Source organism: Myodes glareolus, chromosome 8 (genome assembly GCF_982192425.1).
Source record: "Myodes glareolus chromosome 8, mMyoGla1.1, whole genome shotgun sequence".
Taxonomy (NCBI): domain Eukaryota; kingdom Metazoa; phylum Chordata; class Mammalia; order Rodentia; family Cricetidae; genus Myodes; species Myodes glareolus.
The window spans coordinates 30,223,028-30,294,725 of NC_142033.1; the positions used below are offsets into that span (position 1 = coordinate 30,223,028).

The following is a 71,698-nucleotide window of genomic DNA, read 5'->3' on the forward strand; positions in this document are numbered from 1 at the left end:
AAGCATATAGTCCCTGGTGTCTTGGAATTTGCGATGGGATCTAGGCTGACCTGGAGCTCCGAGATCTCTGCTTCCTGAGCGCTAAGATGAAAGACCGCCATGCCTGGCTCTGTTTGCTTTTTAATTTGCTTTATCTAGTGTGCAAGTGTGCATGCTCACACTCACACCATGTCACAAAGGACAAGGAGGTCAGAGGACAACTTTGTGGTGTCATTTTTCTCCTGCATTTCGTTGGCTTCAGGGATTGAACCAAAGGTCACTAGTCTTGCTTCAAAAGTGCACTTACCTGCTGAGCCATCCTGCCAGCCCTAGGACTCCTCTAGGGTCTCCCTGCATGTGGTGATAATGACAACAGCTGTTGCGGAAATTACAGGTGCATCCATTGGAGCGGTGTTGTATCCGTGCTCACAAAACTGAAAACAAAAGTTAGCCAGGTGTAACTCCAACACTGAACTATAGAGCCACGAATATCTGGAGTTAAAGGTCATCCTTGGTGCTGTGTCAAGTAAGAAACCAGCTCTCATTTTGTTTGAGACAGTCTCACTATGTAGCCCTGACTGGCCTAGTACTCAGCTGTGTAGACCAGGCTGGCCTTGAACTCAGAGATCCACCTCCTCTGCCTCTTCAGTTAACAGGGAATTTAATCTGAAGTTCCAAACATTTCTTTTGTTTTATTAAAAAGGTTCCTATGGGTGGAGAAGAACGAATGGCACAGTTTCCTCCTCTTGTGGCCGAAGACATTACATTAAAAGGAGGCGGAGAGTCTGAAGCAGTAGCTGATATCAAGTTCTCCTCTGCAGGTAATGTACTTTTTTTGTTTTTGTTTTGCTTTTTGCTTTTTCTGAGACAGGGTTTCTCTGCATAGCCCTGGCTGTCCTGGAACTCAGGTTGTATACCAGGCTGGCCACAAACTCGAGAGAGCTGCCTGCCCCTGCCTCCCAAGTGATGGAATTAAAGGCGTGTGCCGCCACCACCTGGAGGTTATTACTCTTAAAACGCAGAACATAGGCCATGTATGGTGACGTGTGCCTAAATGCAGGCACACATTTGCAGGGTAGAGGCTGGAGAGCAAAGCCAGTCTATTCTACATGAGACTCGGCGCAACAAAGCTGCCTTTGGCTTAATATCAAATATAAAAATAAAAGGCGGGGTATGGTGGCACGCCTGTGATCCCCGCATTTAAGAAGTTAAAAAACTAGATATGGTGGCTCACATCTATATTCCCATCAGATGAGGCAAGAGGGTTGCTTTAAGTGCAGGGCCAGCCTATGCTACACAGTGAGTGCTAAGCCAGCCTGAGCTGTAGAGTAAAACCTTGCCTAATGTGCCTAACAGCTACGTGGTTAAGAGCATTTGCTGCAGCTGGGTGTGGTGTTGCATGCCTTTGATCCCCACACTCAGGAGTCAGAGGCAGGCAGGTCTCTGAGTTCGAGGCCAGCTAGGGCTACAGAGAAGCCCTGTCATGAAAAACGAATTCTAAAAAGAGCACCTGGTTCGTTCCTAGCACCCGCATCAGGAAGCTCACCAACTATGACTCCGGTTTTTTTGTTTGTTTGTTTGTTGTTTTTTAATGGTTTTTTTGAGACAGGGTTTCTCTGTAGCTTTGAAGCCTGTCCTGGAACTAGCTCTTGTAGACCAGGCTGGTCTCAAACTCACAGAAATCTGCCTCCCGAGTGCTGGGATTAAAGGAATGTACCACCGCCCAGCGCACTGTTTGTTTTTCAAGACAGAGTTTCTCTGTGTAGCAGCCTTAGTGTCCTGAAACTACCTCTGTACACCAGAGCTGACCTCAAACTCAGAGATCCAGCTGCCTCTGCCTCCTGAGTGCTGAGATTAGGCGTGCACCGCCCCACCCAGCTCATTATATTTTTAAGGGCTTTATTTAGTATGTGTCATTCTAACTTGTTGAGGCTTGTTTTATTCATTTATTTATTTTTAATATTATGCACTGGCATTTTACCTGCATGTATGTCAGTGTGAGGGTGTCAAATTTTGAAGTCACAGACAATTGTAAGCTACATGTGACTGCTGGGAATTGAACCCTATAGAAAAATAATTAGTGCTCTTAACCACTGAGCCACCTTTCCAGCCCTATTAGCTAACCCATAAGCTTCTAGCGAATATTCCTTTCTCTGCCTCACATATCCCTGGAGGAATACTGGGAGATCCAGGTATGTTCCACCCTATCTTGAGACAGGGCTTCATTAGATAGCTTATTGATTGGCTGGCCTGAAACTCTCTAGGTAGACCAGACAGACTTGAACCCACACAAATCCTCTTGCTTCTTCCTTTAAGTATGGGGATAAATGCATACTCTACCACACCAAATCATTTATTTTAACGTGTGTTTGTGTGCACTTGCGTGCAGGTCTCCTGGAGCTGAGTTATATGTGATGTGAGCCACCCAGTGTCTTTGGGTCCTCTTCAAAAACAATATTCACTAAGCTGGACCAGGCAGTGGTGGATGCCTTTAATCCCAGTACTTGAGACGCAAAGGCAGGTGGATTTCTGTGAGTTCGAGGCCAGCCTAGTTTACAAGAGGATAGGCTCCAAAGCTACAGAGAAACCCTGTCTCGAAAAACCAAAAAATACTTTTCTCTTTTTTTGGGGGGGAGGGAGGGCTTTACAAGATGGGGTTTCTCTGTATATCAGAGCCTTGGCTATCCTGGAACTCATTTTGTAGACCAGGGAAATCCACCTGCCTCTCCCTCCCAAGTGCTGGAATAAAAGGCATGTGCTAGCACTGTTTAGCTCACATCTAGCTTTTTATGAGTCTTGGGAACTGAACTAAGGTTGTCAGTCTTGTATGACAAGTGCTTTTACTGAGTCATCTCCCGTCGTGTGTGGTTTGATTTGATTTCCTTACTGAAACAATCGACAGCATGTTATGTTCTCTTGATGTCTCATAGGCTGGGTTGCAGTAACACCGTACTCTAAGGGCACACTGCATCTCCGAGGTTACACGCCTGCAGGAACTGTTCTGACCGTCCAGCCCCCTGTCCTGCCGTACATCGTTAACGTCAAAGGACAGCGCATCAGGAAAAGTGTGGCCTATAAAACCAAGAAGCCTTCGTCCCTGGTGTATAATCTGGTGAAGAAAAAGTGAAGCAGAACGGGATTCACACTGGATAGTAACAATAGTGAAATATGTTGAAATTTGTATTATATATAAAAATAATAAAGATAGGTGAGGCAGAACTGGATTCACACTGGATAGAAGGAATATTGAAATGTGTTGAAATTGTATTAGATATAAAAATAAAGACACAAACACCCATCATTTTTAAAGATCTCAAGAGAACTTTTTTAACTATGAGGCTATGTTTATTGATAATATATTATCTATAAATAAAAAATTTTTTCTTGAATATATACATATTTGTGGCCCAAGTGTACATAAGAGGAGGCCTACTTCAGATTTCCATGGTGACCAGGTTTCATTTCGATTTGGAGTTGGTGGGTGACAACTTAATCCCCCAGAATACAGTGGCTACCTTCCATGTAGTCACCCAGGGCCTTGCTAGCGTCACTGCTACCAAGACAGACAACATAAACTACCCTTCAAAGACTAGTACTTAGTATCCTACTTCTTCCAGCTAGGCTTCACCTTTCAAGTTTCCAGCCTCCCAAAATGGCGCCATTAACTGGGGAGTAAGTTCAAAAAGTCTGGCAGAAGTTATTCCAATACATGCGGAGAGACTGAGTTTGCAAACTTGATTAAAGTAAAAGCCTCTTTGCGTTTAAAAAAAGAAAAAAAGTCTGGCAGTAGTGGAGCATGCATTTAACCCAGCACTCAGGATGCAGAGGCAAGCGGATCTCTGTGATTTTAGGTTAGCCTGGTCTACAGAGAAAGTTCAAGAATAGCCAGGGCTACACTGGTGCAGGAGAATTGTCTGTATTCTGTCAATCATGTTGTAAAGAAATGCTGATTGGCCAGGCAGGAAGTATAGGTGGGATGATGAGAACAGGAGAATTTTAGGAAGGAAGAAGCCCATTCCTCCCATTCTTGCCCAGCATCCAAAGAAGCAAGATGTGAGCTGCCCTGCTGAGAAAGGTACCTTGTCATGTGGCTAACATAGATAAGAATAATGGGTTAATATAAGGTACAAGAGCAAATAAGCCTGAGCTAATGGGCCAATCAGTTCATAATCTTATGGGGTCCTCTGTGATTTTCTTTGGGGCTTGCCGGCTGTGGGGTACCAGGAGGGACAGAAACCCCAACAAGCAGCCCCTCATGTTACACTACACAAAGACTAACCCAGTCTTGAAGAAGAAAATAAAACGGCCAAGGCAGTAGTGGCACATGCCTTTAATCCCAGCACTGGGGAGGCAGGGGCAGGCGGATCTCTGTAAATTCAAGGACAGCCTGGTCTAATAGTGAGTTCCAGGACAGGAGATACACAGAGAAACCCTGTCTAGGAAAAGTTTTAAAAGAAAAGGGAAAAAAAAAATAGCATTGGAGAGATGACTCAGTGGTTAAGAGACTGCTTCCAAAGGACCCAGGTTCAATTCTCAGTACTCACATGACAGCTCACAAGTTGTCTGTAACTCTAGTTCCAGGGGACCCAATACTCATGGCGAGACATCAATGCACATTTTTTTAAAAAGTTCAAAATGAGGAGCTGGAGAAATGGCTCAGCTGTAAAGAGTAATAGCAGCTCTTACACAGGACCCAGGTTCAATTCCCTGCCCCCACAAGGCAGCTCACAACCATCTATCTGCCTGCCTCGTCCAAACACATACAGAAGAGCTATTGTCAGGTGGGCTCTGTTGGCTCTGATGGAGCAGCACCAACAACCTGAGCCTCAGGGGTTTTATATGTCCAGCCCAGAGGGACGGGATAACTAGTGTCCATAGGAAGTGTCTGAAGGAGGAAGCTGAAGTGTGGTGTCCTTGCACACGGTCAACATTCACACTCAAACCAGAGGAAGCCTTTGCCATCTCTCCAAGCCTCACTCCACAGAAAGTCTGTCACTCCCATGGGTCCTTGACATGGCTGTGTCTACCAAACAATGCCCGTCACTCAGGAATTTCTTTGCTACCTACAAGATCCAATCAATGGCTTCTGTAGGCACCAGGCACACATGTGGTGCACACACATACATGCTGACAAAAATACTTATACATACAAAATTAAGGGGGGGGGGCTGGAGAGATGGCTCAGAGGTTAAGAGCACTGGCTGCTCTTCCAGAGGTTCTGAGTTCAATTCCCAGCAACCACATGATGGCTCACAACCATCTGTAATGAGATCTGGTGCCCTCTTCTGGCGGGCAGGGATACAGGCAGACAGGACACTGTATACATCACTAATATCACTAATAAATAAATCTTTTAAAAAAAAAAATTAAGGGGGGGGATGAGCACTTCACTTCAGATTTGGATGGCAACTCAAGTTGTCATCCTTTCCTAACAAGCATGGAATGGAAGAAAACGTGGAAAGCAGACAACTTCCCTGTTCGAAAGGGGATGTTCCACAATTAGCCACTGTCCAGCAGTCACAAGGCCACACCCACAAGGGAGCCGAAAGACGTGGGCGGAAATGGGAACAGCTAGGGCTTTCAGCAAGGGCGAGTGGACACTGAAGCAAAAGTTAAAAATAAAAATGTACCTTATCCTACTGAAAAGTACCTGAGCAAAACAAGCGCCCAGGCCTGTGATGGCAGTACTCAGGCGTTGACCAGGGGTTTCTGTCCCGCCCGGTCCTGCAGTCGTTCAGTCCCACAGAAAACACGCAGAGGTCTACATCATAAACTGATTGGCTTAGTAGGTCAGGCTTCTAAGTAACTTTTTTTTTAAGATTTCTTTTTAAATATTATTTATTTATTTATTATGTATACAATATTCTGTCTGTGTGTATGTCTGCAGGCCAGAAGAGGGCACCAGTGAGCCACCATGTGGTTGCTGGGAATTGAACTCAGGACCTCTGGAAGAACAGGCAATGCTCTTAACCGCTGAGCCATCTCTCCAGCCCTTCTTATTAACTCTTATAACTTATATTAGCCCATAATTCTTGTCTGTGTTAGTCATGTGGCGTGGTACCTTTTTCAGTGAGACAGTCACATCTTACTTGCTGTGTCTGGGTGATGACTACAGGCTGAAACTTCTCTCTTCCCAGAATTCTCATTGTCCCGCCTATACTTCCTGCCTGGCTACTGGTCAAACAGCATTTATTTAAAATACAAGTGATAGGGTACAGACCATTGTCCCACAGCAAACCTCCATGAATACAAGTCTACAGAGTAAGACCCTGTCTCACAAATGACGAGCTAGGACTGTAACTCAGTGGGCAGAATGCTTGCCTAGCATGGCTGAAGTTCTGGGTTCCATTCCCAACAATATGTAAAGCAGGCATAGTGCCACATACCTGTAATCCCAACACTCATAGTAAAATCAGAATCAAATTCAAGGTCATCCTGGGCCAAAAAGAGCTAAAGTCAGCCTGAATACATCAGACACTACCTAAAAATTATAAATGTGCCTAAAAATCTTAAAGGATTCAGGCTCTTCCTGGCATGAGAGGTCTGTTTTGCAACTATGATAAACAGGCAAACTGTCCTAACCCTGCCTGAACAGAGATGTAACACAAGTCAGTAAAGCTTTTGTTACTCCTATGAAGACTGCCTCAGCTATGTGGCATGAGGCATGAAGTGGGCACATGGCCAGATGCTAATGCCATGGGATAAGCTGGGCTAAAATGATCTAGTGAGACCCATATTTTCACCCACATGTGGGATGCCAATACATTTCACACTCAGTCAGCCTGGGATATGCACCTACTATTCCAGCACCAGGAAAACTGAGGCAGAATAGCAAGTTCATTTTGGGGAAGGAGGTGATGTAGTGGTGATTTTGAACAAGGTCACATGTAACCTAAGCTAGCCTCAAACAAGATCCTCCTGCCTCAGCCACTTGAACTGGCATTATAAGCACTTTCCACCACACCTGTGTTTTCACAGTATTTCAAAGTGAGGTCTATTGGATTTTGGTGAAGGCAGTTCTTCAGAGGTACAGCTGATTTCAGTATGTCTGTCCTCCCTTGTTTGGAGAAACACTGCTAAGAGCAACCTTGCCTGTTCATCACCCCCAGAACCTACCCCAAACATTGCAAAATTTCACCTATAAAGGGCAGCCAAGGCCCAGTGAGACCCTATCTCAAAAAAACAAAGTTTTGTCTCCAGACAGGGTCTCTCTGTGTAGCCCTAGATGTCCTAGAACTTGATTTGTAGACTAGGAGGTTGACCTCGAACTCAGAGATCCACCTACCTCAGCCTCCCGAATGCACCACTATGCCTGGTCTCATTTTACTATATGTTTTTAAAGGTTTATTTATTTATTTATACAGTGATCTGCCTGCATATACGCCTACACACCAAAAGAGGGCATCAGATGTAATTACTGATGGTTGTGAGCCACCATATGGTTGGTTGCTGAGGATTGAAATCAGGACCTCTGGAAGAACAGTCAGTGCTCTTAACCTCTGAGTCATCTCTCCAGCCCTTCATTTTAATATTTTTTAACAGGGAAAACTGAAGGTGTAATTTAGGCATTATTTATTTAACCTCATGTAGCCCTGATGGGTCTGGATCTCTGACACTCCTCACTCTTCCTCTAGTGCTGGGATTATAGGCATGTGCCAGCAATTTGAATTAATTTATGTGAGGACAGAAGGAAGAGCTGAATACTAAACAGATAAATTAAATGGGTGAGGTGCTGCAAACAGCTGGTAGACAGAAGCTGAATCCAACAAGACCATGGCTCAAAAAGAAGCAGGAGGAAAACTACTACTTGGGATATTTTGTATACCAAGCTATTACTTTCTATAGTTTTTATTTCTATATTATATTAATTTTTAAAGTCAGACACATTAACTTTCTATCACTGTTACAAAATACCTGGGAAACAGCAGAAGAGATGGTTCAGCTGTTAAAAACATTGAGTGCAGACCAGTGTGGTAGTGCACGCCTTTAATCTCAGCACTCAGGAAGTAGAGGCAGATAGACCTCTGTGAACTCAAGGCCAGTCAGCCTGGTCTAGAAAGAAAGTTCCAGAACAGACAGAACCCTTACACCCTGTCTTGAAAAAACAAAAAAGAAAAACAAACAAAGCCCCAGATTTAAATCTCAGCACCCACGTGGTATCCAACAGCTGTGTGTAACTCCCGTTCCCTCTTCTGGCCTCTGCAGGCACCAGGCATGCACATGGTACATAGACATATATACAAGCAAAACACCCAAAATACTAAGGAAAACTAAAAATATCTGCGAGTATCAACTTAAAGGGTGATTTATTTGGGCTCAGCTTCAAAAGATTTTGCCCATGGTCAGACCTGTTGTGGGCTGTGGTGGTTTGAGTAAGATGTCCCCTCTAAGTCCTTGACATTTGAATACTTGGTTCCCAGTTGGTGGCTATTTGGGGGAGGCTTTGGAGTAACCTTGCTGGAGAAGTGTCACCGAGGGCAGGCTTTGAGAACTTAAAGACAGGTATCAAGTTTGCTCTGCTTCCTGCTTGTGCTTTGGGTGTGAGCTCCAGTGTTGCTGCCACCATGACTGGTACTGGCTAACACTCTTCCCTTCTGTGATGATGAATCTTAGCCCTCTGGAACCACAAGCCCAAACCCTTCTAGAAGCTGTCTTGGTCTTGATGTTTAATTACAGTAGAAAAGTCCGGGGACCTGTGGCACACATGCACTGTGTCTCTAATTCACCCTGGGTGTCGGTACTAGCTGTGATCCTGTGTGCCTGCTTCCTGATCAAACACTGCCCAGAAACTAGAAGGAAGTGACTCGCTTGCGCGAAGCTGTTCTCACGCAGCAGCAACCCAGTGCTCAAGCAGAGCTCTCCTGATCATTTCCCATGATGCCTCTCCCCATCTTGGGGGCTGTCCTTCCAGCAGTATTGTTTCCTTGCCTGTCAAAGCATAATGTCTAAACATCAAACACACACTGCAGACTACTGTGAATAGAACAGACAGTACAGCTCCTGGCTTTAAATGTCTTGTGTTTGGCCCTAATAATGCCGAGTGAGAGGGGCGTGGCATGTGAACACCCTACGGGTATGCATCTCGCCTTTCCCCTTCATTTCAAAGATCAGCTAACACTCCTAAATTTATCCAGATTATCTTCAGAATACCCCCTTCTTGAATCCCTGTGTCAAAAGCTTCCTGCTTCTAAATAATTTAGAACTTACTTTCTAGGTAGTCTGTCCAGCGGAAGAATGTATTTATTAGGCCTTTACAGTCTCACTAACAGAGTGAATGACCTGTACGATGAAGTCAGGCATGATGGTGGCTCACGTGTTGTCATCCCAGCACTTGAGAGGCAAAGGCAGGAGTTCAAAACTAGCCTGTTCCAAAACAACAAAAGGTACAATGTTAAATGAGACACTGCACAATGGCCAGATGTGGAGGCCATCAGAGAGCAACTGTATTTACTGGGAAAAAGTATTCCGTGTCACAGTATTTGGAAGTGCAAGATGGCCAAGGTCCTGCCTACACTTTTAGCAAGTCCATGAGAAGGGGAGTCCAGTCTATGGTGGATGGGGGTGAATTGGGAACATTTTTATGGGTTCACTGATTGGTCTTCCCTGAGGAAAAGCCACGGTAGGCTTGTTTACTAAGTACCATTTACAGTGACCTCTGGTGGAACTTCCTTTCCCACACAAAGCTCTCACACTGCTCATAGGTGGTACTACAATCATAACCCATGTGTCCTTTGGAATCTGCAAAAAAAAAAAAAAAAAAATAACCATGAAGTGTTTTGCCTGCATGTATTTATGCAGACACAACCAAGGCCAGAAGAGGGCAACTGAAATTAATTGGAAGCCTCCATGTAGGTGCTGAGAACTAAACTCAAATCCTCCGCAGGAGGAACAAACGCTCTAACCAGTGAGGCATCTCCCCATTCTTTGCTCTTATTCTCTATGATGGCACAATGAGCCATGCTTTACATATAGTCAAACTACTTTAAAGCCCATGTAAATTACTACTCCCATTTATAAAGATACAATGCAGGGGGGAGGGTTTTCCAGAGAAATAGTTCAGCATTAAGGGAACTTGCTGCTCTTGCAGAAGACCCAGGTTCAATTCCTAGCCCCTACATGTAGTGCAAAGCTATTTAACTGTCACATGGGTGTGCTAGGTGAACCTGGGTCCCCTTTAAGAGCAAGTGCTTTTAACTGTTGCACCATCTCTTCCACACCCACCCCTTATATCTCCCCAGACAGGGTTTCTAGATGTTCTGAAACTCGTTTTGTACACGGTTTCTCTGTGCAACAGTTCTGGCTGTCCTGGAACATTCTGTAGACCAGGATGACCGACTCAGAGATTCGCCTGCCTCTGACTCCCAAGTGCTGGGACTAAAGGTGTGTGCCACCACTGCTTGGCTACCCGGCTTTGTTTGAATGACTGTTTCTAATTTCATCCAGCTTGGCCTATGCCACATCTCAGTTCCACTTTAAAAAAAAAAAAAAAGTTTACTTCTAAGGAATCATTCTAGAGGCCACAAATTCATCTATAAATAACCAATACCTAATATTCCCTTTTCTCATGATTTGGGGTCTCAAATTACTAAGTGCCATCTTTTTTTTCTTTGATGGTTTACAAACTTCAGTGTTTCTCAACTCTCCCCTCTCTAAATCATACAAAACACCCAAGCCTGGTTAACATATGGCTCTAGAGTTGCAAAAGGGAGTGGCGAGCCTCGGTCACATAACAAGGAATGCTAACCTTTTCCTTTTCAGCCCTATTACAGGTAGTGGGATCTTAAAATAGCGGATTCAGTGAACACGTCTAGCTCCCCCTCCCTTCACTAGACCTTTTAAGGGCCAACTAAAGTCTGCTCACCTCGGGCCTGGCTACTGGAAAGGGATGTGCACACTTTAGACAGCTGCACTGCGTGGGAAGAAACCGCTGAGAAAACTGAACTTGGCAGTTTCTCCCCAACCTCTCCCTCTCCAAAGACTGCCCACCTGAAGAGAGGCCTTGGGACACTGACACTACCCACCGCACTGCATTAGCGTCCCTGGTAAGGAGAAAATGAAACGAACTAATGCTATAAAGATTTCCTTTATAATTTCCTTAGAAAATATTAAGTTACACAGAAGTAGCTGGCCGTCAGCTGAGCAGCGCTGCGGCTCGGGCTGCTCAGAGGGTGGTGAGCTGGCTGCTCCCAAGGGCTCAGCAGGCTCCCTTCTCTTTGGGATCATGAGTCTGCCAGGCAGCTGAGGAGCCTACGCCTCTGGGCTACCCAGAAAAACAATCCTGTCTGTCTCTAGATTAGCTGTAACAATGTTATAAATTTCCCCCATTTATCCAAAAACCACCAAACTCACAGCTTCTGTCTCTGTAAAGCAAGAGATCTGCAGATGAAAGCATATGTACAACTGTGATCCTAGCTCTCTGTTCAGGGTCAGCTCCCAGGGTCAGAGCGGTCAGTGTGCACTATCATTAAGGAGGTCCTCTCTCGCTGGGAAGGTGTAATAGCGTCACTAACACCAGTGTCACTCCCCACTCTAAAACCACAAGAAGCCTACTCACTATGCCTGCTAGCACTACTGCCTTCCCTGCTAACCTTAGAAATTTTAAATACACTGTACTGGAGACATAGCTCAGAAGTGGAGTCCTTGCCTGCAATGCACAAGGTCTGTGTTTGATCCTCAGCACTGGAAGAAAAAGGAAAGAAAATCAAGGTATAATGTACTTGCAGTTGTAGAAAAAAGTTGATCTTGGCTTCTTTGATACGCCAATAATAAACAAAAGCCTGGTGTTTTTTAGAACTTTATTTCAATGTAACTATATGCATAAGAAATACACTCATTGGTTAATAGAATGCAAGTATGTTTAACTTATCCTACACAATCTTGACCAGAAACTTGGTACATGGTTTACAATTTTAAAAAAAAGGAAATGAAAACTGCAATCTGTTTTATTCTATCTATTACAAATGTATAAAAGATCCTCCATCAAACGCTGCTGAAGGCAGCAAAACCTTGAGAAATACACCTTTGGTTTGACTCAGAAAAGTAACACATATTGCACTGTAAAGGTTTATAAAATTGGCGCAAAACATTGTTGTAATGTTACAATACCAGTTTTAGGGTTCAGTAACTAAAGGGGAGCCTAAGGGATACATGCAGAACTGTGAAAGCCATCTCACTCAGCCAGCTGTAGACGGAGACTGTAAACCTACACATTCAGAGCGTTTCTGAACTTTATCTATTGAGGTCAACCAGGAAACCCTAGAATATACCTTGATTTTTGCAAAAAAAAAATTCTTCAGCCCACAAGAAACAGTATACCAACAGGCTAAGAGTTCTTTTCGCTGTCAACATTCATAGAGTGAACTGCTTGAGGTCAACTTGGGTTTTAATTTACATTAGCACTTACATGCAAAGTGGTCCAAGTATTACCTCAAGACTTTAGAAGTAACGCTAAAAGTAAAATGGCCCTTCTTGGAAGACTAAAGACATCCAACCAACGTTGTAAAAAAATCTCATCAAAACAATGTACCCTATTTTATGAATTACGCCTCAATTTAAAAAAAAAAGTAGCCCCAAATAAGCAGCTCTGAAAAGAAAATATAACTTAAGATATATGAAAAAAACAAGGTGAATACAGGTTCAAAAATAATTAAGATACATTTTTCTAAGGCTATCTGGGATTAGGCTTTAGAGAATTCTACCATTTCAAGTGTACCACTAGTTACTAGATATCAATTTACAAATAAGAGGTTCACTTTTTTTGTTCCTTTATCAAGAGAAAAATCTACCTTCAGATTATGAAGTTGGTGATGGGAAGAGAGACTAGAAAACAAGATTCAAACAATCCCACGCAAAAATCAGTTTTCAAATGGAAGAACTCCAAACTGTACTTTCCATTGAAACAATTTAAGTACAAACAATGGCACCAAGGTTAGGCCTAATATAGGCCTGACAACCAAGTCCTTGTTTTCTGGACGAAGGCCTCAAAAGTCCCACTCAATTTCACTTAACAATGCTTCAAAGATCAATTTAATGAGGTTTCATTTTGACTTCTAATCTCAAATTAAAACTTAGTTCAGTTCCCAGAAGGCAGTTTTCCTTCCTTTGCTATAGGAAAGACTCCACAAAGGACTCCTCCTCGAAACCAGCTAGCTCCCAGCCTCCCACCTGTGCTTGCCATGCATCTTTCCCAACATCTTGAATAGGTAAAACGTGCTCATGACTATTAAAACTAGTTGTTAGGAAAACTTAACTAGCTTTATAATTTAAGTTTTAAAACATAAATACTTGCAGTCTGATCTGCACTGACAATGATTGTCGGAGCCTAGAATTCAACATTACAAGTCCTCACTCACACACACAAAGCACACACTATTATCACACAACTTGTGTCTTGAGAGAATCTTCCACTTTTTAAATCTTTGGCCTCCCAGTCAATCTCAAGTTCAACCAACTTTAACTAAAACTTCACTCAGAATTTCCCTAAGCTTCTCACACTTACATTAATGCTTGTCATCTGTCATGAACTGTCAAAATCTGAAGCCTGCTCAGAGATCGCCAGGTAAAAGAAAATAAATGAAATACACAGAGGTTATTTCCCAACAGAACATGACCACCAAAATGTCACAAGTTCCACTTGGGATCGTACTTTCTTAGCTACTACCAGTAAAAAAAAATATCCCAAGTTGGACCATTTCACAGTCTGGCACTGACCAAAGAGCACAGAGAAGCAGTTCTGGAGCACGCAGCTTCTCAGCAGTGTCGCCGAGGACACCGGGACAGCTGCAGTTCGCTGGAGGCCTCTCCTGCACAGAGGCCGTCTCACAGGGGCAGTGAGGACACCCACTAGTTGTGGAGATCCCTGAGAAAGTATGAACATCAGCCCTGTTCAGGTACTCACTGGAAGATGCAGCTGTTGGCCAGAACTCAGCACTCCATTCTACATTAGCCATGTGGCCTTGATGGCTTTCTCACAAGTGATATTCTATAGTCTGGTTCCAAGTTTGCTGTTTCCACCAGTCACTTGGAGTTCTTACTCAGTTGAGTGGCCATCCCAACATCAACTATCTACTGAAAAAAAAAAATAAACTCTTCAAAGAACAATTTATCACTCTATAAAGAGATAGGCTAGAAGCAGCAAAAGAAAAAAATAATGGCTGATATGAGATTAAATTTTGTTAATATGGGATCTCGTGGCTTACTGGAAAAGTCAGACCGGAGAGCTGTGGAATTACACATATGCTCATCATTCAAAATAACTTATATGAAACTGATTCTGGCATAGATAAGCAGTTAAAATTAAAATAAGAAATAAAAAAACAATGGATTGAACCTGCATGTTCCATTGCTCATAACCTCACACACTATAGTTCTGCAAAAAAGATAATTGCAAAGAAAGACAGCCCTTTGCAAACAAGCCTAAAAAGCACACCCCCCAAAAGAAAAAAACATGCATATATGGATAAAGTGTTACTATTAAACACAATGCTATTTCTAGGAGGGAGGAATTAACTGCATAGGTTAAAAAACAAAAACCATGTGCAACATATTAAGCCAGTAAAGCACCAAAATAAAAAACAACAAAATCACTTTTTATAATGATTAACAAAGAAACACAACATATTGACCGTAAGTCAGGAAGCAGGTACCTGGACAGATAAAATGTCCACTGTTCAAAGAATTTTTCTTCAATTTAAATGTCTTTTCTGATCTAAAGAAACTTTAAAGTGCTAACTTTATTTATATAAAGCAGGCAAATTCTTCAAGTAATTTGCTACGCCAATTTTTATCAATCTGAACAAGGAACTAAAAATAGAAACTAAAGTGGAAAAGACAGAAAAAACTGACAGGCTGCAGATGAACAAGGCAAGAAAGCATGTTCTACCATCTTGCCTTCCTCTTTCCACTCGACCGCACACACTAACAGATTTAAGTGTCTGTTGCCTTACATTAACCTCCTAGGCTTTGCTAAGATTTATTTATGCAACAGTCAATAGATAACACACAGTCCTTAAAAAAAAGAATGTCACTTGAAAATCAGCACTGGACACTACTTAAAGCAAGCTTGCATTTACCTCCTGCCTTAACAACCTAGAAGAAGCAGAGACGTGCTTAAGCCAGGAACTGCACTTCCGGTCTACTCCTGCCCCTCAGCTGCCTTCTTAAGGAAGTACACATTAACCAAATGGCGATTGAGGTGTTTGCTGTAATCCTTTTCTTTTCTAAAAGAACGATCACAGAAAATACAAACAAAATCTCCCTCAGTTACTTTAACTGCCAATCCTTCCTCTCCGTTTTTTGAAGCAGCTTCTTGTGGCCCTGGCCGAGCTCCATGCAGCCCAGAATCATCACTGCCTTCTGACATGTTATCACTCAGGTCGCTTCCATCATGGCTATGGATACCTTCATCTTCATCAATTTCCTGAGACTCGTTCTCAGCCAAAGTGATAGGAGGTGAGGCCACTACAGCTGATGATGCCACTTCACGCTCTGCTGATGGGAGTCGAGGCACTGGTGACCCTGGCTCGACTGCTGAGTCCTTCACAGGGACATTGTCTGCTGTGTTCTGCTCAGTGCCCATTTCGATTTCACAAGCCCCAGCTGAACCTGTCTGACACTTAGCATGTAATGTTTCACCATCTGGCACATTTGAATTTTGCTCAGAGGATAACATACTGGTAGATTCCTTTGGAGCAGCAAGTTCAGTTTGGTTCTCGCAGGCTTCCTCAGTCCCTACTTTGAGAGGGGCTGTTCCTTCCCCGTCAGAGATGTTTTGTTCCTTGGGTGTCTCTTCTCTTCTTGAGTTTCCCTTTGGCAGTGGCAAAGACGGGCCTGGTCGACCCTGTGCACTCTTGCTTTCGTTTAGAAGTTGGCTCTCTCTAACAGGCACTAAGCCAACTTCAATAAGGACTTGTTCCTGCCGCAGCATCTCACGCCGTATGCTCTCCTTCGTCTTATCTTTTCGGGGAGATGACCTTTTAGTAATGGGCTTGACTTGAAGAGGTGGTTCCATGGCAGCAGGAAGCTCCTCCTGAAGAGATCCCACGTGAGTAGGCCCTGTCTGCACAACCTCCATTTGAGCAGAGTCCAAAAGAGAAGGCAACTCTTTCTGACAATGTCCCACCTGAGGTGGCTCCAAAGACGACTGCTCCATGGGAGATGGCAGCTCACTCTGAGCAGGCTCCATGGGAGTTGGCAGCTCACTCTGAACAGGCTCCATGGGAGATGGCAGCTCACACTGAGCAGGCTCCATGGGAGATTGCAGCTCACACTGAGCAGGCTCCACTGGAGAGGGAAGCTCACTCTGAGCAGTCTCCATGGGAGATGGCAGTCCCACCTGAGCAGGCTCCACTGAAGGGGGCAGCTCCCTCTGAGCAGGCTCCATGGGAGACGGCAGCTTGCTCTGAGCGGTATCCAAGGGGGGTGGCAGCTCTACCTGAGCAGGCGCCACTGAAGGAGGCAGCTCTACCTGAGGAACCCCTGCCTGGGAAACCTCCATCTGAACAGTCCCTGTTTGAGCTATATCCATGGGAGACGGAAGCCCTGTCTGAGTGGACCCTGTCACAGTGACAACCTGAGTGAGCGCAGGACCTGGAGAGACGTCCCCGTGAGTCAGCTCTACGGAGGGAGGCTCTGTCTGCGCGGTCTCCTTCTGAGTCTCCTGAGCAGGTCTGCTGCCTTTCTTACTTGATTTACTTTTTACAGTTTTCTTCTTTGCACCTTTCTTAATGGGAATATTTTGCTTTTTACCGTCCCCCTTGCCCTCCTCCACTTTGCTGTCCCCCTTTGGCACTTCTGATCGGTTTTTGGATTTGCTCTCTGTCTTCTGTTTCTTTTTCGGCACTGGTTCCTCATTCACAGGATCATCTGAGGAATGGGCTTCAGCGTCCATCTTTCTTTTGTTTTTCTTGGCTTTACTGCATTTGTCTGAACTATTTCCTGTATGAACATCTATGTGTTTCATCTCTGCTGCTTTCATCTCTGTTGCGGATTTCCGAGTTCTGGTGGTTACCTGGACCACTGCAACATTGCCACAAGACTTTTTCTCTTTTTTCTCTACTTTTCCGGGTTTCTCATTTTTCTTTCCAGACACATCCCCCTTTGTTTTTGTTTGCTCTGTCTCTGTTTTCTCATTGGTGATGTTGTTACTATGCAAGTCAGCCTCCTTCTTTTTGGTTTTCTTCAGTTTCACTCTTGAGACATCCATGGTTTTATTAGGACAGGTAGGATGCTTAGATTTAAAATGATACTGCAGATTACACTTCTTGGAAGCTGCATAGTCACACACGGGGCAGTTGAACTGCCGTGGATTGACATGCAGTTCCACGTGTTTTTTGAAGTTGCTTCTGTCTGCCGTTTTATAGTCACAGTGAGGACAGTTAAGAGGCTTCGGCCCATTGTGAACCTGTCTTGCATGTCTGGTCACTTCGTGCTGATTTGAAGCCACATAACTGCACTGATCACATTTAAATGGCTTCTCACCTAAAGGTAAAAAAGAGATGTTACCACAGAGAGAAGTCACAAATCCAACATTAAAATATTCTTAGGCGTTGTACATGTAAAATAACCAGGCAATTTATGGGAAAGACAGATCATGCACCTTATATTTTCCGTATTTATTTGTATAACTTTTCTCTGTCTGGAATGGAGGCTTCATTCTCAAAATAAATTGAAGAAATAATCAAACCAGTCAACCATTATGTTCAATACAGTTTATGAAGTTAGCTATCTGGCACTATTAAAAGAACAGGTTCCACCCGGAGGAAAAGAGCTGCTGGCACAGGCCACAAGCCTCTGGATGCCAGCTCTGGGACAAGGCTACTCCAAGAGAAAAGTTTTTAATTTTCTGCTCCTCACCCCCCAAAATTCTTTTAAACTAAAATATAACACAATGTAAAATACATTTGTAAGGTAAACCTGGAATGGAGTCTTTAACTTTGAGCTACAGTCCCAGACTATATGCCTTATTTTTTAAGGCTCTGCTTTAGCCTAAGGGAATAAATTTAACCCTTTACTCATTACAAGAGTTGAGCAAGTTCCTCTAAGACCAGAGTAACTAACTGTTTTAAAGCAAAAATAAGGCTAAAGTCAACTAAAAAACTTAAGTGATTTTTTTTTCTCTTAATTTCTCTATAAAAGGGGCAAAGAAACTAACTAACTACGGACTGGCATACAAATAAATACAGGATGTAAACAGTTATAATCACAGAGCCCACCCACCCAAAAGAGCAAAAACATTCTACCTGAATACATACCCAACTAGATCACACTCTAGTAAATATTACCAATTGGTATCCATACCCCACTGGTCCAATGGAATGCATAGTAGAGAAATGGAAATTGACATTTATGAAAATTAATCTTTTAAACATTCTCATACATTATTATTATTATTATCTAAGTTTACCATAATCAAAATTTAACATGAAGCTTAACTATGACAATATTAAAGATTACAATATTAGAAATATCTGTTGACAAGAATCCTTAATTTCCCCCAAAAACATCTACCCAGTTATATCAATTAGGTCTGTAGATAAATGGCAGCTCTTTCCATGTTAAAATCCAAGCATTCCAGTCAGGCTTGGGAGGACCACTGTATCTGAGGTCAATATGGGCAATCTGACAGATTCTATCTCAAAATGTTATCTCCAAAGCCTAAGAATGTGAGTGTGCGGGAGAGCACCCGCCTGGCGAGCACAGGGGCGGGGCGTCATTGTACCACACACACACACACACACACACACACGTCTGTGTACCACACACACGTCACTGTACCACACACACATCTCCACTTGGTCCTGGGGTGCCGCTGCTAGGGCCACTCTGGAGACCATGCTCGAGGTCACCTGCACCCACGCCCGAGTTACAGGAGACCCTGTCCCCAAACAAAACACAAACTCCTAGACTCAGTTCCACATAAAACCTGCCATGGTGACACACACCTATAATCCCAACCTGAGAGACAGCAAGATGGCCCCTTGGTTAAGATTTCTTACCAAAACTAAGTAGTTTAGTAAAAAGTTCCACATAGAAAGCAGAGAAGAAATTCACAAGCTGTCCTTGCGTGATCTCCACACTCAAGCATTGAACGCACACCTACATACATAATTTATTAAATAATTAGCATACTAATTTATTAATTGTCATCTTAAAAACTGGTACTGCAGTTCCAGGATGGCCAGGACTACACAAAGAAATGAGGTTTCAAAATACAACAAAAATTGGTACTGAACAAGAGCAGTATCTAGGAAGGTCATGGACCTAGGTGTGAACTTAGTACGGCAGTTTTTCAACAGGCATGTCATCAAATTGCTTCCTAAACTTTCATGTCTATCTGTAGAGTTAGAGAAGATTCTTACTACTACCAGAGGTTCAGAGACCTGTAGCAGGCCAAAGTGTGATAGTGGAATGCTTGGTCCTAAATAAGACATCTATGTTATCCTATCCAAAGCTCAGGGAGTCTCACAGAAGAGGGAAAAGACAGAGGGTAGAGGATGTACAGCAGACACAGCTGGGTACAGCAGGACATTATATTCATCAACTCGTTTGGCTGTGACTACCTGTACATCTAAGATAGCGGTCATCAACATTCCAGACGAATGGAGGAGGAGCACAGAAGGCCACACTCTTTCCTGAGTAGTTAAGAGGCAGTTAACGAGTTGCTAGGGATGACGTCATAACCTCTCAGCCGTATAGCCAACAAGTTAAGCTGCCCTTATTCAAGTAACAACTTCCTATATGCTTATTAAAGAAATGCTAACTGTCTATTGGCTGAGGAAGGGGTGGGGTGGGAGGAGGGAACTTGAAGAAATGGATAGGAGGACAGGGGGTTTTAAGACTGAGGAAGAACCTCAGGATCCACATGGTGAAAGAGCCAAGTCCTCTAAGCTGTCCCTCTGACCTTCACATGCATGACCAATACAGCATATGTACCCCACAGACACGCACAAACAAATATATTGTCATTGAAAAAGTTCAATCCCCATCCAGGCCACCAGGTTCTGCAACAGGAGCCTTTACTAGCAGAGCCATCTGTGATGGGCTGAGATGGGGTCTCATCTCAGGTTGGCCTTGACCTCACTATATAGACACAAATAGATTTAGATTACAAGGGAAGGGGGACCTTGAATGAAAGGAAAATATGGGCAGTCTCACTCTTGTCTGCTCCACCTTAACTGGAGATCAGAGAGTCTGATCTTATTTTTGCCCTCAACGTTGTTGGCAACAGGTGTGACTACACACCCTGACCTACAACGTGGTTACTTGGGGTTTTGGACATTAAGATGACCCATAGAGGTGGATTTGCTCCACCCTGACCAAAGGTCAGAGAATTTCAAGCATACTCCTGGTCCTTCATTTAAAATAGGTTTGACACAGAGAGTGACTGTCTATAGCATACTTGGTCTAGGGTATGGTCACTGCATATTACTGTCCAAGACATCAAATCCTTTACTCAGGAAATAACGACTTGATGTCAAGTATTAACTCCAGTAACTGTTCTGGTTGTCCTCTGTCTTATGCTTTTTCTCCCCCTCAGCCCCCGCCTATATTAGGGTATAGAAGCACATGAAAAATACAAGGGCACTTAAAATAGATAGCATCCACATGGAGCCTTCAAAAACCTTTCTATCCAGAAAAGCATCAAAAGCTCCCAAAGTGCCATAAAATATATTTTTGATCTATTTTTCCAATTCACAGTCATAAAAAGCAAGCTGGGGTGTGGTGGTGCAACGCCTTTTATCCCAGCACTTGTGAGGCAGAGGCAAGAGGATCTCTGAGTTTGAGACCAGTCTGGTCTACAGAACAAGTTTCAGGACTGCCACAGCTACACAAAAAAACCCTGTCTCGACAGAGGAAAAAGGAATATACTTTTAAAAGAAAAGCTGTATTATTGTGTGAGTGCTATACAGACGTGTGTTGATGTAGTGGTACATACATTCTACAGGGTCAGACATCACTTTTAACCGAGCCACCTCAAACCCCACTCCCTTAATTTTGAAAAAAAAGCTATTATATAAATACCCAGGCAGGCCTCAAGCTAAATATGCAGCTGAAAATGGCCCTGAACTTCTAATGTTCCTGCCTCTACTTCCCAGCAATGGGATTATAAATATGTATTATATGCTGTTTTAGGAAGAACCCAGACACACATTTCTGACCGCTCTACCAAGGGAGCTGCAGCATAGCCCCATCAACTGTAATTTTCTGTAAATAGGGCTGATAAAGATGATGGGACACTTGGGAATTGAATTCTAACTTATTTTCAGAGACACTTGTCCTTTTCTGTCCTGCCTAGGCACGTGTTCTCATCTATAAACGAAGACTGGCATATTTGCATTAAGACTGTAATTTTCAGTACCCTTGTATGCATATCAATATAAATAGGTATTAAGAATACTTAGTACAGTATAACAATTGCTGATAAGTATAATATCTTTAAAACAGAGCACAAAAAACTCCAGACAGTATAACAAACCCAAAGAAAAGGCAAAGATTATCAACTAGAGTAAGACACCACAGAGAACATTGAGCACTGCCCAATCAATTAAATATGAAGTGAAAATAATATATATAAATTCATATTATATGAATCCTTCTAAACCAGTGCTACATCACCATAAGTAAAGGGTTAACTACAGGTGACTTCAAATAAGCTGTATCACAGGATAAATGTCAAGCATTTAAGATTTAATTTCCAGTTGACCACAAAAAAAAAAAAAAAAAAAAAAAAAAACTGACTCGGCATGAAAGCAAGCAGACATCCAGAAAGGGAGACCCACTACAAAAGAAAATAACTTTATGTTTTCAATGTCTAGAACTTACATATTGCAATTAAAAGACAGAAAGAATTAACTTACAATGCTCTTTTTTTTTCCTTGTCCAGTGCTAGGGATTGATCCAGGTCTTGTACAATGCTGTGAAACCACACTACACTGAGCTACATCCTCCTCCATTCTATGTGTTGTTAGTGTTTTTTGAGGCAGGGTTGATGTAGACCAGGCTGTTCTAGAAGAGTTCCAACAGCCTGTCTCCCAAGTGCTGGGATTAAAGAACTAAATAAAGCTCTCTATAGAATATTAATCCCTCGTATCACCAAAACCCAAGACCCTTTCAATTGCCCTTGGAAAATGAAATCAGGAAGTACCCAAAGGTGGTAACATTTTTGGGTTTTGTTTTTTCCAAGACAGTACCCCTGGCTGTCCTGGAATTCACTCTGCAGACCAGAATGGCATCAAACACAGAAATCCATTTGCCTCTGCCTCCTGGGTGCAGGGTGGGATTAAAGGCGTGAGCCACCAGTACATCTTTATGTAGCCAATTTAATAGTTTAGGGAGATATTCTGAGTACATAGCAAGCATGTAGGATCAAGAAAGCCTGGCAATGCCCGGTGGTAGCGCACACCTTTAATCCCAGCACTAGGAAGGCGGAGGCAGGTGGATCTTTGTGTGTTCAAATCTGGTCTACAAGAGCTAGTTCCAGGACTGGCTCCAGAGCTACAGAGAAACCTTGTCTCAGTGGCGGGGGGGGAAGCCTGGCAAGGTTGGGTGTGGTAGAGCAGGCTTTTAGTCCTATCTCTGGGAGGCAGAGCAAGAACTGTGAGTTCTAGACTGGCCTGACCCACATGAGCATAGTGAGCAAGCTCAGGCTAGCCAATGTAGTAAGTCTGACAAGATCCGAAGAGGAGCCTGGAAATGAAGCTCAGTCATGCAGCTAAGGCTTAGCAGATGCCAGTGTTTTAAATATACAAGGGCCAAATCAAGTCAGACTCTATAATACAGCCAAGTTTATACAAGAGATAACTGAGCAATGTAACTTCAGGTTTTCTAAGTCACAATTACAAAGGCAGAGCATAGGTAAAATCTGGGCTGGAGGCTCTATCAGAGGTTGGATACTAGCCCCCGTATGAGGTAACTCATGAACACCTGTATACTCCAGCAGTAAGGGATCAGTACCCACTTCCAGTCTGAGTGAATCCCACACAATCACAAATACACTAACAAAAGCAATAAGAACAGGCTAAATCAGAAAGAGACCATTAAGATGAATGGGAGGGGGTGTAGAGATGATCTAGGAGGCACTGCGAATGGGAAAACATGATCAAGTAAATTGTATAACAAAAATTAACTAGGGGTTATATCAAAATGTACTGCTTGTTACTGGGGTTAACCTCCTGCCTCAGTGCACATTAGCATGTGCCCCCATGCCTAACTCTTTTATTGGAGTATTAGCACTCTTCTGAGTTCTAACAACTACTAAGAGCTAGAGAGATGGCTCAGCAGTTAAGAGCAATTTATGCCCTTGAAGAAGACCCAAGTTTAGTTCCAAGCACCCACATGTAGTTAGCTCCTAACCATCTGTAACTCAATTCCAGAAGCCCTGACACTCTTTTGGCCCGCACAGGAACTGCACCCACATAGTGCAATTTCGGGCAAATACTCATATACCATTAATTAACACTTCAGAAAGAAGTCAGGGCAGTGGTGGCGCAGGCCTTTAATCCCAGCACTTAGGAGGCAGAGGCAGGTGCGTCTCTGAGTTCCATGCCAGCAGTAGCTACATTATAAGATTGCATCTAAGAAAAAACAAACTTTTTTTAAGATTCTCAAAAACATTAAGTTATAAACAATTCAGTTACAGTTTTTAAAGTAATTCTTTAATAAAGAAGTTTAAAACAGTGAAGTAAATACAAATGATAGCATACTGAAATGGAAGTTATCATTTCGTACCAACCTGAATGAGTACGCATGTGTCGAGTTAGATGCGTCTTCTGAGAACTCGAGTAAGGACAAAGTTCACATTTATAAGGGCGTTCTCCTGCAAAATTATAATGATAATGTTTAAGATGTAACAATAGAGCAAAAACAATTCTCAGCAGTCTACTATTCCCTCCCATACGTTTTTGGGTATTTCAGGTTTTTTAGGGTTGGTCTGGCTAGGTTTTATTTTGGAATTTGAAACAGGTTTTCCTAGATAGTCCAGGTTAGTCAACACTCAATCCTCCTGCCTCTGCCTGAGTACAGATTTATACAACCATGCCAAGAAAAAATGTCTCCAGCCATTTTCCATTTTTTATTTATTTTGAGACAGGGTCTAAAAGCATGAATTTGTGATCTTTCTGACTCAGTCTCCCAAATACCAGGTATCTGCCAAACTTCTGACAGTACACTTTCATTATATTTTTAAATTGTTTTGTGTTGTCCAGAAAATTAGTTTGAGGCAATGTCTTACATAGCCCAAGCTAGCGTGAATGACCCTGAACTTCTCCTTTAACCTCCCACGAGCTGGGACTGTAAGGTGTGAGCCATCATAATCACAGCTCAGTATTTTACAACAAAAGTCCTCTTCTCCCACTAGTGGCAGAATCAGACCATTATTCCAATTTTGTAAGTTGGATCTGCACAGTAGTACACAGAACCTATAGCCCTCACAGGTCAGAGAAGGTGGGAGGGGCTGAATACACTGGCAGCTAAGAGTTCTTGGGCAGCATAACCTATAGGAGAGTCAAAAAATGAACACCAGCTCCAGTAAGATGGCTCAATTAAGAGCAACTGGTGCTCCTGCAGGGAATTCCAGTTCAGTCCCTAGTATCCATAGGGTAGCTGAACCATCCGTGACTTCATTTCCATTTCTGGTGCCCTCTCTGCCCTCAGGCATATATGCATGTGTCAGAACACTTACACATAAAAACAACTCTTTTCAAGGTAAACAAAATTCTCAGTGTAGAAAAAAAAAAACCCAAAAATGCTCTTTTTAAGAGGTATCCAAGCTTTTTTTTCCTTGAACTAAAGCCTACCATCAGTGGTTCCCATTTAACATCCATATCACGATGGTGGCGGGCAGGGGCACACGCTCGCACACGCGTGCACACGCATACACATACGTACACACGTACACACACACACACTGCATTTCAAGGAGTTAACTTTGAAGATTTTTTTCCCTTGACTGAGCACTATTGACGCACACCTTTGATACCAGCACTTGGGAGGCAGAGGCAAGCAGATCTCTGCGTTCCAAGACAGTCAGAGCTGTTATACGGAGAAACTGTCTGGAGAGGTTGGGGCGGGAGAAATTTCCCTCAAACAAAATCTTAGCTGTTTGTGTCTAACGCAATCTTAACTTTAGTTCAAGTCACCACCTGTAGCCACCTAAATCCAAAGAACCCAGAACTACATTTTAAGATTGTCTCCAGGGCTGGAGAGATGGCTCAGCGGTTAAGAACATTGCCTGGTCTTCCAGAGGTCCTGAGTTCAATTCCCAGCAACCACATGAGATGGCTCACAACCATCTGTAATGAGGTCTGGTGCCCTCTTCTGGCCTTCAGGCATACACACTGACAGAATATATTGTATACATAATAAATAAATATTTAAAAATAAAGATTGTCTCCAAATCACAAGTCTTGGCTGAGGATGCATGCAGTCCAAATTTTTGAAGCCCTGAGTACCACAAAATAAACAACAAAAAGAATTTCCTAATGCTACTGCTTTTTTCAAGTTTATTACATTTAACTGTGTTCACATATGCACGCCCAGTACACATGTTGCCCTTACAGATGGTGTGAACTGACTCAAAGTAATACAGCTCAATGATAGAACCTAAGAGTTTATGTGAAGCTCTGAGTTCAAGTCCTAACACAAGGGAAAGAGTCAGTGAAGACTCAACCATGTGACCATTAGCCTAATGCAGCAACTCTAGCCAAGGGTGGCACATGTTTATAATCCCAGTGCTTGGGGGGAAGCAAAAGGATCGAGAGTTGGAAGAAGAGATGGACACACACACACACACACACACACACACACACACACACACACATATATATATATATATATATATATATATATATATCCATAGGTGTTCAGTATGAGTTGGTACAAACTGAGGTTAGCTGAAGCTATCTATGTAGGTGCCAGTGACACAGCACTAACAAAAGATTCTAACTTGGAGACAAGGTCTCAGTTAATTGCCCTGGGTGGCCTTTATTTCATTCTGTGACCAACACAGGCCTTGAACATGTGATCCTGCCTCAGTCTCCTCCAAAAGAAAACAAAACAAAACAAAAAGGCCTGCATTACCAGCCCAGCTATATTGAGAACACTCAGGACCGTCAAGGTTGCTCAGCAGGCAAAGGCAGTTGCCTTGCCAAACATGTCAACCTGAGTTCACTTCCTAAGACTGAAGGATAGAATGAAAGATCTGACAAGACAGCAATGTCTGAAGTGCAGAAACTCAACATCCAAATAGCTAGACAATCAAAACGCTACATTGCCACACTTGCCACGCTACAATCCCAGGCCAGGGATATAACTCAATGGTAGGGAGCATGTTCAGGACATGGAAAGCCCTGGGTTATCTCCAGCAAGCCAGCACCATTTATTCAAAGAGCTGGGTGTGGTGATCCTAGCTCTCAGGGAGAAGAGACAGGTGAGATCTCTTGAGTTCCAGGACTCTGTAGAAGAGACCTGTCCCCCCTACCCCCACCCCCCCAAAAAAGGGAAAAAAGTTAAAAGCAAAGGTTCAAAGTTACACAATGGATAACACAGTCCTCCACGTAAAACAATCATTAAAATGGGTATGACTACCATGTGCTTCCAACACTCAGTGCCCAAGAGCTAAAGTAGAAACTCTGGAACTCAAGCTCAGCCTGAGTATACAGCAAGATGCTACCCCCCAAAACAAACAAACAGTGGGGGACTGGAGAGATGGCTCAGTGAGAAGCAGCTCTTCCGTTCTTCCGAAGAAAGGCCCTGTGCTCGCTGGGTCCCGGCACTGATGTCACCGTCACTAGCAACTTCAGCTCTATTTTTAAGGGCTCCTGTGCTCTTCCGGCCTCCACAGGCACTACACACATGTAATACTCACAGAGAACACAGAGCGGGAAGGCTGGAGAGAGCCCTTCAGTTAGTAAGAGTACTCACTGTTTCTGCTAGACTCAAGTTCAGTTCCCAGGACCACAGCAGCTAGTTCATAGAGCCTGGAACTACAGCCCCAGGGTTGCAAGCCTCTGGCCTGAGGGCACCTGCACTTACCAGCAAACACACACAATTAAAAACAAAATTTAATTGAAAAGAAACCTGGTATAAAAGAAATCTCAGCACTCGGGAGTCAGAGGCTGGGGTATCTTTGTGAGTTTGAGGCCAGACCAGTCTACAAAGGGAGTTCCAGAACACACAAAAATACTGCCTCGAAAACACAAAAATAAACTACTATTTTTTTATTCACTTATTTATTTATTGTGGCTTTGAGACAGGGTTTCTCTGCATAGCTCTGGCTGTGCTGGAAATTGCTCAGAGATCCACCTGCCTCTGCCTCCCAATTGGTAAGATTAAAGGTGTGTATCACCATACCTAACTAACAAAGTGAAATTTATTGTTGAAAATACTTTAGTTTAATAAAGAGAAAAAAAAAGAGGAAAAAAAAAACTTTAAATCGTCGACCTGTGGTGGTGCACACCTTTAATCCCAGCACTTGGGAGGTGGAGGCAGACCTCTGTGAGATCAAGGCCAGCCTGGTCTACAGAGCAAGGCACAGGTTCCAAAGCAGAAAACCTGTCTCAAAAACCAAAAAATAAATAAAAATTAAGCTCAGAGGTGGTAGGACATGCCTTTAATCCCAGCACTAGGGAAGCAGGGGCAGGTGGATCTCTGTGAGTCTAGGACAGCCTGGTCCACAAGAGCTAGTTACAGAGAACCGCTGTCTCGAAAAGCCAAAAAAGAAAAGAGAGAAAAATACCTTAACTTTTTCTTGGTTTTATGGTTCTGAGACAGGACTTCACTGTGCAACCCAGGCTGACCTTGAACCAATGATTTCCCCCTGGCCTCAGCTTCTGGTTGATTAAAGAGGCAACTACCAGCTCTAAAGGTATAAGAACAGTCGGGTAATAAGTACAATTTCTAAGTCAAAGTTCTGTAGCGCTCATGTTGTCTTCCATAGTCTATCAGTATAAACCAACAGAAATTTATCAAAATGAACCATAGTTATTACAAAAGCTATTACCTGAAAGTATGCTCTGTACCATTTTTATTTGAGACCAGGTCTCACTATGTAGCCCTGGCTAACCTAGAACTAGCTTAATATATAATTATATTAATGCTTACATGTCAATTACACATAAATTATATACTAATGTGTATATGTACACACACAGAGAGATGTATATATATATACATACACACACTTCTCATGATGGAGATCCAAGAAGCTCTTATTTCATAAACAATAGGCTTCAAAAAAAACTGGAAACATTAGGGTCTCTGAAATAAAATTAAAAATCTGAGTTACGTGTGGCGCAAGCCTTTGATCTCAGCACTGGGAGGCAGAAGCAGACAAATCTCTGTGAATTCCAGACCAAACTAATTTAAATAGCTGCAGGACAGGACACAAGGACATACAATCCAAGGAGTCTTGGCAGTATTCTCTAGCCCCAGGTTCTCAAAGCACAAAGCACCCTGGTGTTTGTGTGTGCACACGACTTTCGATAAACCTGTCTCAATCCTGGCTCCATTTCAGACAGTGCTAGGAACTGTTTCTAGTCTTGCTGGAAACATAATGGTCCCACTACAAAATTCAAAGCCATTTACTATTTTCCAACTGCATAAATGCCTCAAATTACTATTATGTTTAGCACAGACTGGATTAGAATGTTTGCTCTTAGAATTGCAGACTAGAGGGTTAGTTTTGTTTCTTCCCCTGTTGCTAACCCCACCCCCTCCCAGTCAGGCTTTGTGTGTAGGCCTAACTGTACTGGATCCAGCTGGAATTCAAGATGTACACCACCATGAACAGCAACAAATTTGAGTTTCAGGAAATTTTTCATTAAATGTATTTTCAGCTTGGAACCCAAGCACAATTTCCAAAATAGCTAAGGACATCCCTGCCATTTTGTCCAAAGTGACATTCTCGGTATTGGTTGATCCTTATAAAATTAATCAACTCTGAAAAATACTGATGATGCTCTATGCCCTAACAAATGTTCCATCAAGATGTAATTCAAGTAAAACTAATATATCCACCCTGTCGGTATGTTCATCAGAAGGCTGAGGCAGGATGAATCCAAGGCTGGCCAGAGTTTTGTGGCTGACACCTTTCATCATAGACTAAGTTAACCTGAAGCAAGAGGGCCAAAACTCAAGGCAGGCCCAGCTAGCTACTCCTGAAGGAACCTGAGTCTCACAAAACAAGTTTGAGCAGGCCAGCACTCAGAATACAAAAGCAAAGATTGGTTTGGAGTTTGGGGACTGCTTGACACACCTGGTGGTTTGAGGCCAGGCAAGGTCATACACACAATTGCCTAACAAAAAAGGAATCTCCATAAGCATTTCCCAGCAGACAGTGGTGGCAGATAACTGGGACTGAGGCAAAACAGGAAGCGACTCCGTGGCTCCCGAGATGGGCTTGTGTAGCCCGGGGCTGCCTCCAACCCAACAGCGCAGAACAACCTTGAGCTCAAGCTCCCAAGTCAGTGGTCACTAAAGGTGAGGTAAGCATTTTTCTGGCTTTTTCGCCAGTCCTTGGAGTTGTTTTTATTTATTAAGGGTGGGGGTAGGTGTTAAGAGTCAAACCTTGGGACTTGTGCAAGGTTTGTAAGCACTACCTGTGAGCTGCAGCAGAAAAAGATAAAATCTGAAATCCTTAGAGCTCACCAAAAGTCTAAACTGAATTCAGAGATCCGCCTGCCTAGGTGACTGGCTCCTCCTCTGGACTGTCTTAAAGAACTGTAGTCATGGCAACACCGCTCTACATACTATATACTTACAATAAACGGTCTAACAACGAATTATATTCCCAAAGAGGTTATTTTGGAAAAACTGACACCATTAGTACTTCACGCCTATAACCCCCCCAAATAGTCTGGAGGCTAAAGAAGGACTCAGGAATCCAGAGCTAGCCTGCACTTCAGAGACCTTCAAAAACCTGTCTCAAAAAAAAAATAAAAATAAAAAAATAAATAAAAAACAAGCAGCCTCAGCCACAATGCCTTCTCCTTTCTTCCTGCTCTCTGACCACCAATCCCTCTAGAATGACAGGTTCTGAAGCCACCCAACATGAATGCTGGAAACTGAACTTAGATTCCCCAGAAGAGTAGCAAGCACTCTTGTACACAAAACCATCATCTCTACAGCAATGTTTCATACTTTGAAGAATTTTCTGGGAGACTGAAGCCACAACTCTGATTGGTTCGAATCCACAAGTGGGTTACACGGCACGACCCTGGACCCTATCTCATCTGAGACAGGGCTCTTTGTGTAACAGCCCTCGCTGTCCTGTAACTTGCTCTGTCAACCAGTCTGTCCTCGAACCCTGAGCTCCATGTGCCTCCGCATCCGAAGTGCTGGGATCAAAGGCGTGCATCAACACCTCCCAGCTATTTTTTTCTTATTCATTTTTATTTTATATCCATTGGTGTTGTCTGCATGTATGTCTGTATCAGAGTGTTGGATTCCCTGGAACTTGAGTTGCAGTTGTGAGCTGCCATGTAGGTCCTGGGAACTGAACTAGGTAGGGTCTTCTAGAAGAAGAGCTAGTGCTCTTGACTGCTGGACAGCAGCAATCTTAAAGGCTGATCCATCTCTCCAGCACCTTTGAAAATGTTCTTTTTGATGCTGGAGACACAACATGAAGCGGTCCACGTGCTTTACTGCTGAGCTACACTAACATCTTCAAGATTGCTGGGCCAGAAAGTCCTCGCAGCCTGTAGGCATCAGAACATGCTGAACAAGTGCTGTTTCTGTCTGCAAAGTAATCCTCACGGGTGTGTTTGCTTGCTCTCTTAGGAAAACGGCTTCAATTTGCAGTGATTCTACTCTTAGCTGGAGAAATGGCTCAACAGTAAAGAGCACTCAGTGGCTGCTCCCAGGGCTTAGTTTTCTGCACCTACAAAACTTTCTATTGGGTTTCCAGGAACCCAATGTTCTCTTCTGGCTTCGAAGGTACTACACACACGCGGTGCACTCACATACATGCAGTCCAACTACTCACATACATAACATAAATAAAATAAGGAAAAAGCACATAGGCTCAGCAGAGAGAATGCTTGCTTAGCAGGCTCAAGACCCTGTGTTCCACCTTCCACTTCGGGAATCATAGCGACACATGTCTGCAACCCAACTGCAGTAGGAAGACCAGAAATTAAACATCCTCAGCTATGGAATATTTGAGTTCAAGGCCAGTATGGACCACTATAGACCCTGTTACAGAAGGAGAAAGGATGGAGTCGGGTGGAGCAAGGAACACCTTTACTCCTAGCAGTGGAGGTAGAGACAGGGGGATGAGAGTTTGAGGCCAACAATGAGTTTCAAAGCAGCCAGAGCTATAGTCAATCCAACAAGACAAAACCAAAAAACAAAAAGATTGAAGTAATAAAGTCTGAAAGTTTTGCTCAACAAACTATACAAGGTTAATAAGTAGGGTTTTTTTCTGTCTAAATCCTCAATTCCCCTGGAAAACTAGTGTTCGGTTTACATGATCTATAAGCTTAAAAGAAACCACATTTTGTAAAATAAAATTTAGGTTCTCTTACCTGTGTGAGTCCGAACATGTTGTACATAATTATTTTTTCTGTCCGAAAAATAGTTGCATTTGTTACACGTGTAGACTTTTCTTGGAAAATGGTTTCTCAAGTGTTTCCTCCAGTGATACTCGCTTACTGTTGTGTACGTGCAAATGATGCACTTGTAGACACGCTCATTATCCCCAGCTCTGGTGTGGTGTTTTAGGTGAGCCGTGTAGTGATCATACCGGTTGGTATTGTAGCCACAGCGGTCACAGCGGATGGGGCCCTTGGAGAAATCTCCCTCCTCTGCAGTGGAAGAGCCAGATTCCCTGGCTTTGGCCTGTTTCTCGGCACTTTCTTCCACAAAGAACTTTTTCGCACTGTGAACCCGGATGTGATGTACAAACTGCTCTTCGGAGTCGGCTTCATACTGGCAGGGCTTGCAGCGAAAGGGCTTGGCCTTCGTATTCTTGCCTTTGTCCTCCGTCCCAAGCGGTTCGGGAGGGAGGTCTTTACTTGAGTTGTACATTTCTGGGGCAGCTGATGCTTCAAATACCGGCTGTGGTTCCACAGCACTGAGCTCCAAACTTCTCAGTCCCACATTTACCAGCCCACTGGGGTCACCTTTTAGTTCGGCAGCTTCTTCAAGTCCTTCCCCTTCGCTATCTGAGAAGTGGTTGTCCCCAACGGGCATCAATTCTGCCATCTGTCTTTCTTCACCCACCAGGTAATCACAGCAGCCGCCCGTGACTTCCCCAGTCAAGGCCACATTCGCTAACATGATGAGCTGGGGTGCAGCCAGCTCGGCTTTGGAGAGGTCATGCAAGTCATACATATCGTTAGGTAAGGCCATGCCCATGTTGCTGCTGCTGCTGAACAGACTTCCTCCTCCAGAAGACTGCCCCATCACCTGGGTGGCCATAACTGCACACTGAATAAAGTACAAAAAAAAAAAAAAAAAAAAAACCATTTAAATCCGGTCCTCGATAGTTAAAGCAAGCATTTTCCCAATGTACCCTTTACAACTCAATGAACTTCATTAACTTCTATCAACAAATTTAAAATATGTTTCTTACCGGGTATGGTGGTGCCTGCCTGTAATTCTCGCTAGGAAGGCTGAGCAAGACGGATGTTAATTTTCTATTACCTTTTATTGCAGTCGCAAAAGCATACAAATGAATAACTATTTCCCTACACCTCTCCCTCCCCCCAAAAAGCAACTCTTTCATGCACTAGGTCTACCACTGACATGCCCAAGTGTGCCAACCTTTTTCTGGTAGTGAAACATTTTCAATGTCAACTAAAATGACTTTTATTTCAAAGCCCTAAATAGTAAACTATTGTTCTTTTTGTTGTCCCTTTCAACAGTTCAGTGGTCTGAATGAGAACCCCCCAAATTCACAAGCGATTCTATATGTTTAATAAGTACACCAAGGAATCTGGAAGGCTGGAGTTTAATTTCTTCCTGAAAACGAACTGTAAAAGAATAAACTGAAAAACTAACAGACTTTTAATTTTTTTGATGACTCTTAACTTAAAGGGGTGATTATGGAGCCCTTTTCCCACAAAAGGGGAAGTTTTAAAGCGTTTTTTTCTGTTTGAAAACTCCCTAAGAGCCGTGCAACTCAACACGTCAACCAGCAACTTTGGCGCATTGTGCTTGACTTGGCCTACTTGCCTAGAGGAAGCCATTACAGATCACCTTCTTGAAAACAAGTTGAGTCTTTAAATGGTCTCAACGTCTACTCTCAAAAGGTGCTAGCCTCGAAGTCAGTGTTCCTCTTGCAAAGTAGTAAAGGCAAGACATGCAAAAAGTACTAAAAGATACACTTAAAGCAGAAAATACAAAAAGCAGCCCGTTTCACCAAGCGTCTAAACACAAGCTCGCTCTCTCAGTACATGCCCCAACAAAAAGTTGGAGTCGAATGCCATCACAGGAAACAGCGGGCCACAGCTCTCTTCCCCTGTTTAACAGTCCCACGGATTCCACAACTGACCCCCCACACACATACACTTTAAAGCTCCCCGTGAAGCCCAGCTGCCCCACTCCAAGGAATCCCCCACATTTCTCGGGAAGGCTGTGCAAGCAGAGCCCGAGCGCAACGTGTTGCACGAAATTCCTACGTGCTGCTGCCACCAGCGCCGGCCTCGGCGGCAGCATTCCTAACTGAAATAGGCATTCGGCCATTTTCTCAAAATACCAAACACAAAGCAGCTCTTTGCAAACTTGGGCCCTCTTGCTTCCTCTCCGCCACCGAGCCGCGGGCGGTGCCTCGGCTCTCGCCCTCGAGCGCTGCCCACCACCCTAGAGGCGCCTCTCCGCCCGGCCGCGGCCCCGCAGCCCCCTCCCCCGCCGCCCGCGCTAAGCCCAGGCAGGACCGGGTCGGAAAGTTACCTCGCCGCCGGCGTCCGGCTCAGGCCTGTGCCGGGGCTCGGAGGCGCCCTCCGGAGGTTGCCGGTCCCCGGTCTCACCGAGGGGCCCCACGCGGGCCGCCGCCGCCCCCGCGCCCGGAAGTTTGCGAACTTCGCTCCCCCACCGCGCACAGCCAGCGCGGGCCGCAGAAATCGCTGTCCAGCCCGCCGGCGGCGCCGCCCGTGCCCCGGGCTGAGTCAAGCGGGGCGGTCGCCTTCCGGCCCTGGCCCGGCCTGGGGGAGGGGGCGGCGAGCCTGGGACGCCGACAGGGCCCGGAGCGGTGGGCCCTGGGCGAAGAAGGAGAGGGCGGGCGGAGGGGAAGTTTCAGGACCGCGGCCACCAGCAGCGGCGCTCCGGCCTCCGCCGCCCCGACACCCAGAGCCGTACGGAAGGGCCGCCCAGAGCTCGACTGGTGATCGGTGCCCCCACCGCCGCTCCGCACCAGCCCCCGGCCCAGCCCGTGACTCGCTCCGTAACCCGATCCCGCCCCCGCCCGCCCGTCCGCGCCGCCCGCCGCGCCGCCCGAGCCACAGTATCTGCAGATCAGCCCTGGACAGCGCCTCGCGCCGCTCCGCGCCTGCCCGCCGCCCTCCCAAGTCCGCGTCGTCCTACCCGCTCGGCTGCGCGCCCACGGACCGCCGCCCCCGCGTCGCCGTCGCCGTCGCTCCCAACTCCTTTTCTTTGTTGCTGGACTTTCGGGGGAGGGGAGGGAGAGCGGAGAAAAGTTGAGCGCCGAGGCCCGCGAGACTCGCGGGGCGATCGCGGAGCGGGATCAGACCGCCGGCCCTCGCCCTGCCGTCGCAGAGCTCCCCTCTGCCTCGGTCTGGGGCCCGCGGCCTCGGCGGCGCCCGGTCTGCTGTTGAGCCGCGAGCTCGCGGGAGCCGCACATTCCAGCACAGGACGCTGCGCCGCGCACCCGGCCCGCGCCGCCGCCGCCCGCCCGTCCGTCCGCCGGACACGCCCCCTTGCCGTCCGCGCGCGCCCGCGGACACGCCCTCTCCCCGCCCGCGCGCGTGGCCGCTAGGCGCGCCCCGCCCCTCGACCCAAGGGCTTGATGAGTTCTCCTGGGCTGGCTGGGGGCGCGCCTCGCGGGGGGAAGCTCACCTAATCCGCCCGGCCCTCACTCCCGCCCTAGGCTCATTAAAGGGGCGGAACCTGCTCCCCTTTGCTTCTTTCTTTTATAAATGGCCAAAGTTGCCCCCAGCCTTAGCCGAGCGTGCACGAGAATAGGGGTTGTTCAAGAAAAATGTGCAGGCGTTGACCGCCCTCTTGAGAAGTATTGTCACTGGCCTCTCAAGTCTAAAGCCCTAGAAAATACCGTTCAGACGTGGCATGTGGGCTTTCGCCGGTAATCCCAGCATTCAGGATGCTGTTGAGACTGGAGGATCAAGAGTTCAAGGCCTGGGTTCAAGATCAGCCTGGGCTACTTAGGGACACCAGTACAAAACAAAATTTAAAAAAAAAAAAAATTGGAAGATGGAGTCTGGCTGAACAAGCCTTTAATCTTACTTGAAAGATGTAAGCACACGGATATCAAGGTCATCCACTGCCACTTGGTAAATTGAGGGGACTGATCCTGTAATCAGTCTTAGAACTCTATAGACAGAGGCAGGAGAATTGTTGAGTTTGAAGCCAGAGTGCTACAAAACAAATACCAGACCAGCCATAGCTACAAAGCGAAACCTGTCTCAACCAAAGAAACAAACCTTCTAAGTCTCCACCCACAGATCTTTATCCTTAGCTAATTGTCATTTTAAGCTTCACAAGGTAAAATGCTTTCAAATTTCAAACTCTAACCTGAAGAAATGCAGTACTTGTGGGAGCTGAGACAAAGCCAAGTCGGGTTGAATGCCTGACATCTTGTAATGGGCACAGGCAGTCTCAAGTCCTGTCCCTTCTCACCTGAAATACCTTGGCCTGCCTTTAATGTCTTCCTAAAATGTGGGCCGTGAAGCCTGTCTTTTAATTTGTAGGCAGTGAACGACCAACTGAAGTTTAAAGCTCTTAGTGACATTCAAGGCAGGTATTACCTGATGAAAACACGTGAACCTGTTAGAATTGCAACAGAGGGAGCAGCAGGTGAGAGTTATAGGGTTGGAGGTGAGTCCTAAGAGGATCTAGAAACTTCCTACAAGAACAAGCAAAGGAACTTCAGGTTTCTCTTTGACAGTTTCCTTGACTTTCTTGGCACACTTCTGTAGAACCCATTTTTCCAAAGACCCAGATAATACGTTACTTGGTTTGGTTTTGGTTTTCAAGACAGAGTTTCTCTATGTAACTGCCCTAGCTGTCTTGGAACTTGCTCTGTAGACCAAGCTGGCCTCGAACTCAGAGATATGCCTGCCTCTGCCTCTCAAATGCAGGGGTTAATTAAAGGCATGTGCCACCACTGCCCAGTCAACAACGTATTACTAATTATCACAAAGCTTCATGCAAAATAGAATGAAGGCCTTAAGGTACTTGACCACTGAAGATTTCCGTAATTTTTTTTTTGTCTTTTCTGAGACACCTTTCCCTGTGTAGCCCAGGCTAGCATCCAAATTGTGGTTTTATAGATACAGGCCACTGTGCAAACTCTTTTAAATGCAAGCCCTATACACTGAGTAAGATTGAGTAAGAAAGAATAGATGAAAAACAGACAGCAAAAAACAATTAACTTTTCATTGACCTGATTGAACTGGTAAAGAGAAACCTGGTTGGTAGCTTGGATCTGGAACAATGCTTGGGAGTTAAAGGTCATTTCCAACCACATACCTAGTGTGAGGCCAGTTTAGCATACAGGAGACCAAATGAGACCCTGTTCTAAAAAAGGACACAGGCATATTGGCTCAAACCTACTGTGTAACCGAAAATGACTTTGACCATTTGATCGTACTGCCTATACGGCCCAGATTCTGGGGTTAAAGGCATGGATCAACACACCCAGGTTTATGTAGTACTGGGAATCAAATTCAGAGAGTCTCGCATGTTAAGCACTCTCCCAACTGATTTTGGGTTTTTCTTTTAGATTTTTTGTTTGTTTGTTTGTTTGCTTTTCCAGACAGAGTTTCTCTGTAGCTTTGGAGCCTGTCCTGGAACTAGCTCTTGCAGACCAGGCTGGCCTCGAACTCCCAGAAATCCACCAGCCTCTGCTTCCTGAATGTAGGGATTAAAGACATGCACCACCACCACCCGGCTAGTTTATTCTTTTAATGCAGTGTTTTGACTGCATGTATGTCTGTGTGAGGGTACCAGATCCCCTAGAACAGGATTTACAAACAGTTGTGAGCCACAATGTGGGTTCTGGGAATTAAACAAGAGTCTTCTGTGCTCTTAACCTAAGCCATCTCTCCAGCCCTGAAGTGATTTTCTTGTGTTTCGAGATAGGGTTTCTCTGGGTGGTCCAGGCTGTTCTGGAACTCCTTAGACCAGGTTGGCCTTGAACTCTCAGAGAACCACCAGCCTCTGCCTCCCAAGCGCTGGGATTAAAGGTGTGCACCACCACCCAGCCACTCCCAGCTTGTAGAAGATTTTCTTATTTATGCACTTATTGGATTTTAACAAGTAGCCCAGGCTGGCCTTGCAATTCCTACATATCTGATAAGCTATAGCTGATTTAACCGCCTGGGAGGCATTCACCAAGGAAATACAACTTTTTTGTTGTTGTTGAGACAGGGTTTCTCTGTAGCTTTGGAGTCTGTCCAGAAACTCACTCTGTAGACCTGGCTGACCGCGAACTCACAGAGTCTGTCTCTGTACTTACAGGCCTGACTTACTTTTGGATGCTTAGCTTCTTCTTAGTTTGTCAGCTCTGAGGCCAGGTGTGGTAGCACTTTGCTGTAATCCTATCCCTCCTGAAGCAGAGACAAGAGGGTCACAGGTCTTCAGCCTGCCTCGTCGCACAGCAAGTTCTGGCCCTTCCCTGCCAGAGCTACATAATGAGACCCAGTCTGTGAAAGAGTTTAAAAAAATAAGACTTGAGCCGGGCAGTGGTGGCGCACGCCTTTAATCCCAGCACTCGGGAGGCAGAGGCGGGCGGATCTTTGTGAGTTCGAGGCCAGCCTGGTCTACAAGAGCTAGCTCCAGGACAGGCACCAAAGCTACAGAGAAACCCTGTCTCGAAAAACCAAAAAAAAAAAAAAAAAAGACTTAAGTTATTTCCTCTATGTCCGAAGGGCACAAATGAAACACTGCTTTTTACAGCTCCTGCATACATGTCCTTCCTCGCTGTGACTGCTAACTGGAAATGGTTGATTAATTGTGGATTTAGTCCCTGGCATCGTTATGCAAATAGGCCAATGGCACATGGCAGGGGCACCCATTTAACATCTGCAGCGGCTCTTGTTCAAGGGATGGGATATTCAAAGTGACCCAAATTATCATGACATGCAGGCCACAGGTCAGATTCAAAGCCAAATTACAAATCAATAGACTTCCTGGTGGTGAATGGGAACCTCGTCCTATAAACTTGAATTCTTAATTGTTTCTGACAGACTAAAATCTATTTTGCTGTCTCCAAAATTTAAAATCTACAAAATACTTTTCTCTGTGAGTGACTTATTTACTAAGTGGTCTTCTCTATATGTTTAATCCTTCAGTTTTGCTTTTTTGTTTTTGTTTTTTGTTTCATTCCAATTACCATATGCTCATATTCTTCTCCAGAGATGTTTTAACATTTGGTTAAATACTGTTTGTGGGGGCTGGAGAAATGGCCCTGACTGCTCTTGCAGGGGAAACTGTTCAATTCCAGCACCCACATGCAGCTCAAGATCATAACTCCAGGAGGCGGGAAGGGAGAAAATTAAAAAATTTAAAAAAAAACAAAACAAAAAAAAAAAAAGATCATAACTCCAGTCCCAAGGATTTCGTCCCTGTTCCAACACCCTCATACAGACAAACATGCAGGCAAAACACCAATGCACTTAAAATTTAAAAAAAGTTTTGAACCTCCATATGCTTTCATTTCCAGTCTTTCATCTTTCGCTAGACGAATGTGATATTGAGGTTTAATAATCTGCTCCGAAAGTGCAGTCTGCCTTGAGGCTTATGCAGATCAGAAGTCAGAGTACAATACTCCCATCCTGAGGTTGATGGTTCCGTCTGACCTCTATAGTCACCAGTGAAAACAGGGCCTGTGAAGGACTGAAGAGAACTACCCCACTTGCCAAGGAATTCTCCATATAAAGATCCAGGGGGAGAGACAAGATATAAAAACTCTGAATATTCTTTTTAAGTTTCATTTTGTTTTCTTTCCTATTGTTTTCTTTCTTTTCTTCGTCCCTTCCTTCCTCCCTCCCTCCCTCCCTTCCATCTAATGTCGCACTTTGTTGCCCCTGGCTGACCTCGAACTTCTAAGTCAGTGTTCCCCACCTTCTAATGGGACCCTTTAATATGCAGTTCTTTGTGTGACCCCTAACCATAAAATTATTTCATTGCCAGGGCTGGAGAGATGGCTCAGCGGTTAAGAGCGCTGACTGCTCATCCAGAGGACCAGGGTTTGATTCCCAGCACCCACACGGCAGCTCACAACTGTCTGTAACTCTAGTTCCACGGGATCCAACACCCTCACACAAACATATATGGAGGCAAAAAACACCAATGCTTATAAAACAAATAAATTTAAAAAAAATTTCATTGCCACTTCAGAACTGTAATTTTCATACTGTTATGAATCATGTGTTCATTGGTTGACTGGTTTTTCCAAGACAGAGTTTCGCTGTGTACCCCTGGCTGTCCTGGAACTTGCTCTGGTAGACCAGGCTGGCTTTGAACCCGGAGATCTGCCTGCCTCTCCTTCCTGAGGGATGAGACTAAAGGCACCTGCTTTAATCATAATGCAAATACCTAATATACAGCCGCAAATGCTTTGAGATACAAAGGTTAAAAACTACCGCACTAGGTGGCTACGCAGGCATGGAACTCAGAAATCTAGCCCACCTCTATCTCAGGTAGTGCTGGGGTTGAGTCTGTACCACTACGCCCAGAATGTTTATTTATGTCTCTGTGCTTGTGTAACACAATTAATAAAAACCCAGAGACAATTATTGGGGTTCAGCCTGAAGGTCAGAAAAGCAAAACAGCTAGCCACTGACTCTTACCTCCCTACTTCAGGCCGAGATGGCGATCCTGCCTCCTCCTGGATCCTCAGTCCTCAGAATGCGACTGTGTCTGAGAACTGTCTCCTCCTGTTTTAAATTCCAGGTTAGTGCTGGGAATTAAAGGCGTGCACCACTACCGCCTGGTTTCTAAGGCAAACTAGTGTGGCTACTGGAATTAAAAGGTGTCAGTAGAGAGGCAGAGCAGGCGGAAGAGCTAGGTCCAGGGTAGGGCCAAAGCTACAGAGAAACCCCTGTCCTGAAAAGAAAAAAAAAGTGTGTGTCACCACTGGGGCTAACCAGGGCAGCTGTTTTACTCTCTGATCTTCAGGCAAGCTTTATTTATTAAAATACAAATGAAATATCACTACATGCTTCTGTGCATGGGATGGGTGGGATGAAAGACAAAATTTTTCATTTTTAATTTTTTAAAAATAATTTATCTATTTTTATTTTCATTTTATGTACATTGGTGATTTGCCTGCATGTATGTCAGTGTGAAGATGTCAGATCTTGGAGTTACAGTTATTAGCTACCATGTGGTTGCTGGGAATTGAACTCGGGTCCTCTGGAAGAACAGTCAGTACTCTTAACCATTGAGCCATCTCTCTAGCCCCTCATTTTTAAAAATTAAATGAAAAAGAAAAATGCAATGGAACCTTAATATTAGGAGGAAAAACTTCTCAATCAGCTTAATTTATTTGGGGCTGGGGAGGTGACTCAGTGGTTAAGAACACTTGCCCTTTTCCAGAGGCCCTGAGTTCTGTTCCCAGCACCCACGTAGCGGCATACAACCATCTGTATGTATTTGAATTTGACACTTTCTGACGCACACATAAATAGGCAGGCAAAATAATCATATATATATATATATATTTCTTTTCTAAAACATTTTATAAAAATGAATAAAATTATTTGGATCCTCTTGGGAGTACAACTTAGTAGTACAGTGATGATATGCCAGAGATTCTAGGTTTGACCCCTTCTCCCTGCAAAAAGGTGCACACAAACACACACACAAACATACACACACATACATACACACACACTCACACACACACATACATACACACTCACACACACACACGGAAAAAGAAAATATCATTAAACTCACAGATTACAGAAAGAAGACCAGAGATAATCATAATATTTTTCTTTTGACAGAGTCTTCTTCTATAGTCTAGTCTGGCCTGAAACACAGGGAAATCCTTCTGCCTCAACCTCCTAAGTGCTGTGATTATGGGTCTTAATCACCATACTTATCTTTATTGTATTATGATGATTATATTTTTTTGAACCAGAGCCACACTATACAACTCAGGCTGACCTTGAACTCAGTTACCCACTTGCTTAAGATTAAGTTGCTCAGTTCTGGCCTGGGGGATACAGATCAGTGACAAAACTCTTACCTGGCAAGCTCACAGCGTGGTCAGATGATCAGAAAAAGGAAGAAAAAAACATTGAACATTGCTTATTTCTTGAACTTTTTCTGTTTGTTTTGTTTGTTTTTCATGACAGTGTTTCTTTGTGCAGACTTAGCTGTCCTAGAACTAGGTCTCTTGACCAGGCTGGCCTCGAACTCACAGAGATCTGCTTGCCTCTGCCTCCAAGTGCTAGGACTAAAGGTATTCACCACTATGGCCCAGCAATTTCTTGCAATTTGAAAAGATTTTGTAGCCTTCACTAGAGTTAAGATAGAGATCACTTATACTACTTCCAACACCCCCTTGGAGCCCAGCAGCCTCCTCCCTGCTGTCAGTACTCTTCCTTAACCCCAGGCAATCACTGAAGTTAAATCTCTGCATCTAGCCCTTCCCAAGCTACAGGAGTGGTGGTTGTGGTAGCTCACAAGGTAATCTCTAGGAATTCTAAGCCAGCCTGCTTACCAAGGGACATTGTCCTTACAAAAACCAAACCAAACAATCACTGTCGTCATAAAAACAAATCTCTTTCCAGGAACCAAAAGAACCTGATTCACCTCAGAAGGGAGCTCCAGCCCACACCTGAAATGTAATGAAATGTAATCACAAACTACCTTATCTCTGTCTCTTGTGCCATTCTTCTCCTCCCCCCTTCCCCCCCTCCCCTCCAAGACAGGGTTTCTCTGTAGCTTTGTAGCCTGTCCTGAAACTCGCTCTGTAGACTAGGCTGGCCTCAAACTCACAGAGATCTGCCTGCCTCTGCCTCCCAAGTGCTGATACATTTAACATTTTTTCAGACAAGACAAAATTGTCCAAACTGGCCTTGATCCAGCCACATAATGGGGATGACCTTTAGCCTCTGATCTTCCTGCCTCCAACCCTCCCAAGTGCTGGATTGGTGCTTTTGCTGCCACTCTTGGTGTTATGCAGTGCCAGAGATTGAGGCCATTCTAAGTGCTCTACCAACTAAGCTACCATGCCAGCCTAAACCTGACTTTTTAAAAATACAATTTCAGGCCAGTGAGAGGCATCTGCCACCATGCCTGACAACCTAAGTCTCATTCATTCCCTAGGACCCATGTGGTGGTGGAGGGAGAGAACTGATTTTTCACAAGCTACCCTCTGACTCACACGCATACAAGTTACACCCATACGTGTTTACAAGCACATAATTAAATAAAAATAATCTAAAGGTTGAAGACAGTCCATTAGTTAAGAGTACCTGCTGTTCTTGCAAAGGACTTAGGTTTGGTTCCTAGCACCTGCATGGTAACTCATAACCATTCATAATTCTAGTTTTACAGGATATGATGCTATTCTCTGACCTCTGAGGATATCGGACACCAGACACTCATACGATTCACATATTTACATGCAGGCAAAACACTCATACACATAAAATAAAACAAACAAATAAATACACACACATATGCTGACACTTTTAATCCCATCTTTCAGGAAGCGGAGACAAGCAGAACGCTTTAAGAACAGAATTTGAGAACAGCCTGCTCTATGCAGACAGCTCCAGGCTTGCCAGAGCTACATTATCTAACCTCGTCTCCAAAAACATAAAAAACAAAAAACACTTAAAAATGATGTCACCACAAAGTGCTGAGAAGAAAAGACTGGTAAGTTCTCTGTTCTTGGGAAGTGTCCATCGACTCCCTCCCCTTCAAGGTCCAGACAGAACAGCAGGGGAGAGGAGGCAGAGTGTGGGAAGAGTCAGGGTGGGAGGAGTGTTGCTCAATGCCTTCACAGGGACTCACTAAGGCTATGGTTACTGGCCCAAGATCAAGTCAACAAGTTCAGTCACCCTCCCAGCAGTAATGAACTAGTGTGTCACACACACACAACGGTATAAATGTGAGAAAGGGACGTGGGACAGAGGGAGGAGCTCGGGGTGGGTATGGTCAAGATATATGTTAAGTTTGTAAATTTTAAATTGTCAAAGAATAAATAATATATTAAATAAATAAATAACATGAGCCATGGGAGGTAATAGGGTAATGGAGGATGAATAGAATCAAAATACATTATATACATTTGTGGGAAGCCATAATAAACTTATTATTAAAGAAAATGAGGACATGACCACTTCTAGGTATGACTGAGAAGGTTGTTATTGTAGATATGAAGGAGAGAACAGCCAGAGTCTTCTGGAAGGGTCCAGATTGAACATGGCCAGCAGACTAGACTGGGCCATGAGAGGGGAGCGAGAAAGATGGGGAGAGTGAGAGAGGAAGGAGACAGAGAGGGAAGAGGAAATATGAAGGGAGGAGCCAAGGGCCGAGGGAGAGAAGAACAAGACTAGAACAGAGAGACTGCAATGTTGAATACCTGGATTTATAGGAAAGAGGAACCGGGAGAAGGGAAGCAAAGTTCAGAAACTGAAGAGGTTTAGGGTAGGCGGCAGGGCTGAGAAGATCTGAGCGGAGTCAGGACTCTGGAACAGGTAGGTACTCAGGACATCCAGCACCCATTTTGATATCGTAGCTATTTGTCCTGTGTTTCTTCTGGAACTAATGTATCATGCATAACTAATATATGCTAGTGAAAAATAATTTTTAAAAAATTTGAGGCTAGCTGTGGCACTGTATACTTGTAATCTCAACATTTGTGCAGGGCTGGGGGGAGCACACAGAAGGGCAGGAGTTCAAGGTCACTCTCAGACACACGGGGAATTCGTGACAAGCCTTGGCTAAGAGCTTACAGGAGACTGTCTCAAAACAACAACAACAACAACAACAACAACAAAACAGTGTAGTGACTCATAGATTCACTTAGGAGGCAGTGGCTGGGAGCTGGAGATTGACAGCCAGGTCTCTATGTGAGTTCCAGGCCAACCAGGGCTACAATAGCAAACTCTGTAAAAGCAAAACCAAAAGCAAAACCAACGTTCTCCCCTCCTCACAACCCACCAAAAACATAAACATCAGAAAGAGAATCCAAAGGAGCAAACCCCCAAAATAAAAATTCTTAAGCAGGAGGCTGGGACAAATGCCGGTGATTCCAGCATTGAGGAGTCTGAGGCAGGAGGATTGCGGCTGAGGGTGGGAGTGGGGGTTAGAGGGTTAGAGCCTTTATGAGCTGACAGGGAGCCCGTGTCTCAAACAAGAAGGAAGCCTGACAAATCAGACAATAGGCATGCATATAAAACTAGTTTTTCTTGGCGGGGCTATTTTGTTCTTTGCATTAATTTAGTAAAATGTTCAAATCTTCTCATTGGAGTCACACCTGAGTACCCAATCATTTCCTGCAAAGATGCTCTCTAGTGGTAAACACCGAAAAGTCACCTTCATCTTGTTGCTATTGTTTTTGGTTTTCAGAGTTTCTCTGTGTAGCCCTGGCTATTTTGGAACTCGCCGGTAGACCAGGCTGAACCTGCCTGACCCACCGGGATGGTCGGTCTGAGCCACCCCACCCCTGGTTGCCACCTTCCACTTATCTGGCAGGAGACTTTTGGCCTCCTGTAAAGTAAGAGGGTGGTAGCGGATAGGAAGAAGGTACAGAAGTAGGAAATGAGTTTTGACTTTCCAGGGTTTAACCCAGAGGAGGAAATGCAACAAGCCCTGCTTGAGAGCCTGCTGGAGGAGTTTGCACTTCAAAGGAAAAAATGGCTTCAAACTGGAGGTTGAGCAAGCTGCAGGAGGTAGCTTCCTTTGTCTTGCCGGAAACAAAGCAGCCTCTGGTACACTGTGCCCAGAGGCTTGATTTCTGGCTGTTCTTAACGTGTCGTTTTAGGAAAGCTAGAAACAGCAGACAGACAAGCCGTGAGGAGTTTAAACTGAACCCAAATAAAAAAACATCAGGAGTTGGATTGAAATAAAACGGAAAAGACAGAGTGGTGTCGGCCTTTAATCCCAGCACTCAGGAGGCAGAGGCAGGCGGATCTCCGTGAGTTCGAGGCCAGCCTGATCTACAGAGCTAGATCCAGACGGAGCGCAGAACCAGGGTGGGATACGGAACCGAAAAGATAGATTGTGATGGAACATGTCAGGTCCAAAGGAAACTCGATTTTCCAACTTCCATTTCCAAACGCAGAAGGGACTAACGCCATCTGGAGTGCCTACTAACACATTAAAGAGCTTGCTGGCCTCAGGACTCCCTCAGGATGAGAAGTATACTTTAGAAAATCCGTGCTCTTCTCACCTCCTCCCCAGCCTAACTCTCCCAGCTCACAGGCGTCCCTCCCCCACTGCTACTCCTGCTCCTTACAACACCCCCCACCCCCGCCATTTCGACTGTACCTCTCTCTCCTCCTCTCTGCTCTACTCCTGCCAGGTCCAGTCTGCCGGCCATGTTCAGTCCGCCTCTTTTTCCTCTCTGCTCTGAGACGCTTCCTGATGCCTCTGGCTGTTTTCTCTGTCATAGCTACAATAAACACCTTCCCCTTAACCAAGCCACAGTTTCATCAGCTTATACAGGACACACACCTTTTCTTGTCTGGGTAATACTAGCTCCAGTGAGGTGTTAAATGAGGGACTGGGCTCAGTGGGGAGCATCTTGCAATCTGCCTTTGGGAGGTGGAGGTAGGGTAAGAAGTCCAAGGCTATCCTTGGCTTCATAGGAAGCCTAAGGTCAACCTGAGTGACCTCAAAATAAGTACAAATGGAGAACAATAGAGATGGCTCAGTGGTTAAGAACACTGGCTGCTTTCCCAGAGGACCTGAGGTCAATTCCCAGCACCCACTCGAAGGTTCACAAGTGTCTGTGAGTCTGGTTCCAAGAGACATGGGGCCTTTTTTCTCGCCACTGTTCTGGCGCATAGACACATATTCAAGCAAAAAAACTATACTCATAAAATGAAAATAAAATGTAGAAAAAAGGCCTCAGACTCAGGAGAAAGTTACTTTCAAGAGTATAGGTTAGGTGTGAAATTGACTTTTTCTGTCTTACCTATCTAGCTGTCCAGTTAGGTCTTGAACTTCTGCCCTGACTTAACCTCCCTAGTGGCAGAGACTGCAGTTCTGTACCATCAGGCCTGGCAACTGTAGCTACTTTAAAATGTACACCTCTTTCTTTGGTTTCTAAAGGATTTTTACATGGCTGTAGCAAACACAGCATCCAGGGGTGGAGAGATGGCTCGGTGGTTAAGTGCATCCTTTCCGGTACACACATCAGACGGCACACAACTGCCTATAACTTGTAACTCCAGAAGATCCCCCTCTTCTAGCCTCCACAGGAACCTGCATTCATGCACATATTCACACAGACGTGCGCGCGCACACGCACGCAAGCACACACACATGCATGTGCACACACATGCACGCCCACACATGCATGCCCACACACGTGCACACACCCCCACACGCACGCCCACACACACACACGTGCACACACACACACAAATACCTGAATGAAAAAAAACAATAAGCAGAGTAGTTCAGAGGTTAAGAGCACTGACTGCTGTTCTTCCAGAGGTTCTGAGTTCAATTCCCAACAACCACATGGTAGCTCACAACCATCTGTAATGAGATCTGGTGCCCTCTTCTGGCCTGCAGGCAAACATGCAGCCAGAACGCTGTCTCCATAATAAATAAATCTTTAAAAATAACAAATAAAAATCAAAGGAAAGGACATACCTGCTTCTAGGTAAGGTGGAGGTAAAGGGGAGAGCAGAGGTAGAGGCAGACAGACATCTGGGATAGTCCAACGTGAACATTACCAAGCTGAGATGGGCTGTGTGGGGAGGGGGAAAGGGGAAGAGGGGAGAGGAAGGAAGATGGGAAAGGGGAATCAATTTTGGCTTTGTTTTTTGAGACAGGATTTCACTATCCTGGAACTCACTCTGTAGACCAGTCTAGCCTTGAACTCACAGAAATCCTCCTGCCTCTGCCTCCCAAGTGATTAAAGGTGTATGCCACCACCACCTGGCTAATAAATATTATTTTTAAAAGAAAAGAAAGGAAGGAAGGAGGAAGAGAGAGAGAGAAAGCCTAGCATTCTCTAGGAGAGTATTTTTTTCAGATATTTATTCAAGAATTCTTATTTACTTTTTTTTGTTGTTGTGTTGTTGTTGTTGTGAGGGGTTGTTGTTGTTTTCATGTGTATGTGTATTTTGCCTACATGTATTTTTTTTTCCCAAGGTAAGTTTTCTCTAGGTTACAGCTCTGGCTTCCCTGGAACTTACTTTGTAGACCAGGCTGGGCCTCAAACTCACAGAGATCTCCCTGCCTCTTCTTCCCAAATGTTGGGATTAAAGGCGCGCACCACCACCGCCCAGCACCTCCTTGTATGTTTGTGCACCAGTTATATACCTGGTGCCTGAGGAGGCCGGAAGAGGGAATCAGCTCCCTGGAGCTGCAGTTACAGACAGTTGTGAACTGCCATCTGGGTGCTGGAGATGGAACCGTGGTCCTCTTGAAGAGCAGCCTGTGTTCTTAACCCCAGAGCCCTCTATCCAGCTCCAAGAATTCATTAATTAACTAGTTACTCTGGGGTGCCTGCAGTGTGTGTGGGAGGAGGTGTGGATGCAGGTATGCTAAGGCTTCAACACATAGCAGCTATGGAGACTAATTTTTGGGAGTCGCTTCTCTCTTTCTATCATAGGATGCAGGATTCAGCTTGTCAGGTTTGCAAGACAAGGGCTTTTACCCGCTCAGCCATCTTATTGGTCATCCACCATCAAGGATTTTATCATTTGGACTGGGCTTGGTGGTATACACTCTAATCCCAGGACCCAGGAGAAAGTGTTCTATGAATTTCCGTGAGCTGCAAGGCAGTCAGGACTATATAATGAAAGCCTGTCTCTTGTATTGTGTGTTTGTTTCTGTTTTGTCAAAGCAGGCTCTCTGTGTGTACCCTTGGTTGTCCTGGAATTCACTCTAGAGACCAGGCTAGTCACAGCTCTGACTTTCCTGGAACTTACTTTGTAGACTCACAGAGATCTGCCTGCCTCTGTTTTCCAAGTGCTGGGATTAAAGGCCTTTGTTTTTATTTATTTATTTTTTGTTTACTTTTGTTTTTTGAGATAAGGTTCTCTGTGTAGCTTTGGAGCCTGTGCTGGAATTCACTTTGTAGACCAGGCTGGCCTTGAGCTCCTAGAGGTCTGTCTACCTTTGCTTCCCAAGGGCTGGGGGTTAGAGGTGTGCACCACCACTTCCCAGCTATCATCATTATTATTATTGTTATTTTATTATTTTGTTTTTTTGAGACAGGGTTTCTCAGTAGCTATGGAGCCAATACTAGAACTCACTCTGTAGATCAGGCTGGCCTCGAACTCAAAGAAATCCATCTGGTTCTGCCTTCTGAGTGCTGGGATTAAAGGCATGTGCCACCACCACCCGGCCCAGCTATTACTTTTAAGACCTCAGTAAATATTGGTTCTTTTCTCTGGCATTGCCTGGAACGTCTCAGTTCTTTAGGAAAGCCTGAGTGTGGACGGTGAAAACGGTTTATGGGAGGCATCTGGAAGACAGCATCATCACTCAGCCGGCTTCTCCCTCCTCTGCCCTCTTAATCCCCCCCACCACCACCACCGGTGCAGCTTTATAATATTAGGACTCATTTGCCTGCAGCCAGGGCAACTTGGGGACCTGACCAAGATCTGTGCTGCAAACGTTACCTTAAACCACGTGACAGGGGACACGGAATTGACAGGAAACCCTTGTCTGTCAGTGTGAGCCAACCTTGGGAAGTCCCTTAGCTCCTGACGTGGTCTTCAGGCAGGCCTGCCCCCTTTGGCTCTGAGGTATTTCAGCTGGGGCTGTAACTGAGGCAATAGTCTCCATTGTGTGGGCCGCCTCCCAGGGTAATTGACAGCGACAGGGGTTGGGCCACCGAGAACACCGCAGAGACAACTTCAAAGGCAATTACCAAAAGGCCCAGTTTTCAGGGAATGAATAGAGCCAGTCACTCAGAATGTCATTCCTCAGATTAAAAATTTGAAAATGAAACCCCAGGGCTTTCTATGAACTCGAAGTCTGCAGCTAAGGAAGTCATCAGCCTCTGCTTCCTGGGCCTGAGTGTTTCCTGTTTGCAAACACACTTCTCTCCGGTACTTCACTTCAGACACCCTCTGTATTTCCCAAGTGGTCACATCTGTTCACTCCATAGGAACGTCGTGCGTGTCTTCCTGCTGGCTTGTATTAAATAGTTGCACGCTCCCTACTGTGTGCAAGGCGTTGTGTCAAGCAATCTGACCACGATGAGGGTGAGCAGGAAGCTCATACACGAGAACAGGGCTCATGAGTTAATTACCACCTTAGCAATTATATTTGTATTGACTCCAGGTGAGTAGACGAAATTCCTCTCTAGCTGGTCACAAAATCTAGTAAACCTGACCTTTAAATGGTCCGAGAGAATTGAGAGTCTCCCTGTTTTTTCTTTGTGTGTGTGTGTGTGTGTGTGTTGTTTTTTGAAACAGGATCTTACACAGTGGCCTAGGCAGGATGGAATTTACAAAATTGTTGTACTTCGGGCTGGAGAGATGGCTCCGTGGTTAAAAACTCTGACTGTTCTTCCAGAGGACCTGGGTTCAATTCCCAGCAACCACGTGGCAGCTCACAACTATCTGAAAATCCATTTCCAGGGGATCTGACACCTTCACACCAATTCACATAAAATAAAGTTAAATAAATCATTTAAAAAAGTTGTACTTCATACTATTATAATTTTAAAAACTACGGGAAGAAGTCATGCCCTACAGGAGGTTTATTGGAAGAGAAGAGAGAAGGGGCAGAGAAGGGGGCAGAGACTAGTCCCTGAGGACAAGAGTGGCTGGAGAGAGAGAGAGAGAGAGAGAGAGAGAGAGAGAGAGAGAGAGAGAGAGAGAGAGGAGGTGGGTAAAGGGAACATAGCTAATGTACACAGGAGATAATCTTAGTTGCTGCAACTGAGGAGTGTATCATTGTCAAGACCCCAAAGGCAGGCAGTACAGATGAGTGAATACTAATACATTTCATTGTCAGGCATGGTGTCCTGCCTGTAATCCCAGCATTCCAGAGGTTGAGGCAAGAGGATTAGGAGTTTGAAGCCAGTCTGAGCTACATAGTGAATCCCTGTCTGGAAAAAAAAAATCTAAAGTTGAGTATGTTGGCCCACATTTATAATTCTGGTAATGAGTAGTTTAAGGTAGGATTACCATGAGTTCTAGGCTAGTCTGGGCTATATAGTAAATTCCAGGCCAGCCTGTACTACAGAGGGAAATGGTTTCCCAGACAAATAAATATACCTGGAGATCTTGAACTGAAATTCAGATAACTTTTTTTTTCTTTTGACGGGTGCACAGTGTGAATCATAACTAAACCCCTGCCACATCTAGATTCCAGGAAACTCAAGGAGCTTTGAAAAACCTGAAAACAGGGGCTGGGAAGAGGACTTATCAGTTAGGAGCACTGACTGCTCTTCTAGAGGACCCGGGTTCGATTCCCAGCACCCACACTCATAACTGCCTGTAACTCCAGTTTCAGGGGATCTGACACCTTCACACAGGTATATGCACAGGCAAAACATGAATGCACGTGAAATAAAAACCAAAAAAAGGAAACCTGGAAACATCGAGAAGAATGCGGCCAACACATGGACAGACAAAATCTCTCCCGTCTCCCAGCGACAGGACATGCTCCACATCTGCTCACTAGCTCGCAGCTTCCTAAGAACACAAGCTCTGTGCTGGGCTCACAATTCCTCTTTGAGCACAGATGTGGTCGAAGCGTGGAGTGTTTAGGCTGTGAGGGGCTGAAGTGGCAGCTCCCTGAGAATGTGGTTACAGATCTGTCTCTGCAGGAACAGGGCATCATTCTTCCTTGGGTTCTCGCGTGGAACAAATGAAGCTCAGAGTCACAGCAGAGATCAGAAGAAAAATGAGACCCACCACCAACAGGAATAATAATTCTGGATTATTCTCTGTCTGTAGCTCATCATTAAGGACATCTGTATATGTGTATATGACTTTAGAAAAAAAATTCAAAGCTCTTCAGAGCCGGTGTGGTGGTGCATCCCTGGAATACCAGCGCGTGGGAGGGAGAGCAGGGAGAAAGGCGTTCAAGGCCATCCTTGGCTTCCTAGTGAGTTTGAGGTTAGTCCGGGCTGCACACTCCGCTCTAAAACAAGCTTTCCAAACCTGAAGAGTTTTCCCTTGATAGAAACAAATGTTTACTGTGATGGCCACAGGGGTTTCATGAACTCAGAGATCCCTATGACAAAGTCTGCACCAGATTTGGGACATGGGACCCTTTGCTTGGCTTTGCTGTTCTTTGAAACAGAGTCTTACTATATGGTCCTGGCTGACCTGGCTCACGACAACTCTGTGTGTGTGTGTGTGTGTGTGTGTGTGTGTGTGTGTATCTATGTCTGTGTATGTCTGCGTGTGTATGTCTGTTTATGCCTGTGTGTTTGTGTATGTCTGTGTGTGTCTGTGGAGTGGAGTGGGGATCCTGAGATTGAACCCAGGGCCGCCTACATGCTAGATAAGCATAGTCTACCACTGAGCAACTCTAAATACATCCTTTTTTTCTCTTTTTATTTATTGTGGAACAGAGTCTTACCGAGATGCTCAGGCAGGCCGTTAACACAGTCATGATCCTCTTGCCTCAGCTTCCACAGTAGCTATCAACTGGCTGTCCAAGCAGGCCCAGCCCTGAGGGCACTACTTATTTGCTTTCTGTACAACTGAATTGCGTGTATTGTTTCAGTCTTTTGTTTGTTTCAAACTCTCTCAGTCTGTAGTCCAGGCTGGCCTCCTTTTTGTTGTTGTTTGAGACAGGGTCTCAGGTAGCCCAGTTTGGTCTTGAACTCCATCTGTAGGGGGCCTTGAACTCTTGATCTTTCTGCCTTCCCCTTCTGAGCACAGGGATTACAGGAGTGCACCACAATGCCTGGTTCATCCTATTCTACCAGCTACACAGATGAACTTTGATGCAGCGTGGAAGCAGCCCCCACACAGAAGAATAAGGGTGGCAGGGGTCGTCTCAGATTTCTTGGAGGCTAACAACTTGCTAGCTCCGTCTTGGGGGCCCTTTGACATCTCTATCATTACACTTAAGATCGTCTGTGGTAATTACGCACTCCTGGATCAGCCTCCTCCACTCGGCTGAAGGCCCGGAGGCCTGCACTGTGCACTCTTCTGCCTTTGGATTTCGTGCTAGCACAGCAGGAGCCAGAAGCATAATTTTAGCGTGAGTGCAATACGTGTTCGTGCACAGTGTAACCGGGCAACTGCCAGAGAACAGGAAGCTGCTCCTTGCTGGGCTGGAGGCACCTGAACAGGTTTGGAAGGAGCTGCTTTGCCTTAATTAAGGGAAGAAGGCAAGCCAGATAAAGAAAACAAAAACCCATGGGCCATAAGTAGCAGCATAGCTGTTGGATTAAAATGCTGAGATAAAAGCACCAGGATACTTTTGGCTACACGGCAGGGAAACTGGAGGAGAACTGGGAAGGCAGAAGTGCAAGCGGGGGCTGGAAAGATGGCTGAGGTCAGCTCGGGATTAGTACTTACTAACCTTGCTCACGACCCAGCTTTAGTTCCTAACACTGACACCAGGCAGCCTACAACTACCTGCCATCCAGTTCCAAGGGGATCTAACACCTTCTTCCGGCTTCTAGAGGAGCCTGCAGAGATGCACATATGCACTGCATGTAAACTCTCACAGATACACACAGGTGCACATTAGCTGAAAAGAGAAAGCTGGTCTCAAGGCTATTGTGAACGCCGATCATAATTCTACAGGAATCTCATTTTCTGCACCTTTCTGTCTGTTCATGAGACACCTATCCTTTGGTAGGCCCCAGAAGAGGACTCTTCTGGAATTCAACACAGGGGCCCACTGGCACTTGCTAAGTGCTCCACCACTGAGTTCTCTCTCCAACTGCAGGAAGAGAACTTTTTTCGAACTTTGAATGGGAACATTCTAGGAAGCAATTCTGAACTGCCTAAATGGAACCAGAGTCCCCACATCTGTGAAGGTAGTCAGCCACTGATGAAGGACAGGCTCCTCTAATTGGAGGTGCCCACAAGAATCGTGACTCACTAGGCCTGTAGTGTAGGCCTATAAATCCCAGCTGTTCTGGAGGCTGGGGCAGGAAGCTCACAAGTTCGGGACTGTCTTAGACCACAGACTGGATGAATTCAAGGCCAATGAGCTCCTGTCTCAAAATGAAAAGTACTTGGGAGTACTCCCAGCATTTGGGAGGAAGAGGCAGATGAATCTCTGTGAATTCGAGGCCAGCCTGGTCTACAAGAGCTAATTCCAGGACAGCTAGGACTGTTGCACAGGGAAACCCTGTCTGGGTGTGTGTGTGTGTGTGTGTGTGTGTGTGTGTGTGTGTGTGTGTGTGTGAAAAGGCCTGGGTAGGGTAGGGCAGGTCAGAAATACAGTTTTTACCTTGACTGTGTGAGGCCTTCAGTTCAATCCCCAGTGAAGAAAGAAAATAACAATGAGAAAAAAAATCAGAATGCAGTTGGTAATCAGTGACAGAAGAGAGGGAGAAATACTAGGTAGACAGAATGGTGCCCAATCGTCTGAACCCTTGCAAACTGCCAAGAGATGGGTTTTATGGGACTAGAATTAAGGGCACTTGCTGATCTTCCAGAAGACCCAGGTTCCCTTCCCAGCACCCACGTGGTGGCTCACAACCACCTATAAGGCCAGTTCCAGGGGCTGCCATGAACTCTTCTGACCTCTGTAGGTGCCAGACACTAGATACATGCACACTGAACACTCATACATGTCATCAAAATGCACACACATGTAAAATTTTTAAAAACTAAGCTTATTTTAGAAAATTGAAACTTGTACTCTAGGGCTGAGCATGTTGTTCAGTGGTGGAACACGCGCCTAGCATGTGGGAGTCCCTAGTTTCGGTGCTCAGGATATCAAAGAAAAGACATGCCTGTTATCGTTGGCGCTCACTGTGTGCGAGCAGGGTAGGTTGGCCTCTGGGAAGCAGCGGATGTGACGCCAAGCTCCGCAGATGCCGTATTTATTGGGAATACTATAGGAACAACTCCTGGAAGCGGACAAGGACAGTCAGTAGCACTGGACAGAAGTTGACCTGCGATGCTTTAAAACCAGCTAAGGCCTTGAGAGTCCCGGAATTCTGAGATTGGCTCCATCTGTGATGTCCCAAGCAGAGGTAAGTAGGTTCTGGTTTGTTTTCCTCAGTGCAGGGGATTAATCCTGGGCTCGGCATGCTGTTCTGCAGAGCTACCGTCCCAGACTTGTGGGAGAGCCCTTTAGAGAAGTGGATCCAACCTCACAGACAGAGAGAGAGAGATGTAGGGATGGAGTTACCACGAGAATTCGCTGACGTGATTGTGGAGGCTAAGAGATCCCACCATATGCCATCTGCAGACTGAAGGAGGGAACACGGCTTGCCATGCGCACAGGCCTGGAACCCCTGGGGAGAGGAAGAGGCACTGAAACTGGTCAGGGTCTTCAGGCCGAAGACTGATGTCCAGCATCAGAAGATGGTGGCCCCACAACAGCCGAGAAAGCATGTCTGCCTTTTCCCCACGGTTTGACCTCACTGTGTCCTCTGCCGATGGGAGTGGCCTGCTCCTCACCTTAGGTGAAGGCGCTTCTTTCTTACCCAGTCTACCGATCCAAATGCCAGTCTGTCCCAGAAACAGCCTCATAGATATACCAAGGAATGAAGGGTAGCTGCTGGGCATCCCTTAACCCAGTCAAGCTGGCCTCTAAATCCAACCATCCCAGTTTCCCCAAAACTGAAGGGATTTCCAGGACATAAGAATCTGTTTTATAGAGCTCAATAAATGTCAATAATTTTTTTAAAAAAAGAATCTGTTTTAAAGCCAGGAGAGTTCCAGGCAAATCAAATTATCAGTCACTTCGGAGGGCAGGGTGACCTGTCTGTCATTCACTGTGGACTCTCCCTGCGAAGAGAGGCAATTGGGTAGTAGACCACAGCCTCCCCTGCAATATATAAAACCAAAACATGAAAAAAAATTAGCAAAACCCAAAATATGTTCAAGAACAACAACAACAACAAAAAATGTGTGCTTTTGCCATGCTTTCTTTTTCTCTCTTTTTTCTTTCTGTTTTTTGAGATAGGGTTTCTTTGTGTGGCCTTGTCTGTCCTGGAACTCAACTCACTCTGTAGACCAGGCTGAACTCAGAGATTCATCTGCCTCTGCCGCCAGGCTAAACTCTGATATTTTCAACTCTTGCCTACAAGTTTTCTTTCTTTCAGGGAGTGGGGGTGGGGAAGACCTTAAAATATTTTGTAAACTTTATTATTTTTTATGTGTTCTAGTATGATGTATGTGATGTGTGTGTATGTGTTCATGCAGGCTTTCCTGTATGACAGATCACATGTGGAGGTCAGAGGACAGCTTCGGATGTTCCTTCCACCTTGTTGAGCCAGGGTCTCTTGGGTCTGCTGCCACACAGCATACTGCAGGCCTGCTGGCTGTGAGCGGCTAGTCATTTTCTTGACTCCGCCTCCCATCATGCCATGGGTGATGGATTACCGATGTGAGCCAGTGGTTTGAGTGCAGATTATTGGGCTCGTAGGTCCAACATTTTTCCTCCCTGAGCCATCTCCCTGGCCCCCTTTTCTTTGTTTCAATGTATAGCTCAGGCTGGCTACAAAGTTAGCAGTGTTCTTCCTGCCCAGGCTCCAGAGTTCTGCAAGCATGCACAACTGTAACACCTGCACTCTCTACCGGACAGTTTGTCCTACTGTGGTACAGTTCGGGCTACTGTACCATTCACGAGCTGGGCAAGGGCCTGGAGATGAAAAGAACACACAGGAGACACGGGTCATTAGTGAGGAGAGAATGCCGAATGCCTTTTATTTAAGTTTAGGAAAACCCTTATACACCTAACAGCTGCACAATGGAATTCCCCCCAGGAGGGAAAATTACCAAACCCAAGATGAAGTAAACAATGGCCCTATAGCTGATCATCATGGGGGGGCGGGGGCTGGGGGTGGGGGGGGCGGCAGAGGGAGCTCAGGAACAAATCGGATGTTTAGCCGGAAATTGCAACAAGATGTCTGGCCAGAAACTATCCTCAAGATGAACCCAGAGAGGATGGGTAGACCCGTGGGCCCTACACACAACCATGCCTGAGTTTATTCCTTTTTTTAAAAATTTTAAACTCTGCTGGGTGGTGGTGGTGCATGCCTTTAATCCCAGCACTCGGGAGGCAGAGGCAGGCGAATCTCTGTGAGTTTGAGGCCAGCCTGGACTATAAGAGCTAGTGCCAAGACAGGCTCCAAAGCTACAGAGAAACCGTGTCTTGAAAAACAAAACAAAACAAAGCACTAAAATTTTAAACTTTATTTTATTTAATTTAATGTGTATGGGTGGTTTGCCTGCATGTATGTCTGTGTACCACTTATGGGTGCCCTCTGAATTCCAAAAGGGTATTGGGTCCCCTGGAATTAGAGCTATAAATGGTTAAAAATCACTTTGTGGATACTGAGGATCAAACCCAGATTCCTGGAACACCATCCAGTGTTCCTAACCACTGGTCTCTCATTCTGGCCTCCTCTATTCCACCTTTATTCATTTCTTTTGTGTAGGGCCCGGATCTGCCCCTGCTCCTGGGGTTCATCTTGAAGACAGTTTCCGGTCAGCCAGCTAAAACATTCTGTTTGTGCCTGCACTCCCTCTGCCCCGCCTGGTGATTAGCTGTAGGGCATTCTGTCTGCATGTCTGCCTGCACAACAGAAGAGGGCACCAGATCTCATTACAGAGGGTTGTGAGCCACCCTGTGGTTGCTGGGAATCAAACTCAGGACCTCTGGAAGAGTACTCAGTGCTCTAAACCTTTGAGCCATTTATCTAGCCCCTCTGTTCCACTTTCTAGGTCACTTTTAAAAAACATTCTGGCCCTCTGAAAGTCACAAAAGAAAGTTTCCAGATAGTTAAACATTTAACATGGTTCTCAACCTTATTAGTCATCAGGGAAATACAAATTTAAACCACAGTCCGATGCTGCTATTTACCAGGCCAAATGCCTAAATGAACTAAAGGACGTGAACTGTAGCAAAGTTCACCCACTGTTTACAAGGGTTTCTGTTGCTGTGACGAAACACCATGAACCAAAAAACAAGTTAGGAGCCAGACAGTGGTGGTGGCGCACACATTTAATCCCAGCACCTAGGAGGCAGAGGCAGGTGGATTTCTGTGAGTTTGAGGCCAGTCTGGTCTAACAAAGTGAGTTGCAGGATAGCCAGGGCTACACAGAGAAACTCTCTTAAAAAAACAAAAAGCAAGTTGGGGAGCCAAGGGTTTATTTGACTTACACTTCCACACTGCTATTCGCTGAAGGAAGTCAGGACAGGAACTCATCCAGGGCAGGATCCTGGAGGCAGGAACCGATGCATAGGACATGGAAGGGAGCTGCTTACTGGCTTGCTTCCCATGGTTTACTCAGCCTGCTTTCTTGTAGAACTCAGAACCACCAGTCCAGGAATGGTCCACCGTGGGCTGGACCCTCCCCCATTGACCCCTAACTGAGAAAATGCTTTACAGTTGGATTTCCTTAACTGAGGCTCCTTCCTCTCTGACAACTCTACCTTGTGTCAAATTGACACACCATGCAATTGGCTTAAGGACTTTGAAAAGTATTCTGCGTCTTAAGGTTTTATTGTTGTGAAGAGACACCATGGTCATGGCAACTCTTATAAAGCGAAACATTTAATTGGGGCTGACTTACAGTTCATAAGTTTAGTCCATTATCATCATGGTGGGAAACATGGCAACATGCAGGCACACATGATACTGGAGAAGGATTTGAGAGCTCTACATCCAGATCTACAGGCAGCAGGAAGAGAGAGACATTGAGCCTGGCTTAAGCATTTGAAACCCTAAAGCCCAACCCCAGTGACACACTTCCTCCAACAAGGCCACACCTCCTAATAATGCCAGTCCCTAAGAGTCTATGGTGGCCATTTTCAGTCAAAGCACCACAATTGTCCAATAAAATTTAGCATATATTGGACCAGCAAGATGGTTCTATGGAGCTGGGTCATTGTGGTGCATGCCTTTAATCCCAACACTCGGGAGGCAGAGGTAGGTGGATCTCTGTAAGCTCGAGGTTAGTCTGGTCTACAGAGAGAATTCCAGGACAGATTTCAAAGCTATAGAGAAACCCTGTTTTGAAAACAAAACAAAACAAAAACAAAAAAATAGTTCTGTGGTTAAAGGTGATTGCCACTAAGCTGAAATTTGATCTCCAGAACCCACAGAGTGGATAGAGAGAACTGACCTTCATGTTGTCATCTGAATCCCACGTGTGTGCAGCAATAAGGGCACGCACAGACACACACACACGCGCACACACACACACACACACACACACACAAAATCTAAAAATGTAAAAACAATCTTACCCCAAATCTTCACCTATCCATACATTTTGACTAAGCCCTTATACTCCAAGCTATATACCCAGCCAAAGTGTCTATGTGGTGGTACAGGCCTGCACTTCCAGCTACATGGGAGGCTGAGGCAGGAGGATCACAAACTTAAGGCCTTCGCAGGCAACTTAAAGAGACACTGATTTAAAACACAACGGAAGGCACTAAGAGTTAGCTCAGCAGTTAAGCCCACTTGCTGCTCTTACAGAGGACCCGGATTCAGTTTCCAGCACCCACACGGTGGTTCACAACTGTCTGCAACTCCAGTTCAAGGGGATCCGATGCTCTCTTCTGACCTCCTCAGGCACCAATCACGGATGTGGCATACATGCAAACAGGCAGGCAAAGCATCACACGCTAAAAATAAGTCAAGGAAAGTTAAAAGGTAAAAAGAGTTCACTAAAGTAGAGCTCTTGCCTAGAGCACTGATGTCCCTAGGTTCAATGTCTGCTATGACTCTAACTGAAAACAGCAATCAGAACCTAAAGCTAACATGATCAGGAAAAGTGTGGAGTGATGGTCACTGTCTCCCAAATTTATCCTCAGGAAGAAAGCGGGAGCCGGTGTTCCTTTCTCTGAATCAGGCACCTGATGCTGTGGGACTCTAAATTAGTTAGAAAAAGCTGCATATCTTCCTCCTCCCCCGACATCTTCTGAGAGGGTGCAACAGCCCAGAGAGACCCCTACAGGGGATCAGCTGGCTGTACACTCAAACTTCTCTTGTCAGGACACACACAGACCTGCGAACCTATTCCACCTTGACTGGAGGTCAGAGAGTTTGAGCTTACCTTTACCACAAGCGGGGCTACACACTCTGATCTAGGGTGTGGTTGTTTGGTGTTTAGGATGTTAAGACGGCCCAGAGAGGTGGATTTGCTCCACCCTGACCAAAGGTCAGAGAATTCAAGCATACTTCTGCTCCTTCATTAAAATAGGAAGTTTGAGATAGGGAGTGGCTGCCTACAGGATTCTTGGTCTAAGGTGTGTTCACTGCACATCCCTGCCCAAGACATCAAATCCTTACTCAGGAAATAATGGCTCAGTGTCTCAAGTACTGAAGCAAGTAACTGTTGTGGCTGTCCTTTGTGTCTCGTTAGGGCAGTCTTTTACTCCCCCCTCTTCTGTATTGGGGTATAAAAGGATACGGAAAATAAATGCGGGCGAATTTAGCATTCAGTATCTATCTGAATTGTCCTATGGGTACTACCCTGTGTCTCTGTGTTTCTTTTTTATCTCTGTTTCTCCTACCTACCACTTCTAATCCTCATCTAGTCCCTACCCTGGGAATGTATGAACCTGTCATGGCTAGAACCGTGGCAGAAGTTACCCCAAAAGGTGGCTTACGACTTGTGTCTGCAGCTTCGAAAATATTCAAGAGTCGGAAACATGGCTCCTTGGTTAAGACCACGGATTACTCCTGCAGAGGAACTGAGTTAGGGTCCCAGCCCTGTGTTGGGTGGTTCGCAACTGCCTATATCTCAAGCTCCTGAGGAGCCAACACTCTCTCTGGCTTCCAAAGGCACCTGTTCATGTGTCCACACGCCTTGCCACACGTACACACTTAATTAAAAATAAAATATTTAGCCAGGTGGCGCACACCTTTAATCCCAGCACTGGATTATAAAGGCGGATCTTTGTAAGTTTGAGGCCAGCCTGGTCTACAAAAGCTAGTGCCAGGACAGGCCCCAAAGCTACAGAGAAACCCTGTTTCGAAAAAGCCAAAAATAAAATAAAAAAGTATTAAAAAAATAAAAGTAAATTGGATCTGGCGTAACATAGCCTGACTCCCCTTCTTGTCTATTCCCTGAGGGAGTGCAGAACAACTGTGCCTGTATTATTCCTATTTTTGGTGTGTGCTTGTGTTTCTGTTTTGACACAGTTTTATGTACCCCAGGTTGGCCTCAGATTTACCGTGTTAGCAGAGGATGGCCTTGAATCCCTGGTCTTTTTATCTCTACTTCCTGAGGGTTTAGTTTTATTTATCTGAGACCCGGTTCGCACAGCCCAGGCACTTTTTAAAAAAATTTATTTTGTTTATTTGTTTTTTCGAGACAGAATTTCTCTGTGTAGTCATGCATGTTCTACCTGCTCTGTGGAACAGGTTGGCCCCAAACACAGAGATACACCTACTTCTGCCTCCCAAGTTCTAGGATTAAAGGCAAGCACCACCACCCAGCAGCTTGTTTGTTTTAGAGACAGGGTCCCATTGGAACTTGCTAAGTATATCAGGCTGGCTGCCTCTGCCTCTGAGAACTGGGTTTAAAGTCCCGTGGCACCATGCCCAGACCCTCATCTCCCTTTTTTGGGGGAGAAGATATATGTAAGCTCAGGCTAGCTCTTTAAAGACAAAGCTTGGACGAGGCTGCGGGTCATCTGGCAGACAGACTTGGCAGGTGACCGGAAGACTCCAGCATTCCACTCCTCTCTTCTCTTTCCTAAAATGTCACTGGAGGTGATCCCTCCCTTACACCCAGGCCAGCCGCTAGCCCTGCCTGTGCAAAGACTCCATCCAGAGATCAGGTTAGAGCTTCACTTCCCAGTGCTAGTTCTCCAAGGTTTCCTGGACCTTCTGGAAATCTCCTTTCAAGGGAGACTTTCCGAAGCAGCTATCTGAGAGCAATCAAGTTCAACCCTGTGACTGGGAAGGTGTAGGGTGTGGGGTGGGGTGTGGCAGCAGAGTTGGGGTGTGGCAGGGAGTGGGGGGTTAGGGGCTGGGGGAGTAGGGTTCCCTCACTCAGATTTTTACAGGACACGATGAAGCCCGAAGGAGAAGGGATTGATTCCAAGACAAACTTTGGTACTACATTAAAGACTGGAAAAGAATTTTCCTTGTAATTTGGGCAGAGAAAATTAGCTCAAAGACTGTGAACCTGTGGGAGGGGGCCTTGGAGACCTTTTCCCTCTTCTCGGCCAGGTTCAGGTCTGTAAAACAGCTGAACTGTTGCAGCCTCCCTCCATCTTGTTCTCTATTGTTTAAAGCAAAGTTGGGAAGGCACATCGTTAGAGTATAAAGTGAAGTATTAAACCGGATAGCAGGGCTCTGAGTGGGAGGAGCTACAGCGTTCACACTACAGGAATTGAACTAAAACTACAGCATTACCCAAGCGTAAGGCTTTGCTCTCATTTTTATTTTATGTGTGCGGGCGTTTTGTCTGCATATGTGTCTGGGCACCAAGTGCATGCCTGGTGCCCACAAAGGCCAGAAAAAGCCTCAGATGCCCTGGGATTGGGGGTCCAGACTAGAGAGCTGCCCTGTGGGTTCTGGGAATAAATGCTGTGAACTGCTGAGCCTTCTCTCCAGCCCTCCTGCGCCCCCATTGCCCCCTGCACCTCCCTCCCTGTTTTGAGACAGGGTCTCACTTTGTAGCCCTGGCTGAGCTGGAAATCCCTATGTAGATAGGTTGACCTCACACTCAAAGGCTTAGGTCCTCCTGCCCTTGCCTCCCTGCTGTTGGGATTAAAGGTATGAAGCACCTCACCTGGCCTGTTTGTTTTTTTTTAAAGATAGAGTATGACAGCACACATTTTTAATCCCAGTACTCCGGAGGCGGAGGCAGGTGGATGTCTGTGAGTTTGAAGCCAGCCTGGTCTACAGAGTGAGTTCCAGACTGGCCACAGTTACATAGTGAGACCCGATCTCACAAAAACAAGCAAACAGATATAATAAAACAATTCAAAGTTTGAAAAGAAAAACATTGGCCATCAAGCCCTGGCACCAGCCCTCTAAGTTGTTCTGCTGCCTCCGGTTTGAGTCATTGCTCCCCTTCCCATCCTCACTTTAACTTACTACACTGAGAAAGCACTTAGAGCTCTCCAGAGCTCTCTCCAACATCTGCGTGTCCTTGCTCTCTGGGTTGGGTCTCAATGTGCCCTCCTTCCGTCCTATGAATCAGCTGGACACAATAACTGGCTTTTAACTAAGAGAACAGGGCAGAAGTGGCACATGTCACTTCCCAGATTAGAGTCCAAAAGGAGGTTGTGGTATACACTTGGCTTTCTCTCTTAGCCTTCACTAACATTGTAAGCAGCCCTGTGGAGGCCTTCCTAAGGAGAACTGGTGTCTCTGGCCTGCTGAGGCCTGCTTACAGCAGACACTTACATCAGTGAGCCTGTATCTTCCCTCAGTTGAGCATTCAGATGATTAGAGCAGGGCCTGACCCATAATTGCTCCCTCCCTCCTCCCCCCATTTTTTTTTTTTTTGACAGGATCTCTCTATGTAGTCTACGCTGGTTTCAAACTCAGAGATCCTCCTGTCTCTTTCAGGCATGCACCATACCTGGCCCACAGTTGCTTCTTCGTGAGACACTCTAATCCATGGAACCCAGAGAAGCTGGGGGGCGGGGAACAGATTTTAGAGGGACATTTGTGTCCCTTCCTTTGGCTGTGAGACTAATGAAACAATGGCCCCTGAGAGAGTGAATTTCCCCTGGAGTCTCTTGCTGGGGGAAAGCAGAGCCTGGGGCCCTGGTACCAGCCGCAGGGGGACTTGTCACAGTGCTGAGCTGACAACTTGTGAAACCTCCCTCGTGATAGGACAGACTAGCAACAATGATGAGCAGGCCTATACCCTGACTCCATGGCTACGCATACCTATTGCCCTCTATTTAGACCTAAACCATATGTCAGGACTCCAGAACCGGACTTGGGGTGGTCACTGGGCCTCTTTGTCCCCCTTCCCCTTGTAGCTACATAGAATAGGCCTCCCTATTTTTGCCTTTCTGTTATCTTTCCTTGGTCATCCAGTTACTGAGGATGGGCAGATAAACTTGGCTTATTATGGTGGCCAGTAGCCAGGCTCTGACCATAAGGATTTTCCAGTAACATTCAGATTCTGGCCCACAGAAGTGGGAAAATAAAGTTGTCTCCCCGCAAACAGACGTCTGCCTGTCTTCAGGCCAGGCAGCTGTCACTTGTACGACACCAGTGTCACCTCCTTCTAGCAGTCTTCATCCAAGTTGTGTGTGTGCTGCTTCAGTCTGTGAGGGATTCATTCAGAGTGTTGGAAAAGAATATTCTTGGTGTCTGTCTTATTGCTGGGACGAAACACCATGACCAAAAGCAGCTTGGGGAGGAAAGCTATATTTCACTCAAAGGTCCAAGGACCTGCCGCGCCAGCGCAGCCTGGATGCTGAGACTGGCGGGGGTGCCAGGGATTGAGACACGGAGGCTACCAGATCACAACAAGGACCGTTAACCCAGGGACGGCACCACTCACAGTGGTCTGGGCCCTTCCCAATCAATCACTAATTAAGAGTATGTCTTACAGGGCTGCCCACAGCCTGATCTTATGAAGGCATTTTCTCAACTGAGGTTCCCTGTCTCAGGTAACTCTTGTGTCAAGCTGACATAAACCGACCCCGCACAGTTGACCCCTTGTCAATTTGACACGCAAACACATCACTGTTAAGCCACAACTTTTTCTTTCTTGTTTGTTTCCAAGGTCACACACTAAAAAAAGACATTGCACTATAAAACATTTTATAAACTTAAAAAAAAAATCCCACAAGTTCAAACCCTTTAAAAATTGCCTCCCAAAGAAACACAGGAACGAAGGTAAAGTACCCTGGTGAGGCCATTGCTGTCAGATCAGACGGAGCTTCCAAGCATCCTGGAGCAGAGAGTCCACATAGCTCTCATTCTGATGCTGGTGGTGACGGTCTCATGCCTCGGGTGGGAGCTTGGCCTCACACTGATATGATTGGTTAATTCATAATCCGCATGAAGGGGAAGGGTGTGATAGAGAACCAAGGGTCTGGAATGTCTAGAGTTTGGACGAACAGACGCATCTGAGAGTCTGGGAGGTGGAGAGCCAGAAACCACACCGACCGTTTCTCACATAGCTAATGCATTAACCACGTCACAGAGGATCCTTTCTCCCCCAGGCTCCTCACTGCCTCCTAAGCTCCACTTTCATTTTCATTTTTTACGTTTGTGAGTGTTTTGTTTTCGTGTATGTCTTTACTGCACTTGCGTGTCTGGTGCCCACAGAGACCAGGAAAGGGCATTGGATCCCCTGGAACTGGAGTTGCAGACAGCTGTGTGCCACCAGGTGGATGCTGGGAACTGAACCTGGGTTTTCTTCAAGAACAGCCATTGTCCTAACTGCTCAGACATCGCTTCAGCCCCTGATCATACCAGGGTTTTTTTTTTGGGGGGGGGCACCAGCCTGCTCCCAAATCATGACATGGAGGCTTATTATTAGTTTTGAATGCTTGGTCTTGGTGTAACTCTTTTCTGGATAGCTCTTTTTAATTTGAATTAACCTGTTTCTCTTTTTCTACCTTTTGCCTCAGAGCTTTTTACCTTTCTTTCTTCCTTCCTTCCTTCCTTCCTTCCTTCCTTCCTTCCTTCCTTTCTTTCTTTCTTTCTTTCTTTCTTTCTTTCTTTCTTTCTTTCTTTCCTTCTGTGTATCTGACTTTCACTGCTTCTTGTGTCTGTTTGTCTGGCGTGTCCTTTGTTCTCTCCTCCTTCTCTTCTTCCCCTCTTCTCTCTTGAGCCTAGATTTCTCTTCCTACTTATTCTCTCTGCCTGACAGCCCCACTATCCTTTCTCTTCCTGGCTATTGGCCATTCAACTCTTTTTTAGACCAATCAGGTGCCTTAAGCAGGCAAGGCGAAACAAATGCAACACATCTTTACATAATTAAGCACATACAGCATAAACAAAAGTAACACACCTTTACACAGTTAAAGCAATATTCTGCAGCAGAAACAAATGCAACACATCTTTGCCCAGTTAAAATAATACTCTACAACACCTGATCCACATTTCTCCTGCATTCACATTCATCCGTCTGGTGCCTTGCTTGCCTTTGCTCTTTAGCCAAGATGAATAGTGTTTTTTGATTGGGAAGGACCTATGTGTAGCCTTTTGCTTGTCTAGTGCACTCACTTGTGACATGTTTGCTCTTTCTTTGCCAAAAGTCTTTCTAAGTTCCTCAAATACTATGGGTTGGTTTTCCATAGTATTTGTTTTTCTTGTTGCTAATTTTACATTTTATTTTTTTTTCTTGTGTATGTATCCAGGTTTATGCACGGAAAAAGAAAAAGGCAACTAGTGGGAACTGATTCCCCCCTATTATGTGGGTTCTGGGAATAAAATATAGGTCATCAGACTTTGTAGTAAATACTTTTTCCTGATAAGCCATCTGGCCCCTGTGTGTGGTTTTTTGTTTGTTTGTTTTTGTTTTTTTGTTTTTTTAGAAAAGGTCACAGCAGGATGAGGTGGCACATGCCTTTAATTCCAGATTGAGGCTAGTCTTGTCTATATAGTGAGTTCCAGGACAGCCAGAGGTGTACAGTAAGACCCTGCCTCAACACTCTCCCCCCACCCCCAGAAAAAGAAAGAAAGAACAAAAGGAAGGAAGAAGAGCTCTCAAGGACCAGTCATAGTGTTACATTCCGTACTCCCAACACTCAGGAGGTAGAGGCAGGCAGCTTGTCATGAGTTCAAGGCTTTCCTGGTCTACACAGTGAGTTCCAGGCCAGTCAGTGCTATACAGTGAGATCCGGAGGGTGTGTGTTGGGAGGAGAAAACGTCTTGAAGTGTGGCATAGGTTGGTGTGGAGCTAGCAATTCTCCTGCCTCAGTCTCCTGAATACTGGGATTGCAGGTGTGCACTACTGTGCATAGCTCTGTGGTATTTGCGGATGCAACCTCTCTGCCTACCTTGTGATCTGCCCAAATGAGGACAAAGAAAATTGCCTTTCCTTGGTGTTAATTAGGGTTGTAATTATTGTTGAGATCAAGCTATGCCCTATTGTTACTCCGTGTTGTGTAAAATGGTGATTTTTTTTTAAAGACTTCCTTTCTGAAAGAGCTTTCATTTACAAGCTGCTGGGACTATTTTGAGGGGGGAAGATGACGTCCAGAGACCCTGCAATCTGCGTCATCGTCCAGCACCACCCACACGGCGCAGACTGATTTATTCCTGGGAGTAGGATAAGTTTATTGGGGTCAACTGAGACTACGAGGACACATGAATGGATTAAGGTTATACCAAGGAAAGCAGGCCTGAGACCTTTGCAGACACACCAACCAAAGTGCGTGGCTCCCTTACTGGACCCCATGAAGGGACAGGTCCTTGCACTACAATGCCAAGTCCCTTGGGCCTGTCAGCATCTGGAATGCACATCAAAAACATCAAAGATGGAACTCCTTATAGTCCCTGGGCCTTTTCCCTTTCCCTTTCCCTTTTCTTTCTTTCTTTTCTTTTTTCTTTCTTTTCTTTTCTTTTTTTTTTTTGAGAAGGGTCTCATATAGTCCAGATTGGCCTCGTACTTCCTATGTAGCCTTAATTCCTGATTCTATGATTCAGCTGCCCAAGTGTTGTGATCTCAGATATTGTTCTGAATGAATGGGTATGAATAAGAAAGAATTTACAAACCTACTCATGGGAGTGGAGAGAAAGAGGTCATTCATTAGGCCTGGGTGTGCCTCTTGGAGAACGTGAGATTTCAGACATGTTCCATGGTGAGGCCAAGGCTTGGCAGGGCTTCCTCACTCTGGCAAGCAAGAGTCAGGTTCTTGTTGCTAATGGGCTGGGGAAGGTGAGGTCTGGAGTGGGGGGTGGGAGTTCTGGTTGGAGTCAAAGGTGTGTATTACCCAACGGTGGCAGGGGCAACAAGGCAGAAAACGGAAGGAGTCCAAGGAGTCCCATGTGGGGCTCACACCTGCAATCCTAGCGCTTGCTAGGCTGAACCAAGAGAACTGAAAACTTTTGGCTTGGCCTCGTCTTTATTTTATTCTAGGTGTGTCAGTATTGTGCTTGCCTGTATGTGTACTACATGTATGCAATACCCTGGCGAAGGCAGAAGAAGATATTGGATTCCATGGAACTGGAATGAAAGCTGACTAGTGGATGCTGGGAATCAAACCTGGGTCCTCTGCAAGAATGGCTGAGACAGAAAACTGGTGGTGGTTGGGAAGGAAAGCCATGGGAGCCTTGAGAAATGCTGCTTGACAGACTTCACCCTCCTTTCAGCTTGTTGCTGGAAAGGCCTGTTCACCGTACTCACTCACGTAGTTTAGAATCGAACCCACGAAGACAGACAAGGTAAAATATGATGTTGTATGGTCTGCAAAGTTGCAGCAAACTGCAGCCCCGGCTCCATTGTTGGAGCTCTGCCTGCTGAGTCCCAACCAGCGGGAATACTTCAGAGTCAGGTACCTGTCCTGGACGTTTTTCCCATAGCAAGGAGTAGTTAGTACAAAGATTTAGGCAAGGTCTTCTTTCAACTTGTCTTGACTCCTTCAGTCATTCAGTTGGGCTTTGTCTTGCCCAGCGTTTCTTCAGATACCCATTGCTGTTACCTCATCCCACACACGTGCTACAACTATGATTGTTTCTGGAGTTTGGGGCCTATAAATGGAATCCTTCAGTGATGGAGAAATAAAGAAGGCTGAGATGTAATTGTGAGGAAAATTGGGGTCCACAGCAGCGCACCTTTCTTGAGTTGTGCCTCCTCGTCGGGCAGCCACAACCGCTTCGCTGTCTTCTCTCGCAGCTCCACAGAAGGACAAGGGTCCCTCAGTAGCGAGACTGTCACCCGGGACACTCAAGACCGTGTCCTATTTATTTCTGGAGCTGCCACACTGTGGATATCTAGTAAACACAAATTATATATTTAGGAGGGAAGAAGTCGGCCATTTTCTGTGTTGCTTCTCTGACATGCCTTTTCAGCGTAAAGCTCCAGACTCTGCTCGCCTCTGTGAAATCAAGTCAGTGTCCAAGGAGCCTCACCTCCTCTGATTCTGTGTTCTCTAGTTGGCTTATGCTATTGGCCTTAGCTATTGTGTGTGTGATAGAATGATAGACAGTCAGACAGACAGACACAGAGAGGTCTGCTTCTTCCAGTCACTGCCCTGCCCCAGCATTAGGAAGCCTGCCTCCAGCTTCCGCCATTGATTGGCAGACACTGCTCACACTTCCTAGGTATCTTCTCCATTTAGAAGCAGCTGGAATCTCTTAGTCTCTTAGCTTTGTGGATGCAAACACAGTTCTCACCTCAAAGGGAATAAGAGACAGTTTCTTCCGGAGCCACGGCTCCAGGGAGCACGGGAGGACTCAGGTGGCCCTAAATCACCATGTTCCGAAGAAATAGTTTCGTGAAAACTTTATACTTACAGAACAAGGGGAAGCCAGAAACCAAGACACTTGACACATGGGTGGAAAGACCTGGTCTGCGGGTTACAGCAAAGCAGGGAAGTCTCCACTGTGGGTTTCAGATGCTGTCTGATGACAAACTCAGCTTTTGGATTGGAGGGAACTAGTGGTCTGTTCAGTTAATACATTCTTTTTCCCCCCTTTTAAAGGTATTTCTACACAGGCATGATAACCCATATCTTTTTTTTATTTAGAATTTTAATTAAAAATTAAAAATTTAATTATTTTATGTGTATGAGTACTGTATCTACACGTGTGACTTTATGCCAGAAGAGGGCATCAGATTCCACTATAGATGGTTGTAAACCACCACGTGGTTGCTTGGGATTGAACTCAGGACCTCTGGAAGAGCAGCTAGTGCTCGTTACTGCTGAGCCATCTCTCTAGCCCCCAGTTAATACATTCTTTAACTTTGCTACACAACACAGGGGCTACCCAGGGCTATGTCTACACTGTGAGTCTCTATGTAATACATGGTGACCCAGTGTGCGTAAACCAACAGAAAGCCTAATTTAGAAGGAAACATTTGTGACAAACAGCTGACTCTCAGCCAGTCATGGCCAAACTATTCAACGACAGGCTGTACTGACCATATCACACTGAGCCGTCACAGGCTGTCTGTAACTCATATTTCCTGTCCACAGACGCTCCTCGCCTGCAACCTGGTTGTCATAGTTACTTTTCTATTATAGTTATAAAACATCATTACCAAGATGTTGCCTTAGATTTCTGTCTAGCCAGGTCCTGCAGCCATTTTGTCCCAAAGAAACACACAGAGGTCTACATTAGTTATAAACTGGTTGGCCTGTTAGCTCAGGTTTCTTATTAACTAATTTTTACATCCTATAATAACCCATAATTCTTGTCTGTGTTAGTCATGTGGCTTGGTACCTTTAACAGTGAGGCATTCTCATTTTGCTTCTTCACATCTGAGTGAGGACTGCAGCCTAAGCCTTTCCTCTTTCCAGAATTCTCCTATTCTGGTTGCCTTGCCTATACTTCCTGCTTGGCTACTGGCCAATCAGCATTTTATTAAACCAGTATGACTTATAAAACTTTCCTGGTTATAAGACCATTGTCCCAGAGCACCAAGACGACTCATGAAAGAGAGCAATTAATTTGGAATTCCCAGTTCCAGAGGGTTAGAGTCCATGGCTGTTATGGCAAGGAGCATGTCAGCTGGCAGACAGCGGAAGTAAGCTGAGAGCTTACTTCTCAACCCACAAACACAAGGGGCGGGGAGAAAGAGAGAGAGAGGGAGAGAGAGAGGTCCTGCTAACTAACTGGGAATGTATGGGCTTTAGAAATCTCAAAACCTCACCCCCAGCGACACACCTCCTCTGACAAGGCCACCACCTTTGATTCTTCCCAAACCATTCCACTAACTGGGAATGATGCATTCAAATCCTGGAGCATGGAGCCCATTGTCATTCTTACCGCCACATGGGGGTCATGTGCCTCTCTCAGGTGAGTCATTAGTTGCTTCACTTAACTCTGTCTAGAGTCTCACTTGTTTTGTGGCACTAGGAATGTGTCATTGGAGGTTTCTCTCCCATCTGCCAGTTTCCGAATAACCACTCAGAGGCTTAATATTACTTCTATACCTTTGGCCGGTGGCTCAGGCTTATTACTAGCTAGATCTTACATTTAAATGAATCCATTTTTTATTAATTTGTGTATCACCACATAGTCCATGGCTTACAGGCGGTGATGTTGCTCCTTGGGAGGCTACTGGTATCTCTCAGACTCTGGCCTTTTTCTCATGTATCTCTGCTTGGATTTCCCACCTGTCTCTATTCTGCTTTGTCATAGGCCAAAGAAGCTTTATTTATCAACCAATGAGAGCAGCACATATTCACAACAAACAGAAGGACATTCCACTTCAGGGATGAAGCAAGGACCTTGCACATACTACGCAACCCCCACCCCTACCCCATTAGTTGGCTTGGCACCCAATAAGCAAACCAGGCTGGCCTTGAGATCTGCCTGTCTCTGTCTCCTGAGTGCTGGGATTAAAAGCCTGAGCCACCATGGACAACACATTATTGATTCCACATCCTTACGAACAGTAGAATCGTTCTCCTAAAAGTGTGGGCCACCTTAACCATCGGCACTATTGCTTTGGAAGGTCGTCAAAAAGCCTAGTTTTGGAGCCCAACATGGTGGCTCCTGCCTATAAAGTCAGCACTTGGGAGGTGGAGATAGGAGGATTAGGAGTTAAAGGCCATCACGTTTATATAGTGAGTTCAAGGCCAGTCAGGATTAGATGCAACCCATCTCAAAAAAAAAAAAAAAAAAAAAAAGCAAACAAACAAAGGAAAAACTAAGAAAATAAGTAAAATATTTTTCTTGGAAAGCAAGTCAAAATATTAAAGTGAACTTGAGTAACAATGTCTGTGGAGACAACAGGAAAACATGGTAACTTCAAACAATTACTGTGTATAAATGGGACACTGGCTTTATCAGCTGATTTCCACTAGAGGGCAGCACACATCACTAAATACAGTTTAGCCTGTTTGCTTTTAGGAAATAACTTGAAGTCTTAACTCTGTAATTATTCTGAAATGTGGTTGGAGTTCAAGTATTACTATTACTATTATCATAATTATAATTATTTTAGTGTTTCAAGACAAGTTTTTTTTTTTGGTTTTTCTCTGTGTGACAGACCTGGCAGTCTTGGAATTTGCTTTGTACACCAGGCTGGCCTTGAACTCACAGACACCTCCTGCATCTGCCTCCTGAGTGCTGGGATTAAAGTTGTGCACCTCTGATGTCTGACTCAGGTATTATTTTAAAGAGTGAACTCTTTACTTGGGTTTAGGA

The 71,698-nt window shown here is 45.2% G+C and overlaps 2 protein-coding genes across 3 annotated transcripts in view; one reads left to right on the plus strand and one right to left on the minus strand.

Moving 5' to 3' along the window:
• The window catches only part of Noa1 (nitric oxide associated 1), a 14,665-nt gene extending 11,385 nt beyond the window's left edge, over positions 1 to 3,280 (plus strand). Inside the window, exons 6-7 of the mRNA XM_048446333.3 lie at positions 683 to 800; positions 2,910 to 3,280. Coding sequence (XP_048302290.3) covers positions 683 to 800; positions 2,910 to 3,106 — 315 coding nt within the window. The 3' untranslated portion in view covers positions 3,107 to 3,280. The remainder of the gene's footprint in view (positions 1 to 682; positions 801 to 2,909) is intronic.
• Positions 3,281 to 11,760: 8,480 nt separating this feature from the next.
• Positions 11,761 to 34,797, minus strand: Rest (RE1 silencing transcription factor). 2 transcript variants are annotated; one of them, XM_085691729.2, is made up of 4 exons: positions 34,498 to 34,797; positions 31,500 to 32,403; positions 23,711 to 23,794; positions 11,761 to 17,457 (listed from the first exon to the last, which is right to left on the minus strand). In XM_085691729.2, exons 2-4 carry the CDS (start codon positions 32,392 to 32,394, stop codon positions 15,113 to 15,115), a joined length of 3,324 nt encoding a protein of 1,107 aa, XP_085547855.2. In that variant the 5' UTR covers positions 32,395 to 32,403; positions 34,498 to 34,797; the 3' UTR covers positions 11,761 to 15,112. The 2 variants fall into 2 exon arrangements, with proteins under 2 accessions (XP_085547855.2, XP_085547854.2); XM_085691728.2 differs by lacking the exon at positions 34,498 to 34,797 and adding an exon at positions 33,868 to 34,007.
• Between the last annotated feature and the right edge of the window lie 36,901 nt (positions 34,798 to 71,698).

What these genes read in the sequence shown, in the direction of transcription:
- Rest (XM_085691729.2), bottom strand. Translation starts at nt 32,394, where the DNA reads ATGGCCACCCAGGTGATGGGGCAGTCTTCTGGAGGAGGAAGTCTGTTC. An exon ending in ACATGTTCGGACTCACACAG is followed by an intron (nt 23,795 to 31,499) that starts GTAAGAGAACCT and finishes ATAATTTTGCAG; the next exon opens with GAGAACGCCCTTATAAATGT. An exon ending in ACACATGCGTACTCATTCAG is followed by an intron (nt 17,458 to 23,710) that starts GTTGGTACGAAA and finishes TTTTACCTTTAG; the next exon opens with GTGAGAAGCCATTTAAATGT.